Here is a 55,176-nt window from a genome sequence, read left to right as displayed (position 1 = left end):
TTTAGCTGCATTGAAGATATCTTGGACTTAATCCACAGATTAAAAATAAACTCAAATACAATTGTGTGTCTGTCTCCACAAGTGGCGACACGGTGGCACAGTGGTTAGCACTCCTGCCTCACAGCGCCAGGGACCCGGGTTCAATTCCCTGCTCACTCCTGCCTCAGAGAGTCAGGGACCCGGGTTCGATTCCCGGCTCAGTCCTGCTTCACAGCGCCAGGGATCCAGGTTCGATTCCTGGCTCACTCCTGTCTCACAGCGCCAGGGACCCGGGTTTGATTCCCAGGCTCATAGCGCCAGGGACCCAGGTTCGATTCCCAGTTCACCCCTGTCTCACAGCTCCAGGGACCCAGGTTTGATTCCCAGCACACTCCTGCTCACAGCACTTAACCTGAGTTCGATTCCCAGCCCACTCCTGTCTCACAGCGCCAGGGACCCGGGTTCGATTCCCAGCCCATTCCTGCCTCACAGTGCCAGGGATCTGGATCGGATTTCCGGCTCAGGTCACTGTCTGTGTGGAGTTTGCACATTCTCCCCGTGTCTGCGTGGGTTTTCTCCGCATGCTCCGATTTCCTCCCACAGTCCAAAGATATGCAGGTTAGGTTGGCTGGCCATGCTAAATTACCCCTTAGTGTCAGGGGATTAGCAGGGTAAATATGAGGGGTTACGGGAAAAAGGCCTGAGTGGGATTGTGGATGGTGCAGACTCGATGGGCCGAATGGCCTCCTTCTGCGCTGTAGGGATTCTATGAAAGGGAGAAATCAAGAAACTTACAGGATTGAAACGCAAAATAACAAAAGGCAGAAGATTTACAAAGTAGATGAAGGGGGAGAGGAGGATGAATTGGGGTGGCACAGTGGCACAGTGGTTAGCACGGCTGCCTCACAGCTCCAGGGACCCTGGGTTCGATTCTCGTCTTGGGTCACTGTTTGTAAAGTGTGCACATTCTCCCCGTGTCTGCGTGGGTTTCCCCCAGGTGCTCCGGTTTCCTCCCACAGTCCAAAGGTGTGCAGGTTAGGTGGATTGGCCATTTTAAATTGCCCCTTTGTGTCCCAGGATGTCTAGGTTAGAGGGATTGGCCATGCTAAATTACCCCTTAATGTCCCAGAATGTCTAGGTTAGAGGGATTGGCCATGCTAAATTGCCCCTTAGTGCCCCAGGTTGTGTAGGTTAGAGGGATTAGCCATGCTAAATTGCCCCTTAATGTCCCATAATGTCTAGGTTAGAGGGATTAGCCATGCTAAATTGCCCCTTTGTGTCCCAGGATGTGAAGGTTTGGTGGATTAGCCATGCTAAATTGCCCCTTTGTGTCCCAGGATGTGTAGGTTAGAGGGATTGGCCATGCTAAATTACCCCTTAATGTCCCAGAATGTCTAGGTTAGAGGGATTGGCCACGCTAAATTGCCCCTTAGTGTCCCAGGATCCGTAGGTTGGAGGGATTAGCAGAGTAAAAATGGAGATAGGGCCTGGGTAGGGTTGTTGCTGGTGCAGACTCGATGGGCCGAATGGCCTCCGCCTGCACTGTAGGAATCTGTGATTCAATGAGAGACAATCGTAACAATTCTTGTGTTTCCTTTGGCTGCGTTGAAGATATCCTGGACTTCAGCCACAGACTAAAAAAAAACTCGAGTACAATTGTGTGTGTGTGTGCGTGTTTATCTCATTCCGAACATATACAAACTGTCTGCAAGACAGATCACCAGGAAGGCCCCACGTGTGGGAAATCTCCGCGATACCTCACACTCTGAGTGCTGGACTTCTCCAGCAGTCTCGCAGCCCAACCGTCCGAGGAGCTTTCTTGTTACTTTTCTCTGTCTTTATCTCTGAGCACTCCGAAACAGGTAAAGCAAAGCTTCCTTCCTGCATGCTAGTGTTTCGCCCGGGGTTGGGGGGGCGGTTTAAGAATTCTCTCTCTCTCGGAACTTAAGTAGAAAGTTTCCAATTCCAGAACGAGCTTGAATGAGGAGAGTTTTGCCGCGTCTAATCTCGATCTCTGCCCGAGATTAGACCAGGCAAAGTGGTTCCTTTCTATTCCAAGGTAGTCAGTCAGTGACGAGGGAAAGGTTATTCATCCGGACACGGGGAATCTGATTAAGTTTATAAGTTAAGTTTATTTATTAACGACTTACATTGACACCGCCGTGAGGTTACTGTGAAAAAACCCTGCACTCCGGCGCCTGTTCGAGGTACACTGAGGGAGAATTTAGCACCTAACTAGCACTTTCGGACTGTGGGAGGAAACCGGAGCACCCGGAGGAAACCCACGCAGACACGGGGAGAATGTGCAAACTCCCCACGGGCAGTGACCCGAGCCAGGAATCGAACCCGGGTCCCTGGCGCTGTGAGGCAGCAGTGCCAACCCCCAGCACTTGGTCGTCACTCAACTTAACCCAGATGTTCAGTTGCGAGTGCGTTTGGTCTGTTCATTTCTGTAAGAGCTAATTACCTAATTTTTTTTCTCAAATGCACCCAATTTTTAGCAACCCTGTTCCCCTCACTCTGATATTTTAATTTAAGGAGGTGTTCTGCATTCAGTCTCCCCCACCCCGACTCCCCCACCGACACTGGGTTTGATTCCCAGCTTGAGTTACTGTCTGTGGGGAGTTTGCACATTCTCCCCGTGTCTGCGTGGGTTTCCTCTGGGTGCTCCGGTTTCCTCCCACACTCCATAGATGTGCGAGTTAGGTGGATTGGCCGTGCTAAATTGCCCCTTAGTGTCCTGGGATGTGTAGTTGGGATGTGGGTAAATGTGTAAATGTCAGTCTGTGGGGTGTATGGGGGATAGGACCTGGCTGGGATTGTGGTCGGTGCAGACTCGATGGGCCAAATGGCCTCCTTCTGCACTGTAGGAACTCATAGAAGATCATAGGAACCCCACAGTGCATAAAGAGACCATTTGGCCCATCGTATTTGGACTAACAACAATCCTACCCCAAGCCCTATTCCTACAAGTCCACTCATTACACATTTACCCAAATAATCCCTCTAACCTACACATCCCGGGACACTAACGGGCAATTTAGCATGGCCAATCCACCTAACTCTTCGGAGTATGGGAGGAAACTGGAGCACCTGGAGGAAACCCACACAGACACGGGGAGAATGTGCAAACTCCACACAGACAGTGACCCAAGAAGACGAAGGAAATTTGGCATGCCCGCTACGACTCTCGCCAACCTTTACAAACACACCACAGAAAGCATTCTTTCCGGTTGTATCAGTGCTTGGTATCGCTCCTGCCCTGCCCACGCTGGGATTCGAACCTGGGTCTCTGGTGCTGTGAGGCAGCAGTGCTAACCACTGTGCCACCGTGCCAGTCCTGTGGTAAGGACACCAAAACTGCACACAATACTTGAGATGTGGCCTCACCAACGCCCTGTATGATTGTCTAGGTCTTGTTTTGGTTAGACACAGACCTCCCTCTTAACTCAGGGCGGCACGGTAGCACAGTGGGTTAGCACTGCTGCTTCACAGCTCCAGGGACCCGGGTTCGATTCCCAGCTCGGGTCACTGTCTGTGTGTGGAGTTTGCACATTCTCCTCGTGTCTGCGTGGGTTTGCTCCGGTTTCCTCCCACAGTCCAAAGATGTACGAGTTAATTTGATTGACCATGCTAAAATTGCCCTTTAATGTCCTGAGATGCTTAGGTTAGAGGGATTAGCGGGTAAGATATACGGGGATAGGGCCTGTGATCGGTGCAGACTCGGTGGGCCGAATGGCCTCTTTCTGCACTGTCGGGTTCCACGATTAGTAAAAGCCAATCACTGCGGGATGCTGGAATCTGAAACCAAAAGAGAAAGCGCTGGAAAATCTCAGCAGGTCTGGCCGCATTCGTAAGGAGAGGGAAGAGCTGACGTTTCGAGTCCGGGTGACCCTTTGCCAGAGCTAAAAGGCAGAGAAAGTGGGAGATAGTTACCCTGGAGGGGGAGGGAACGAAAGATGAGTCATAGCCACAGAAACTAGGGGGGGGGGGGAAAGGCTGCTAATGGCAGCCCGTGGAGGGTGCGAACGGCCAAAGGGCAGAGAAGCTGAAATCGCAGAATAAACAGTGACAGATAAAGATGTGGGTGGGAGAGAGGTACAGATAGAAAACGGGGTGAAAGGGTAAAGGAATGGGGGATAAAATGGGGGAAAGAAGAATGAAGGAAGGCAATAAAGCAATAAAAGGTAGAGAACAATAAAAATATTAAATAAAATGGAATAAAAAAAGGTGGGGAGAGCAATTCATCTGAAGTTGTTGAATCTGATGTTGAGACCGGGAGGTTTCAGCAGGAAGATGAGATGATGTTCTGCTAGTTTGTCTCCATCCCCCCCGTTGCCATCACCCTTCCCGGTTCTCGACACGTTCCCCGGTTTCAACCTCCTCCGGGTCCTGCGTCTCCGGCCTCCCAGTCCCGTTACTCTGGATCCAGAATGGCCACAGTGGGGACTTTGACCGAGCGAGACGAGAGCGTTTTGTACAGCGCCGCCACGGGGAGGTCCCGAAACACTTGGCAGCCGCTGAGACGCTGCTGGATGTGGCCAGTCAGGAGGCACGAAAGGTGGTGAACGTAGCCCAGTCCGTCACGCAAACCAGCCTCCCATCCACTGACTCCGTCCACACTTCCCGCTGCCTCGGGAAAAGCAGCCGGCATAAATCAAGGACCCCGGACATTCTCTCTTCGGTCAGGAAAAAGATACAAAAGTCTGGGGTCACAAACCAACCGACTCAAGAACAGCTTCTTCCCTGCTGCTGTCAGACTTTTGAATGGACCTACCTCGCATTAAGTTGATCTTTCTCTACACCCTAGCTATGACTGTAACACTACATTCTGCACCCTCTCCTTTCCTTCTCTATGAACGGTATGCTTTGTCTGTACAACGCGCAAGAAACAATACTAGTGTGTGTGTGTGTGCATGTGTGTGAGAGTGTGTGTAGGAGGGACTGTGTGTGTGTGTGAGTGTGAGGGAGCCTGTGTGAGAGTGTGTGTGTGTGAGAGAGTGTGTGTATGAGGGAGTGTGTGAGTGTGTGTGTGTGTGTATGAGGGAGTGTGTGAGTGTGTGTGTGTGTGTGTGTGTGAGAGAGTGTATGTATGAGGGAGTGTGTGAGTGTGCGTGTGTGTGTGTATGTGTGAGAGAGTGTGTGTATGAGGGAGTGTGTGAGTGTGTGTGTGTGTGTGTGTATGAGGGAGTGTGTGAGTGTGTGTGTGTGTGTGTGTGTGTGTGAGAGAGTGTGTGTATGAGGGAGTGTGTGTATGTTGTGTGTGTGTGTGTTTTGTGTGTGGGTGTGTGTGTGTGTAAGGAAACCTGTGTGTGAGTGTGTGTGTGTGTGTGTGTGTATATATATACAGTTGTATCTGTTCTCTGTCTGCTCTATCCTGGTGCCATGATGTGGAGTTGCCAGTGTTGGACTGGGATAAACACAATATGAAGTCTCCCAATGCCAGGTTAAAGTCTAACAGGTTTATCTGGTAGCACAAGATTTCAGACACTGCTCCTTTGGGAGTTTACAGGGCATATACAGACACAACTCAATTTACAGGATAATGGTTAGAATGCGAGTCTTTACAAGTAACCAAGTCTTAAGGGTACAGACAATGTGAGTGGAGAGAGCTTTGAGCACAGGTTAAAGAGACGTGTATTGTCTCCAGACAGGACAGTAAGTGAGATTTTTCAAGCCCAGGCAAGTCATGGGTGTTACAGATAGTGTGACATGAACCCAAGATCCCGGTTGAGGCCATCCTCATGTGTGCGGAACTTGGCTATCAGTCTCTGCTCAGGGACTCTGCGCTGTCGTGTGTCGTGAAGGCTGCCTTGAAGTGAGTGTCTGTGAGTGTGAGTGTGTTTGTGTGTGTGTGTATGTGAATGTGAGTTTGTGTGTGTATGTGAGAGTGTCTGTGAGCGTCTGTGAGTGTGTTTATGTGTGTGTGTGTGCATGAATGTGAGTAAGTGTGTGTGTGAGTATGTGTGAGTGTGTGCGTGAGTGTGTGTGTGTGTGTGTGTGTGTGAATGTGTATGTGTGTGAGTGTGTGTGTGTGTGCACGTGAGTGTGTGTTTGTGTGAGTGTGTGTGCGTGTGTGCGTGTGTCTGAGTGCCTGTGAGTGTGTGTGTGTGTGTGTGTGTGTCTGAGTGCCTGTGTGTATGAGTGTGTGTGTGTCTGAGTGCCTGTGAGTGTGTGTGTGTGTGTGTGTGTCTGAGTGCCTGTGTGTGTGAGTGTGTGTGTGTGTGAGTGTGTGTGTGTCTGAGTGCCTGTGTGTGTGTGTGTGTGTGTGTGTGTGTGTGTCTGAGTGCCTGTGTGTGTGTGAGTGTCTGTGAGTGTGTGCGAGTGTGAGTGTGTGTGTGAGTGTCTGTCTGAGTGTCTGTGAGTGTGTGTGTGTGTGAGTGTCTGTGAGTGTGTGCGAGTGTGAGTGTGTGTGTGAGTGTCTGTCTGAGTGTCTGTGAGTGTGTGTGTGTGAGTGTCTGTGAGTGTGTGCGAGTGTGAGTGTGTGTGTGAGTGTCTGTCTGAGTGTCTGTGAGTGTGTGTGTGTGTGTGAGTGTCTGTGAGTGTGTGCGAGTGTGAGTGTGTGTGTGAGTGTCTGTCTGAGTGTCTGTGAGTGTGTGTGTGTGTGTGTGAGTGTCTGTGAGTGTGTGCGAGTGTGAGTGTGTGTGTGAGTGTCTGTCTGAGTGTCTGTGAGTGTGTGTGAGTGTGTGTCTGAGTGTCTGTGAGTGTGTGCGAGTGTGAGAGTGTGTGTGTGTGTGTCTGAGTGCCTGTGTGTGTGTGTGTGAGTGTGTGTGTGTCTAAGTGTGCGTGAGTGTGTGTGAGAGTTACGGGCATTTAGCCTCTGACCTTCTGGTAAACGTTCTCCATGGTGGCCTTCACGACACACGACAGCGCAGAGTCCCTGAGCAGAGACTGACAGCCAAGTTCCGCACACATGAGGACGGTCTCAACCGGGATCTTGGGTTCCTGTCACACTATCTGTAACCCCCATGACTTGCCTGGGTTTGCAAAATCTCACTATCCTGTCTGGAGACAAGACTCTTCTCTTTAACCTGGACTTAACCCTCTCTCCACTCACATTGTCTGTACCTTAAAGACTTGATTATGGGTAAAGACTCACATTCCAACCATTATTTTGTAAATAGATTTTGTGTTTGCCTATAATCTGTTTGTGTCCACAACTCCCACTCACCTGATGAAGGAGCAGCGCTCCGAAAGCTGAGCTTCCAAATAAACCTGTTAGGCTTTAACCTGGTGTCGGGAGGTTTTTACTGCGCTGGGCAGACACAGCAGGTGGAATGGAGAGTGAACCGAGAGCTGAGTGAAAGCTGGCTCCCCCCCTGTGTGCCCTGAGAGAGTCAGTGTGTGATGAATGAAAGTGAAAGTGGGTTAAAGCCCAGAGTGCAGTAGCTATTCCACACTCGCTCTTCCTGCTTTGCCAGCAGGTAGGTCCAAATTCAGTCCGCTCGCTAAAGTGCTGATTGTCTAAGCTCAGCTTTTGCGGTGAATATCAGCCGCAGAGTCTGAGTGTGTGGAGGGGAGAGGGTCAGGAGTCAGAGCTGCTTCCTCTCTTTCCTATCTCCCTCTTTCTCTCTCTCTCTCTCCTCCCTGTCCCTGACTGCTTACCCACATCCTGACTGCTTCCCCATTCTCTCCAGCCCTCTCTTGTCCTGCTTTCTCCTGCACTCTCTCTTTCTCACACCACTCCCCTCTCTGTCTTCTTTCCTCTCTTGTTGCCTTTGGCCATCAATTCATTCTCATTAACTAAATCTCTCTCTTTTTCCCTTTCTCTCCGTCTGTCTCCCTCTGTCTCTATCTCCCCCTTTCTCTCTCTGTCTCTTCTCTATCCCATTCTCTGCCTCTCTCTCTGTCTCTGTCTGTCTGTCTGTCTCTCTCTCCCTTTCTCTGCCTCTCTCTCTGTCTCTGTCTGTCTGTCTGTCTCTCTCTCCCTTTCTCTGCCTCTCTCTCTGTCTCTCTCTTTCTCTGCCTCTGTCTCTGTTTCTGTCTCTATTTCTCCCTTTCTCTCTCTGTCTCTCTCTCTCTCTCTCTCTCCCCCTTTCTCTGTCTCTCTCTCTCTCACTCTCTCTCTCTCCCTTTCTCTGTCTCTCTCTCTGTTTCTCTTTCTCTATCTCTGTCTCTCTTTCTCTATCTCTGTCTCTGTCTCTCTCTCCCTTTCTCTGCCTTTCTCTCTCTCTCTGTCTCTCTCGCTCTCCCTTTCTCTGTCTCTCTCTCTGTTTCTCTTTCACTATCTCTGTCTCCCTTTCTCTATCTCTGCCTCTGTCTCTGTCTCCCTTTCTCTGCCTCCCTCCCTCTGTCTGTCTGTCTCTCTCCCTTTCTCTGCCTCTCTCTCTGTCTGTCTGTCTGTCTGTCTCCCTTTCTCTGCCTCTCTCTGTCTCTCTCCGCCTCTCTCTCCCTTTCTCTGCCTCTCTCTCTGTCTCTCTCTGCCTCTCTCTCCTTTCTCTGCCTCTCTCTGTCTCTCTCTCTGCCTCTCTCTCCCTTTCTCTGCCTCTCTCTGTCTCTCTCCGCCTCTCTCTCCCTTTCTCTGCCTCTCTCTCTGTCTCTCTCTCCCTCTCTCTCCCTTTCTCTATCTCTCTCTCCGCCTCTCTCTCCCTTTCTCTTCCTGCCTGCCATGTCCTGTCTAACCCTCCCTGCACAGTTGACTCTGATGTGTGACAGGCAGACTATGTTGTCCCTTTAACTGCAGTCCTCTTGCTAACCTGCCGCTGTGACTGAGGGGTTGGGGGAGTGAGGGGAGGCTGGGGGCTGTGCGCTCGGAGTCTGTTGGGGGGGCGGTGGTGGGTGGCAGGGCTGAGTCTCTCGGGATTACTGGGCCAGCAGTTTATCCTGGTGTTCGTTACCAAGTTGGGTCGGGATTTTGGGGGGGGGGATGTTTTATTTCCTGGGGGTGCTGAGGGAAGCCGGGTGGGTGGAGGCGGAGGAAGGGGCAGAGAGCAGGATATGTCAGCTGGCTGGGGGGGGGGGTAGGGAGGGGGGACACACCCCTTTGTCTGGGCTAAATGGGGCTATCAGAAAGGCAGCCCCCCTCCCCCCCAGCCGCCCCCCCCCCCCCCCCCCCCCCCCCCCCGCCTCCCCGAGGGGATGTCCACCTGTCATTGACCCCAGAACTGGGAAATTCCAGCCCAGCTAATCGGAGAGAGGGGAAAACCCGAGGCTACATCATGGCTGTTAGCTGGCAAGGTCAATGCCACCTTCTTAAAGGGACACAGCTTTCTTAAAGGGACACAGCCTTTTGTAAGGGTCACAGCCTACTTAAAGGGGCACAGGTTTCTTAAAGGGGCACAGCATTCTGAAAGGGACACAGCTTTCTTAAAGAGACACAGCCTTCTAAAAGGGATACAGCTTTCTTAAAGGGACACTGCCTTCTTAAAGGGACGTAGCCTTCTTAAAGGAGCGCTGTCTTATTAAAAGAGCACTGTTTTATTAAAGGGGGACTGACTTCTTAAAGGGGGGGGGCATGCAGCCTTCTTAAAGGAGCACTGTCTTAAAGGGGCACTGTCTTCTTAATGGGGCTGAAGCCCAAAATGGAGAGGAATAACTGAGGGAAGATGAAACACAGGGGAGCCCATGTACGTAATACCCCTTCAAGAAGGTAATAATAATAGTGTCCCTTTAATAAGACAGTGCCCCTGCAAGAAGGCAATAGCGTCCCTACTGTGCAGAAGGAGGCCTGTGGGCCCATCAAGTCTGCACCGACAACAATCCCATCCCCACAGATTTACCCCACTAATCCCTCCAACCCACACATTCCCTGACACTAAGGGACAGTTTATCACGGCCAATCAGCCTAACCCGCACATCTTTGCGCTGTGGGAGGAAACCGGAGCACTCGGAGGAAACCCACGCAGACATGGGGAGGATGTACAAACTCCGCACAGACAGCCGGGAATCGAACCCAGGCCCCTGGAGCAGTGCTAGCCACTGTGCCGCACTTTTAAAGGACAGTGCCCCTTTAAGAAGAAGGCAGCGGCCTTTAAAAGAGGCAGTACGCCTTTAGTAAGACAATGGCCGTCATTTAGACAGCACCCCTTTACAAGCTGTATCCCTTTAAGAACGCAGTATCCCCATAACAAAATAGTGCCCTTTTAAGAAGGCTGGACCTCTTTAAGAATGATGCGGAGATGCCGGCGTTGGACTGGGTTAAACACAGTAAGAAGTCTGACAACACCAGGTTTCGAGGTTTCCCTCTTCACCTGACGAAGAGGGGGTAACCTCGAAAGCTTGTGAGTTTACTATCAAATAAATCGGTTGGACTTAAAACTGGTGTTACCCCCTTTAAGAAGGCAGTGCCACTTTAAGACAACAGCGTCCATTTAAGAGGACTGTAGCCCTTTAAGAAGACTAACCCTTTAATAAGACAGAGCTTCTTTAAAAAGGCTGTGCCCTTTAAGAAGACAGTGTCCCTTTAAGAAGACAGTGTCCCTTTAAGAAGACAGCGTTGCTTTAAGAAGACAACGTCGCTTTAAGAAGACAGTGTCCCTTTAAGAAGACAGTGTCCCTTTAAGAAGACAGCGTTGCTTTAAGAAGACAGCGTCGTTTTAAGAAGACAGTGTCCCTTTAAGAAGACAGTGTCGCTTTAAGAAGAGTGTCCCTTTAAGAAGACAGCGCTGCTTTAAGACAGCGTCGCTTTAAGAAGAGTGTCCCTTTAAGAAGACAGCATTGCTTTAAGAAGACAGCGTCGCTTTAAGAAGACAGTGTCCCTTTAAGAAGACAGTGTCGCTTTAAGAAGACAATGTCCCTTTAAGAAGACAGCGTTGCTTTAAGAAGACAGCGGCGCTTTAAGAAGACAGTGTCCCTTTAAGAAGACAGTGTCGCTTTAAGAAGACAATGTCCCTTTAAGAAGACAGCATTGCTTTAAGAAGACAGTGTCCCTTTAAGAAGACAATGTCCCTTTAAGAAGGCTGTATCCCCTTCAAGAAGACAATGCCCTTCAGGAAAATGACATTGGCCTTTGGCAACTGTGTAGAGTTGCTGATAATGGAGTGGAGGCAGGTTGCCAGGAAACCTCGTGAGCAGCGGGACTTTGACCAGCTGGAACATAGAGAACACCAAACATTACAGCGCAGTCCAGGCCCTTCGGCCCTCGATGCTGTCCCAACCCGTGAAACCAACCTCAAGCCCATCTAACCCACACTATTCCAATATCGCCCACTTGTTTATCCAGTGACCATTTAAAGGCCCTTCATCTTGGCGAATAATTCACGTGTCAAAATCGATGATGACAGAGCTTCACAGACACTGGGCCTGGAACACCCTGCATTTATATAGCACCCGGGGACCGTGGGTTCTCAGAGTGCTGTCGGCCTGGAGGAGGGGAGGGAGAGAGAGAGGAGGAGGAGGAGGAGGGAGAGTAGGAAGGGGAGAGAGAGAGGAAGGGGGAAGGAGGGAGGTGAGGGGCAGGGAGGGAGGAAGGGGAAGAGAGAAGGAGGGAGTGAGGGAGAAAAGGAGGGATGGAGGACAAGAAGGGGGGATGAAGAACAGAGGTAGAAAAGGAGAGCGAGGGAAAGAGGGAGGGGAGGAAGAGGAAGGGAGGGAGGGGAGGAAGAGGAAGGGAGGGAGAATGGGGAAGGAGAGGGAGGAGGGAAGAGAGGAGGAGAGAGGGACAGCACGAGAAATGGAGGGAGGTAAGGTCAGAGTGAGGATTTGAAAGATTGGGGAGTTTAACAGGGTAAAAAACAAGCAAACGGGGGGGGGGGGGGGGGCGAGGGGAGACGGGGGGGCAGTCGTTATCAGTGATTCTAGCAGAGGAGCTGGCCGTTCAGCCCTTTGAGTCCGTACTAGCTCCCAGCAGAGCAATCCAGTGAGTCCGCCCCGGGTCTTGGGTAAGCGCTGAGCTCAGCAAGGCGTGCAGTTATCACAGTTTCTCTGCTATCAGCCCTGATAACCCGATCACAATGCCAGATTCAGACTGATAAGGAGGAGGCGATCCGGGACAGAGCAAAACAAAGTGAATTCCGTCTGTCCTGATGGCGTGACGCGACCTTGGCAGAGTCCCTCCCGACCCACACGAAGCCTCGGGCGACCGAATGTTTTTCCGCTGCTGTGGGAAGCTTTTCCCAGGACGTCCGCACACACGGGAGAAAAACTTAATCCAATCCCCTGCCCAGCATCAGAGGAGACGAGGCCCTTCAGCCCTCCTATCCCTTTCTGCTATCCAGTTAAATCATGGAGGATTTGTATCTTAACTCCACAATTTTCTTTATTCGTTGGTGGGACATTTCTTGCCCACCCCTAGTTGCCCTAGGAGGGGCAGTTGAGAGTCAACCCCATTGCTGTGGAGTCACATGTAGGCCAGACCGGGGTAAGGACGGCAGATTTCCTTCCCTAAGAGGAACCAGATGGGTTTTTCCGACAATGGGTCATCAGTAGATTCTTAATCCTGGATATTTTTTATTGAGTTCAAATTTTCCATGGCGGGATTCGAACCCGGGTCCCCCAAAACATTCTGGATTAATAGTCTGGTGATAATACCTCTAGTGCCTGCCCTATTATTGGCCCATTTTGGTTCCTGAATGCCCCCCCTCACTCCCACCCCGCCCACTACTCCGTCACCAAAATCCAATCAATCCTAGTTTGGGTTTCTTCATTTGACCCCTGACCTCAACAGCTCCGTATTTTTGGCTCCAGAGAGTTCCGGATTGCGCACGAACATCCGGTTGAAGAAACGTCACTTGACGTCGTACTCTAAACTTAAGAGCTACCACCTCACTCTACAGTCCCCTCAATGAGGTTCCCTCCAACGACCCAATCAAATCCTTTAACCGTCCAACCACACCATCTCTTTGCCATCCAGAAGGACAAGGGACAGCAGATACATGGAAAACACCACCCCCCCCCGGAGGTTTCCCCCTCTGAGCCACTCACCATCCCGACTTGGAAATCTATCGGCCGTTCCTTCGCCGTCGCTGTGCCGAAATCCTGGAACTCCCTCCCTAACAGCGCGGTGGGTGTACCTACACCACACGGGGACTGCAACGGGTTTAAGAAGGCAGTTCGGCCACCACCTTCTCAAGGGGCAATTAGGGGTGGGCAACAGTTGCTGGACCCATCTACTCTGTCCAGACCCCTCATGATTTTGCACACTACTTTCCATCTCCATATACCTTGTTTGGACCAAGCTCGGAGTACTATGTACAGTTCTGTTCCATTTACATTAGTTGGACTACACCTGGAGCACCGTGCACAGTTCTGGTCTCTGTATCTCTTGGATTAGACCCACACTTGGAGCACTGTGCACAGTTCTGGTCTCCATATCCCTTGGTTAGACCCACACTTGGAGCACTGTGCACAGTTCTAGTCTCCATATCCCCTGGTTAGACCCACACTTGGAGCACTGTGCACAGTTCTAATCTCCATATCCCTTGGTTAGACCCACACTTGGAGCACTGTGCACAGTTCTAGTCTCCATATCCCCTGGTTAGACCCACACTTGGAGCACTGTGCACAGTTCTAGTCTCCATATCCCCTGGTTAGACCCACACTTGGAGCACTGTGCACAGTTCTAGTCTCCATATCCCCTGGTTAGACCCACACTTGGAGCACTGTGCACAGTTCTAGTCTCCATATCCCTTGGTTAGACCCACACTTGGAGCACTGTGCACAGTTCTAGTCTCCATATCCCCTGGTTAGACCCACACTTAGAGCACTGTGCACAGTTCTAGTCTCCATATCCCCTGGTTAGACCCACACTTGGAGCACTGTGCACAGTTCTAGTCTCCATATCCCCTGGTTAGACCCACACTTGGAGCACTGTGCACAGTTCTAGTCTCCATATCCCCTGGTTAGACCCACACTTGGAGCACTGTGCACAGTTCTAGTCTCCATATCCCTTGGTTAGACCCACACTTGGAGCACTGTGCACAGTTCTAGTCTCCATATCCCCTGGTTAGACCCACACTTGGAGCACTGTGCACAGTTCTAGTCTCCATATCCCCTGGTTAGACCCACACTTGGAGCACTATGCACAGTTCTAGTCTCCATATCCCCTGGTTAGACCCACACTTGGAGCACTGTGCCGAGTTCTAGTCTCCATATCCCTTGGTTAGACCACATCTGAAGCACTGTGCACAGTTCTAGTCTCCATATCCCTTGGTTAGACCCACATTTGGAGAACTGTGCACAGTTCTGGTCTCCATGTCCCTTGGTTAGACCCACATTTGGAGCACTGTGTACTATTCCAGTTTCTACATTATGAAAAGGATTCAGAGACACTTGAGAAAGCACCAAAGAGATTTTCAGTGATTGTACCAGAACAGAAAGGTTAGAATTCCATTAGACTTTTAATTCCAGATTTTTAAATTAAAATATAATGTCACCATCTGCTGTGGTGAGGTTTGAACCCAGGTCCCCAGAGTGTTGCCCTGGATTACTGATCTACTGACAATACCACTACACCACCATTTCCCCTTTTCTGCTGAAGCTTTTCATCATGCACTCATCAGGACAAAGACAAGAAAGGCAAATTTCAAAATGATGATGACAATTTATACTTCAGGAGAAAAGTTAAGTCTGATTTGTCAAGGTGTCGCCATGGGGATAGCACTGGGTAACTATAGGCTCCCCAAACCCCTGGGTAATCGAGAAAAAGGCACAAGGCACAAACATCTTTTTGTTCTCAGAGAACGGCTCCTTGAGCAAGCATAAATGAGCCACGTTACAAAGTTGACTGATTTTCTTACAGTACCTGTTAACTCTATCAGGATTGTTGAGAAAGTGCTGCCCAATCGCAGAGTCCCATTACGATTGTTCCTCCGGACATGCCTTTCCTCCCCAGAGGCTGCCTTCCTGGAGTCACCTCTGCCTGGATGATTCCCTTCCTTGAAGTATGAGGAGCGTTGGAGGTCTCTGGATCTGTACTCAGTGGAGATCAGAAGGGAAGTTATTGAAACTTACAGAACATTGAAAGGCCTGGATTGAGTGGGCATGGGGAAGGTGTTCCCATTAGTCGGAGAGACTGGGATCTGAGGGCACAGCCTCAGGGTAAAGGGATGAGATGAGGAGGGATTTCTTCAGCCAGAGGGTGGCGAACCTGTGGAATTCATTGCCACAGAGGAGGCCGGGTCACTGAGTGTCTTGAAGGCAAAGAGAGAGAGAGAGAGGTTCTTGATTGGTAAGGGGGAGTCAAATTTTACGGGGAGAAGGCAGGGAGAATGGGATTGAGATCGGTATCAGCCATGATCGAATGGCGGAGCAGGCTCCAAGGGCCAAATGGCCTAATTCTGCTCCTGTGCCTGACGGTGTCTCACCATCTCCAAACTTACACCACCCATGTTTGGTGCGGCTAAATCCCCAGCCTTAATTGTTAATCCAGTCTGTGGAGTCTAACTGGATCAGGTGCAGTTTGGGAGTGGCTCATTGATAGATTTAGCCCAAGGGCTGTGGAGGTTAAAATGGTCAGGTTAAAAGAGGTTCTTTCTAACAGCTTGTGACGATGTTATCGGGGGACCTGTCTACTTCAGACTAACGTCTTGTCTCAGCCTCGTAGCCTTCTGCTTGTTGACCTTCACGGGAACAAGACCTGATTTTAACCATAACAAATACCAAAGGCGAGATATGGGGATATGCAATGCAGAGGAAAGATTAGCAGAAGCCAGTTTTTAATTGAATGAGGCAGAGCGAAAAGCCAGGATTTAATTGGCAAATATGGATGTTAACGAAAGATGTGAACAAGATGCTGGTTCCTGACTTGTTGTAATTGACTATCACTGCCAGTTGTTTATCTGTAACGTCAGAACCACTCTGACCATTTCGACAGAGGGCGGAGAGAATTCTCCTTGTGCACAAGTAATTGAAGACTCTGCATTGGATGCATGGTGTTCAGCACTCTTTGTATTAAGAAGCCGCTAAGTGTGCCTACGGTTACCCAAGGATCTCTGACTTACTCAGTTAATGGTAGGAGGTTGGGGAGAGTTACAGAACAAAGTGATCGAGGGGTACATGTTCATAGCTCCTTGAAAGCGGAGTCACAGGTGGACAGAGTGGTGAAGAAGGCATTCGGCATGCTTGGTTTCATCAGTCAGAACATTGAATACAGGAGTTGGGATGTCTTGTTGAAGTTGTACAAGACATTGGTAAGGCCACACTTGGAATACTGTGTACAGTTCTGGTCACCCTATTATAGATATGATATTATTAAACTAGAAAGAGTGTAGAAAAGATTTACTAGGATGTTACCGGGACTTGATGGATTGAGTTATAAGGAGAGGCTGGATAGACTGGGACTTTTTTCTCTGGAGTGTAGGAGGCTGAGGGGTGATCTTATAGAGGTCTATAAAATAACGAGGGGCACAGATCAGCGAGATAGTCAATATCTTTTCCCAAAGGTAGTGGAGTCTAAAACTAGAGGGCAGAGGTTTAAGGTGAGAAGGGAGAGATATGAAAGTGCCCAGAGGGGCAATTTTTTCACAGAGAGTGGTGAGTGCCTGGAACAAGCTGCCAGAGGTAGTGGTAGAGGCGGGTACAATTCTGTCTTTTAAAAAGCATTCAGACAGTTACTTGGGTATAGAGGGATCTGGGCCAAATGGGACTAGCTAGGGTGTTCACAGAAAAGGGCGGCATGGACAAGTTGGGCCGAAGGGCCTGTTTCCATGCTGTATACCTCAATGACTCTAACAAAGTGAAGCATTTGCAGTTTGAGTTTGACAGACGATTGCACACGGCTCTTGGGAAATCACCAACAGAACACAAGCTCACTGCAGTTCCTTGGAAGCCTGACCCACGTTTAGTCCAAATTCTGGATTGCGGATTATGAGAAACATCACGCACAGTGCTGTGGTCAGACACATCAAACATCCTTTATTACTCGGAGTTAACAGGGATGTATCCTCTCCCAATCCCGGAAAGCCCAATCCAGTCACTTAGCACAGGAACTCAAACCAGGCAGGTGTTTTGCTAACTTCGTAACCTGCACATCTTTGGACACTAAGGGGCAATTTAGCATGGCCAATCCACCTAACCTGCACATCTTTGGACACTAAGGGACAATTTAGCATGGCCAATCCACCTAACCCGCACATCTTTACAAAGCAGATTAACGAGCGTTTGTTTCTTTCTGTGTACAGGGGGTGCCCCGCTGCCAATCCGATGCCAGTCTTGAAGAGCAGCTTAAATAGGCTGAGTCCTGCCAAGCTGTATGGGGGGCCCGTGACGTTGCAGAGGGAGATCATACTGGGCAGCAGGATGGCGGTGGCGCCCAACCCTTTTGAGGAGGACATGGTGACCGAGGTGAGTCCTCGTGCGGAGGAGAAGAACCCTTTCTACGAAGAGGAGGAGGAGGAGGAGGAGGAGGGGCCGGAGGTTAGCAACAAGAGCCTGCAACTGGGCGAGCCAAGCTCGCCAAAGAAAGCTGGCGTCGAGAAAGGCGGGACACTGACGTCCTCCTTGAGGAAGGTGTGGGGGCTGGGCAAGAAGAAGGTCAAGTCCCCCACCGAGGAGAGAGGCGAAGAACGGAAGTCGCTGTTGAAACTTTTATCGCCAGCCTCGGACCAGGACTTGCCCTGGAAGAACCAGGAGAGGAAGCATAAAGGCAGGCGGCAGTCGGACGAGCTGGCCTCACCTCCGAAACTCAGCAACGGGCCGGAGAAGGAGACCCCGGTCGCCCCAGAGTCGAAGAAGAAGCTGCTGTTTGCCAAAAGGGACAAGGGCAAAGCTGAGACGCTGCCTGAGCGACAGGAGGACGTCCCCAAAGTCAAGGAGCCCCTGTCAGGTAGGAGGAAACCACCCCCCCTCGAGAGTAACACACAATCCAGCGGGGTCACCATGCAGATCAGGTTTGAGAGTAACGTTTACTCATTCGTCACAAGTAAGGCTTACATTGACACTGCAATGAAGTCACTGTGAAACTCCCCCCCCGTCGCCACATTCCGGCGCGCAGCGAGAAGTATTGCTTCTTGCCCGCCACGCGGACGAAGCATACCGTTCATAGAGAAGGAAAGGGGAGAGCGCGGAATGTAGTGTTACAGTCATAGCTAGGGTGTAGAGAAAGATCAACTTAATGGGAGGCAGGTCCATTCAAAAGTCTGATGGGGAAGAAGCTGTTCTTGAGTCAGTCAGACTCAGACTTTTGTATCCTTTTCCCGATGGGAGAGAGAATGTCCGGGGTGCGTAGGGTCCTTAATTATGCCGGCTGCTTTTCCCGAGGCAGCGGGAAGTGTAGACAGAGTCAGTGGATGGGAGGCTGGTTTGCCTGATGGATTGGGCTACGTTCACCACCTTTTGTAGTTCCTTGTGGTCTTGGGCAGAGCAGGAGCCCAGACCAAAATTGACAAAGGCAGAGAGAGAATTAAGCCCACAACCTCCTCAGAGGGTGGCAGAGAGACAGAAAGGGTGGGAGCATCTCAAACCAATCTCAAATACCTCCTGTGTGAATAGAATCTCCAGTGGGTTAGAGTGCGTGACGCAAAGAGCTCTTGTGGCGCAGTGGGATTAGCATCCCTGCCTCCGAACCGGAAGCTCCAGGTTCGAGTCCCGCCCCAGGATTTGGGGAAGGTGCATTCGCAGCACGGCCAAACAGGTTGTAAATCGTTCCAAACACACCAATGACTGGCGGTAAGAGCGGGAGAGACTGCTGATCAGCCACACTTAATGTGGAGTGGCACCCCTCAAGCAATAAACCCCTGGGTGACAGACTAACCACCTGCTCCAGGAATCAGAGGAAAGTCTGCCTTAGTGCGCCACTACATGCGGTAAGAGACTTGGAACTTAACCGAGTGTCAACCGGATTAGTAGGGTAAATGTGTGGGATTCCGGGAATGGGATCCGGGTGAGATGGTGGTCGGCGCAGACCCGATGGGCCGAACGGCCCCCTTCTGCGCTGACGGCATTCTACGATTCTAAGTCATTAATGTTGATCGGCTCACGTGTGGGCAATGGAGACTGCACTAGGGGACGGTTAACTGCCGAGCTTTTGTTTAAATTCAAACCCGACCAATTCCGATTGGTCGATGGGCAATGCTGAGCGAGATCCGGGATTCTTATTGGGCAGCCCCCATGAGGGCAGGGTGGAAAACCCTTGACAGCATTTCCGCGGGGGTTTTTTTTTCAAATATTGCTTTGCGCTATCCCGTTTCGCGGAACCGAATCTGGAATTTGGTTTTTGCTGCGTCGGCATTAGTTAATCCCTAATGCTTCTTTGCCTCTCTCTGTCTCTGTCGGGTACAGTTCTTGAGATAAACAACCTGATTCAGAAGCGGGAGCTGGTAACCGCCGACAGCCACATCATTGAGTTGGAGGAGGAGTGCGACAGGGTGAAGCAGCAGAGTCCAGAGGGCACCAATGGCAGCAAGGACAGCGGGAGGAAGGAGAAGGACGTGGCCCTCCTCTACGCGGCCCTGGAGAGTGAGCTGAGGAGAATCGTCGCCGAGTCGCTGAGCCAGGACCTCACGGCCCACCTGGGGCAGCTGGTGGAGACCGTCAAGGCGGAGGAGGAGGCGGACAGGGCCTGGGCCCAGCGCGGAGGGGCGCCCGGGGGCCCCGAGGGCGGCAGGCCAAGGGAGCTGAGGAGGAAGTGGAGGGAAGCGGTGAAGAGCTCGGCGGCCGAGAGGCTGTTGCACGGACAGGACCAGGATGGACCCATTAGCCAGTGCTTGAGACACTTCAGAGAGAGGATCGTGAGGGATCTGATCGCGGTGCGCCAGAACCTGCTCCCCGCCTACCCGAAGGATTACGAGGTTTTCAACGTCTACGTGAGGAGCTACCACGAAGAACTGTCTTCCTGCCTCTCCGAGCTAGCCCAGAGGCAATTGGGAATCCAAGATATCTACAGCTTCCTCCAATGGTGCCACAATGATTACTTCAGGTGAGAGGGCTCCCATGCTGCTGAGACATCGCTGGCACAGTGGTTGGCACTGCTGCCTCACAGGGACCCGGGTTCAATTCCAGCCTTGCATCACATTCTCCCTGCATGCATTTCTTCCGAGTGCTCCAGTTTCCTCCCACACTCCAAAGATGTGCAGTTTAGGTGGATTGGCCATGCTAAATTGTCCCTTAGTGTCCAAAGATGTGCAGGTTAGGTGGATTGGCCATGCTAAATTGCCCCTTAGTGTCCAAAGATGTGCAGGTTAGGTGGATTGGCCATGCTAAATTGCCCCTTAGTGTCCAAAGATGTGTAGGTTAGGTGGATTGGCCATGCTAAATTGTCCCTTAATGTCCAAAGATGTGTAGGTTAAGTGGATTGGCCATGCTAAATTGCCCCTTAGCGTCCAAAGATGTGTAGGTTAGGTGGATTGGCCATGCTAAATTGCCCCTTAGTGTCCAAAGATGTGTAGGTTAGGTGGATTGGCCATGCTAAATTGTCCCTTAATGTCCAAAGATGTGTAGGTTAAGTGGATTGGCCATGCTAAATTGCCCCTTAGCGTCCAAAGATGTGCAGGTTAGGTGGATTGGCCATGCTAAATTGCCCCTTAGTGTCCAAAGATGTGTAGGTTAGGTGGATTGGCCATGCTAAATTGTCCCTTAATGTCCAAAGATGTGTAGGTTAAGTGGATTGGCCATGCTAAATTGCCCCTTAGTGTCCAAAGATGTGCAGGTTAGGTGGATTGGCCATGCTAAATTGCCCCTTAGCGTCCAAAGATGTGTAGGTTAGGTGGATTGGCCATGCTAAATTGCCCCTTAGTGTCCAAAGATGTGTAGGTTAGGTGGATTGGCCATGCTAAATTGCCCCTTAGTGTCCAAAGATGTGTAGGTTAGGTGGGTTGGCCTTGCTAAATTGCCCCTTAGTGTCCAAAGATGTGTAGGTTAGGTGGATTGGCCGTGCTAAATTGCCTCTTAGTGTCCAAAGATGTGCAGGTTAGGTGGATTGGCCTTGCTAAATTGCCCCTTAGTGTCCAAAGATGTGTAGGTTAGGTGGATTGGCCGTGCTAAATTGCCTCTTAGTGTCCAAAGATGTGCAGGTTAGGTGGATTGGCCTTGCTAAATTGCCCCTTAGTGTCCAAAGATGTGTAGGTTAGGTGGATTGGCCATGCTAAATTGCTCCTTAGTGTCCAAAGATGTGTAGGTTAGGTGGATTGGCCATGCTAAATTGCCCCTTAGTGTCCAAAGATGTGCAGGTTAGGTGGATTGGCCATGTTAAATTGTCCCTTAGTGTCCAAAGATGTGCAGGTTAGGTGGATTGGCCATGCTAAATTGTCCCTTAGTGTCCAAAGATGTGCGGGTTAGGTGGATTGGCCATGCTAAATTGCCCCTTAGTGTCCAAAGATGTGTAGGTTAGGTGGATTGGCCATGCTAAATTGCCTCTTAGTGTCCAAAGATGTGTAGGTTAGGTGGATTGACCATGCTAAATTGTCCCTTAGTGTCCAAAGATGTGCAGGTTAGGTGGATTGGCCATGCTAAATTACCCCTTAGTGTCCAAAGATATGTAGGTTAGGTGGATTGGCCACGCTAAATTGCCCCTTAGTGTCCAAAGATGTGTAGGTTAGGTGGATTGGCCATGCTAAATTGTCCCTTAGTGTCCAAAGATGTGTAGGTTAGGTGGATTGGCCATGTTAAATTGCCCCTTAGTGTCCAAAGATGTGTAGGTTAGGTGGATTGGCCCTGCTAAATTGCCCCTTAGTGTCCAAAGATGAGTAGGCTAGGTGGATTGGCTATGCTAAATTGCCCCTTAGTGTCCAAAGATGAGTAGGTTAGGTGGATTGGCTATGAAATTTGCGAGGGCAGGGGAGAGGGCCTGGGTAAGATACTCCGTCAATGAGTCAGTGCGGACTCAATGGGCCGAATGGCTTCTTTCTGTACTGTAGGGACTCGATGACTTGCATTTTAATAGCACCTTTCACCAGCTTGGGTTAGATCTTTGCAGCCAATGAAATACTTTCAATGTGTAGTTACTCTGGAGACGTGGGTAATGTACCTTCGAAACGACCTCAAAATCATCACCCCATTAACTGGGGCAGTGATATTGATTGTGGAATAAGTTGCACCTCATTCCCCACCTTAGCGTACCCGAGTTGGATGTCCTTTGCAGGGGAGAGGGCCTGTGACTGGGCACTGCATCGGAGGGTGAGACGGACATTAGTTCATAGAAACCCTACAGTGTGGAAAGAGGCCCTTCGGCCCATCGAGTCTGCACCGAACACAATCCCACCCAGTCCCTACCCCCCTATCCCTACACATTATACCCACTAATCCCCTCTAACCTGCGCATCCCTGGACACCAAGGGGCAATTTCTTAGCACGGCCAATCAACCAAACCCGCACGTCTTTGGAAACCAGAGCACCCGGAGGAAACCCGCGCAGACACGAGGAGAATGTGCAAACTCCACGCACAGGGAGTGACCCGAGCCGGGAATCGAACCCAGGAGCCTGGAGCTGTGTAGCAGCGGTGCTAACCCACTGTGCCACCGTGCCGCCCCTGTGTGGCTCAGTTCTCTGGAGTTTTGTTTGGCAAACCCACGACCTTGTCACCCAAAAGGCTGGACTGTTACTCACTTGGCCACAGCTGACACAACCCTCCTGGTTGGTTCTTTTTTTTGCAGAGATGTGATGGGACACGCCGAGATTATGGCACACATTCGGAAACAGCAGCTGGGACCTCTGTTACCGGCGGAAACGGCTAAGAGGCTGGAAGATGATTGCGTCTCCATGGTGGGGGTAAGCTCAGGGGGCCGCCAGTGTACCCGTCGCGCCCGCCACGGGAATCGCAGCGGGCGAAGTGGTGGACCATGGGAAGGTGCACTGGCTTTGGGCGGAATTTCCTGGTTGCGGGGCGGGGGGCAGTTGCAAAATCCTGCCCCAGGGGCCCCCTCAATCCGGCATTCCGGAGAAAAAGGAAAAAACCTTAATGAGATTGGAATGTACCAGGTTCGAACCTCTCTTCATCGATATGTAATCTCCTTAAAACCGAGAACATTGAGTTCTCCGCTCTCCTCCAACCCGAGCTTCTTGTGAACCCTGAGTGTCCCTGTTTACATCAGCGGGGACCAAGTAGAAAGGGTCGAGAGCTTCAAGTTTTCAGGTGTCCAGATCACCAACAACCTGTCCTGGTCCCCCCCCTGTGCCAACACTATAGTTAAGAAAGCCCCACCAACGCCTCTACTTTCTCAGAAGGCTAAGGAAACTTGGCAAGTCAGCTACGACTCTCACCAACTTTTACAGATGCACCATAGAAAGCATCCTTTCTGGTTGTATCACAGCTTGGTATGGGCTCCTGCTCTGCCCAAGACTGCAAGGAACTACAAAGGGTGGTGAATGTAGCCCAATCCATCACTCAAACCAGCCTCTCATCCATTGACTCTGTCTACACTTCCCACTGCCTGGGCAAAGCAGCCAGCATAGTTAAGGACCCCACGCACCCCGGACATTCTCTCTTCCACCTTCTTCCGTTGGGACAAAGATACAAAAGTCTGAGGTCACGTACCAACCAACTCAAGAACAGTTTCTTCCCTGCTGCTGTCAGACTTTTGAATGGACCTACCTCGCACTAAGTTGATCTTTCTCTACACCCTAGCTGTGACTGTAACACTACATTCTGGACCCTCTCCTTTCCTTCTCAATGAACAGTATGCTTTGTATACTGTGCAGGAAACAATAAGTTTCACTGTATGTTAATACATGTGACAATAATAAATCAAATCAAATTTTAATCTTTTAAACATTAGTAGCCCTAAGCTCTGGAATTCCCTCTCTAAACCTCACCGACTCTCTCCTTCACCCACGCTCATTAGAACCTCCCTTTTTGACCAAACCTGTCTGTTGAGGTCAGTCAGGCCCATGAAGGTGGCCTCTTGGAGTATGAGCTCCCTGATTAAGGTAGCGATTGCCTGCCAATCAGGAAGCCTCACCTACCCGGGTTCGATTCCCGGCTTGGGTCACTGTCTGTGCAGAGTCTGCATGTTCTCCCCGTGTCTGCGTGGGTTTCCTCCCACAGTCCGAAAGACGTGCTGGCGAGGTGCTAAATTCTCCCTCGGTGTACCCAAACAGGCGGCGAAGTGTGACGACTGGGGGGGTTTTCACAGTAACTTCATTGCAGCGTTAATGTCAGCATTAGTGACTAATAAATAAACTATATAAATATAGGAGTGGCAGGTCCACTGACATCCAGATTTTGACCGTATACCTGAAGCACTTTTATGATTGGAATTGAGTTTGTAAAGGGTGGCACAGTGGTTAGCACTGCTGCCTCACAGCGCCAGGGTCCAGGATTCGATTCCTGGCTTGGGTCACTGTCCGTGTGGAGTTTGCACATTCTCCCCGTGTCTGCGTGGGGTTCCTCCGGGTGCTCCAGTTTCCCCCCACAGTCCAAAGATGTGTGGGTTAGGTGGATTGACCATGTTAAATTGCCCCTTAGTGTCAGGGGGACTAGCTAGGTTAAATGCATGGGTTATGGGGATAGGGCTTGGGGGAATTTGTGATTAGTGTAGATGTGATGGGCCCAATAGCCTTCTCCTGCACCGTAGGGATTCTATAATTCCTCTACGAAATAGCTGAGGTTACGAGGATAGGGCCTGGGGTGGGATTGTGGTTGGTGCAGACATGATGGGCCGAATGGGCTCCTTGCACTGTAGGGATTCTATATCATGTAAATAAAGGGAATCTGGTGTAGGCGTACCGGCCTCTGAGGATTTCACTATCCTGATATCTCCACATGTGGCCCAATGTCAAATTTCATTTGATAAGTTTCCATTATCCACTGAGGCTACATAGATTAAGGTTCTTGTTGTATTTGGGGCAATTATTGAGTCCCTCCCGCACACAATGATAATGAGTAACATTCCCGTCATTGGGAAGAGTAACATTCCCCATCGTTGGGAAGAGTAACATTCCTCATCATTGGGAAGAGTAACATTCCCCATCACTGGGAAGGGTAACGTTCCTCGTCATTGGAAAGAGTAACAGTCCCCGTCATTGGGAAGAGTAACATTCCCCATCATTGGGAAGAGTAACATTCCTCGTCATTGGGAAGAGTAACATTCCTCGTCATTGGGAAGAGTAACATTCCCGTCATTCGGAAGAGTAACATTCCCCATCACTGGGAAGGTTAACATTCCTCGTCATTGGAAAGAGTAACATTCCCCGTCATTGGGAAGAGTAACATTCCCGTCATCGGGAAGAGTAACATTCCCCGTCATTGGGAAAAGCAACATTCCCTGTCATTGGGAAGAGCAACATTCCCCATTATTGGGAAGAGTAACATTCCCCGTCATTGGGAAGAGTAACATTCCCCGTCATTGGGAAGAGCAACATTCCCCGTCATTGGGAAGAGCAACATTCCTCATCATTGGAAAGAGTAACATTCCCCGTCATTGGGAAGAGTAACATTCCCCATTATTGGGAAGAATAACATTCCCCATTATTGGGAAGAGCAGCATTCCCCATTATTGGGAAGAATAACATTCCCCGTCATTGGGAAGAGCAACATTCCCCGTCATTGGGAAGAGCAACATTCCCCATTTATTGGGAAGAATAACATTCCCCGTCACCGGGAAGAGTAACATTCCCCGTCACTGGGAAGAGTAACATTCCCCCTCATTGGGAAGAGTAACATTCCCGTCATTGAGAAGAGTAACATCCCCCGTCATTGGGAAAAGTAACGTTCCTCATCACTGGGATGAGTAACATCCCCCGTCACTGGGAGGAGTAACGTTCCTGTCATTGGGAAGAGTAACATTCCCGTCATTGGGAAGAGTAACATTCCCGTCATTAGGAAGAGTAAAATTTCCCATCATTGGGAAGAGTAACATTCCCGTCATTGGGAAGAGTAACATTCCCATCATCGGGAGGAGTAACATTCCCATCATTGGGAAGAGTAACATTCCCGTCATTGGGAAGAGTAGCATTCCCCATTATTGGGAAGAGTAACATTTCCCATCATTGGGAAGAGTAACACTCCCATCATTGGGAAGAGTAACATTCCCGTCATTGGGAAGAGTAACACTCCCATCATTGGGAAGAGTAACATTCCTCGTCATTGGGAAGAGTAACATTCCCCAGATCTCTCCTTGTCTTTGGAATGCCATTCCTTATCATTCTCACCCTTCACCTTTCCCCGAGTGAAATGATGCATCTAACTGTTTCCTTTGTCTCTCAAAGACGCAGATTAAAGATAGCATGAAGCAGGAACTCACTGAGGAACAGAAGAAGTGGAACCAGGGAAATGAAATATTTCATTCGGAGTTGGCCAACAGGGTGATCCAGGTAATGCCATTTGTCTTGGATGCAACAGTGGGAGACAGGGAGAAACTCTTCCCTCCACGTATAGGTCAAACTTGAATTAGAGCGGACCACACGGTCTACGGATTAGAGCTTTCCCTGTTCAGTTGGAAATGAGGAGACATTTTCTTCTCTGAGCGCTGTTAGCCACTTGTTGTATCAATCCTTGGCACTGTGGGTCAGAGCAACGATTCCAGATGGCAGCTCACCACCTCCTTCACAAGGGCAACTCGGAATGGGCAATAAATGCTGGCCCAGCCAGCGATGCCCGTGCCCCCCGAATTAATAAAAATAAAACTCAATTTAAAAGTTCTACTGAACATGTTTTGTGTGCTTTTTTCTCCCTCAGCTCCTGACGGTACATGTTGAAAAGTCTGCTGCCACCACAGAGGAACTGGGGACCCGAGTTGCTCTCTGCTGCCTCTGCTGCCTGGCTGACTTCCTGCACAGGTATTTGCCCCAAAGCGCGCTGCGCAGGATGGTACAGAGTCCCGGGTTCAGTTCTGGAGTCGGGTGACCATTTGTGCGGAGTTTGCACGTTCTCTCTGTGTCTGTGTGGGTTTCCTCCAGGTGCTCCGGTTTCCTCCCACAGTCCAAAGATGTGCAGGTTGGCCATGCTAACTTGTCCCTTAGGGTCCAAAGATGTATAGGTTAGGTGGATTGGCCAAGCTAAATTACCCCTTAGTGTCCAAAGATGTGCAGGTTAGATGGATTGGCCATGCTAACTTGTCCCTTAGGGGTCCAAAGATGTATAGGTTAGGTGGATTGGCCATGCTAAATTGCCCCTTAGTGTCCAAAGATGTGCGGGTTAGGTGGATTGGCCATGCTAAATTGTCCCTTAGTGTCCAAAGATGTACAGGTTAAGTGGATTGGCATGCTAAATTGCCCCTCAATGTCCAAAGATGTGCAGGTTAGGTGGATTGGCCATGCTAAATTGCCCCTTAGTGTCCAAAGATGTGCGGGTTAGGTGGATTGGCCATGCTAAATTGTCCCTTAGTGTCCAAAGATGTACAGGTTAAGTGGATTGGCCATGCTAAATTGCCCCTCAATGTCCAAAGATGTGCAGGTTAGGTGGATTGGCCATGCTAAATTGCCCCTTAGTGTCCAAAGATGTGCGGGTTAGGTGGATTGGCCATGCTAAATTGCCCCTTAGTGTCCAAAGATGTACAGGTTAAGTGGATTGGCCATGCTAAATTGCCGCTTAGTGTCCAAAGATGTGTGGGTTAAGTGGATTGGCCATGCTAAATTGTCTCTTAGTGTCCAAAGATGTGCAGGTTAGGTGGATTGGCCCGTGCTAAATTGCCCCTTAGTGTCAGGGGGACTAGCAGGGTCAATATGTGGGGTTACGAGGATAATGCCCGGCTGGGATTGTGGTCGGTGCAGACACGATGGGCTGAATGGCCTCCTTCTGCACTGTAGGGATTCTATGTTTCTATATTAAGTCAAATTTATTGATTAGTCAGAGGTAACACTGCAATGAAGTTACTGCGAAAATCCCCTAGTCGCCACACTCCGGCGCCTGTTCAGGTACACTGAGGGAGAATTTAGCATGGACAGTGCGCCCAAACCAGCATGTATTTCGGAATGTGGGAGGAAACTGGAGCACCCTGAGGAAACCCATGCAGACACGGGGAGAACATGCATACTCCGCACAGACTGTCACCCCAGGCCTCACGCACGTCTGGCCATATCCAGCCCCATTATCCCACCTGCCCCCCCCCCCCCCCCCCCCCGAAATGAGAAGCCACTCAAGGGGCAATTAGGAATGGACAATAAATGCTGGCCCATGTCCCATGAATGAGGTAGCCAATTTGCGCACAGCAAGATCCCACAAACAAGAATGTGGGAATGACCAGATAATCTGTATTTTGGGACATCGGTTGAATATTGGTCCCAAGACACCAGCACGTGCTAAATTCTCCCTCAGTGTTACCCGAACAGGCACCAGAGTGTGGCGACTGGGGGATTTTTCTCTTCATCGCCGTGTTAATGTAAACTTACTTGTGACACTGATTAAAAAAAACTCCAAACTTTTTAAACTTTGAACTTTAAACCTCTCGTCGTATCCTTCCCCACCTAAAAACAATACTGCAAGAGTATCTCATTGGTTGCTAAACTCTTTGAGATGGCTTTGGAAAGGACGGCACGGTAGCACAGTGGGTTAGCACTGCTGCTTCATCGCTCCAGGGTCCTGGGTTCAATTCCTGGCTCGGGCCACTGTCTGTGTGGTGTTTGCACATTCTCCTCGTGTCTGCGTGGGTTTGCTCCAGTTTCCTCCCACAGTCCAAAGAATGTGCAGGTTAGGTAGATTGGCCATGCTAAGAAACTGTCCCTTAGTGTCCAGGGATGTGCAGGTTAGAGGGATTATTGGGTGGGATATGGGAATGGGGCCTGGGTGGGATTGTGTTCAGTGCAGACTCGATGGGACGAAGGGCCTCTTTCTGCACTGTAGGTTCTATGAAACATGATATACAAATTCAAGTCCTCCTCTGTTTTGTTCATATCGTTCCAAATATTCCCTTCACACGCTCAGGTCTCATTATCCTACAGCGGATAGGAAAGGAATGTTCTGAAAGACTTGCTTGGGCAGGGAATGCATTCTGTGCAGAGACGGGCAACTAAGTTATGTAGTGTTTATTTGGCAAGGAAACAGTCTTGGTCAAAAGCCAAGCCATGAAGCAGAGTATTGACAAGAACTGGAGGGAAACGTGCATTGAAAAATAGCCAATTTGTCAAAGAAAGAGGGAAGGTTTGAATGAGCTGGAGCCATTTCTGCAGCTCTTGAGCTGGAGGGTGGGGACATTGGGTTACCGAATGCTTTGTTAGAGAAAGGATCTTATTACAATAGGCAGCAGTGTGCACCAACTACAAGATGCACTGCAACAATTCACCAAAGATCTTTAGACAGTACCTTCCAAAGCCACGACCACATGCATCCAGAAGGATGAGGGGCAGCAGATACCTGGGAACACCTAGAAGTTCCCCTCCAAGCCACTCACCATCCTGACTTGGATATACCCAACCTACACAGACACTAAGGGGCAATTAAACATGGCCAATCCACCTAACCTATGCATCTTTGGACACTAAGGGGCAATTTAGCATGGCCAATCCACCTAACCTATGCATCTTTGGACACTAAGGGGCAATTTAGCATGGCCAATCCACCTAACCTACGCATCTTTGGACACTAAGGGGCAATTTAGCATGGCCAATCCACCTAACCTGCACATCTTTGGACACTAAGGGGCAATTTAGCATGGCCAATCCACCCTAACCTGCACATCTTTGAACACTAAGGGGCAATTTAGCATGGCCAGTCCACCTAACCTGCACATCTTTGGACACCAAGGGACAATTTAGCATGGCCAATCCACCTAACCCACACATCTTTGGACACTGAGGGACAGTTTAGCATGGCCAATCCACCTAACCTACACATCTTTGGACACTAAGGAGCAATTTGGCACGGCCAATCCACCTAACCTACACATCTTTGGACTCTAAGGGACAATTTAGCATGGCCAATCCACCTAACCAGCACGTTTTTGGACTGTGGGAGGAAACCGGAGCACCCGGAGGAAACCCATGCAGACATGAGGAGAACGTGCGGACTCTGCACAGACTGTCACCTGAGGCCTCACGCACTTCTGGTGTGTCTAACCCCTTCCACAACTGAGGATTTCAATGTATCATCAGTTCACAGATACAGGAACTCCCAGGCCATATCCAGCCCCATTATCCAAACGCAACAGCCCACCCCCTTCGAAATGACCAAAAAAAAAGCCACTCAAGGGGCAATTAGGGATGGACAATAAATGCTGGCCCAGTGATGGGCTGGACAATAAATGCTGGCCCAGTGATGGGATGGACAATAAATGCTGGCCCAGTGATGCCCATGTGCCATGCATAAGGTAGCCAATTGTGCACAGCAAGATCCCATAAACAAGACTGTGAGGATGACCAGATAATCTGTATTTTTGGGGAGTTGGTTGAGGGGTGAATGTTAGTCCCAGGACACTCGGGAAGAACACCTCCCTCCCCACACAACCCATTCCATGGGATCTTGCAACCCAGCCACACCTGGCTCTTTAGCACTGTGCTTGCTGGGGTGTGAGCCATGATGTGGAGATGCCAGCGTTGGACCGGAGTGGGCACAGTAAGAAGTCTCACGACACCAGGTTAAAGCCCAACGAGTTTATCTGGAATCACAAGTTTTCGGAGTGGGGAGTTGGGTTCACAAACAGGGCACATATGGACAGAGACACAATTGCAAGATAATGGTTGGGATGCGAGTGTTTACGGGTAACCAAGTCTTTACAGGTACAGGCAGTGCGAGTGGAGAGAGAGAGAATCACAGGTTAAAGAGGCATGGGTTGTCTCAAGCCAGGACAGCTAGTAGGATTTTGTAACCCCAGGTCAGCTGGCGGGGGTTACACATAGTGTCACAGGAACCCTCAACCAGAATCTTGGGTTCTAATCAATAATAAAGCCAAACAAACTTCTTTCCCCGCAGAGTGGGGAGAATGTGGAACCCTCTTCCACTGGGAGTTTATTCATTCATGGGATGTGGACATTAATGGCTGGGCCAACATTCATTGCCCATCCCTAGTTGCCCTTAGAGGGCACTTAAGAGTCAACTAATAGCTCTGGAGTCACATGTAGGCCAGACTGGGTAAGGACGGCAGATTTCCTTCCCTAAAGGAACATTAGTGAACCAGATGAGGGTTTTTAGCAGTCTGAACAAACTAGCAATCTGTTTCGGATTTATTTAGTCAATTAAATTTAACTCCACCCGATCAACGTGGTGGGATTTGAATGGATGGCTTTGGAGTGTGGGAGGAAACCCACGCAGACACGGGGAGAACATGCAAACCCCACACAGACAGTGACCCCGAGGCCGGAATCGAACCCGGGTCCCTGGAGCCGTGAGGCAGCAGCGCTGACCGCTGTGCCGCTCATAATCATGGCTGTGCCAAGAAAATAATGTACAAGTGCCAACGTAGCGGGTCATCGACTGAGAGGTGACCTCTGGATCTTAGGATAGACGGACGGGCAGATGGAGGCAGATTGAATCCATTGCCACTTATCTCAGTCCTGGTCTCTTTAAAATTCAGTTCCTTCAGTTCACACTACGCTGGGTTCTGAGGTTATTTCGCTCATTGTTCTGACGCTTTGTCCTGTTTGCCCAGGCTAACATTGAGCATTGTTGGTTATGCGCCTGGCTAAATCCTTTGCCCAGTGACCTGTGAGATTCACTTCAAATGCAGAGTCTTGGAAGTCACAGGCCATTGTGCCCATTGGGTGCATGCTAGCCCATTGTAGATCATCCAGTTAGTCTACGCCCATAGTCCCGCAACTTTACTTCCCTCTATTGTCTCTCCAATTTCCTTATCCCTATCACAAACTATTTCCACCAGCTGTGTAGACAACTCAACAACTTGGGATCCATACAGCATGTTTAACACAGTAACACAGCCCGACACACCTTCTAATCAACCCCTGTGACTCTCATAGAAATCATAGAAACCCGACAGTACAGAAAGAGGCCATTCGGCCTATCGAGTCTGCACTGACCACAATCCCACCCAGGCCCTACCCCCATATCCCTACATATTTTACCCACTAATCCCTCTAACCCACGCATCTCAGGGCACTAAGGGGCAATTTAGCGTGGCCAATCAACCTAACCTGCACATCTTGGGACTGTGGGAGGAAACCGGAGCACCCGGAGGAAACCCACGCAGACACAAGGAGAATGTGCAAGCAGACCGTGACCCGGGAATCGAACCCGGGTCCCTGGAGCTGTGAAGCAGCAGTGCTAACCACTGTGCTACTGAGCCGCCCACCCCTAGTTGCCCACTCTGGGCTTGATGGAATCTCCAATTTTTACAGATGCACCATAGAAATCATTCGTTCGGGATGTATCACAGCTTGGAGGGCAGCAGGGGACATGCCCCTGTCTACATCAAACAGGGATAAAGTGGAAATGGTTCAGAGCTTTACATTTCTAGGTGCCCAGATCACCAACAACCTGTCCTGGTTCCCCAATGCTGACTCTATAGTTCAGAAAGCCCCACCAACGCCTCTACTTTCTCAGAAGACTAAGGAAATTTGGCATGTCCGCTACGACTATCACCAACTTTTACAGATGTACCATAGAAAGCATTCTTTCTGGTTGTATCACAGCTTGGTCTGGGCTCCTGCTCTGCCCAAGACTGCAAGGAACTACAAAGTGTCGTGAACGTAGCCCAATCCATCACACAAACCAAACTCCCATCCATTGACTCTGTCTACACTTCCCGCTGCCTCGGCAAAGCAGCCAGCATAATTAAGGATCCCACACACTCGGACATTCTCTCTTCCACCTTCTTCCGTTGGGAAAAAGGTACAAAAGTCTGAGGTCACGTACCAACCGACTCAAGAGCTGCTTCTTCCCTGCTGCTGTCAGACCTTTGAATGGACCTACCTCGCATTAAGTTGATCTTTCTCTACACCCTAGCTATGACTGTAACACTACATTCTGCACTCTCTCCTTTCCTGCTCCCTTATTTACTTGATCAGTGGTATGCCTTGTCTGTGTAGCAAAGCAGGAAACAATACTTTTCACTGTATCCCAACATATTTTAAAGTTTATTTATTAATGTCACAAGTAGGCAAACAGTAACACTGCAATTAAGTTACTGTGAATGTCCCCTAGTCACCACGCTCTGGCACCTGTTCGGGTAACACTGATGGAGGATTTAGCACCTCACCATCACGTCTTTCAGAGTGTGGGAGGAAACCGGAGCGTCTGGAGGAAACCCACGCAGACGTGGGGAGAACATGCAGTCTCCACACAGACCCAAGCCAGGAATCGATCCCGGGTCCCGGGCGCTGGCAAGCAGCAGTGCTAACCACTGTGCCACCCTGCACTCCAGACTCTGACCTAGTACCTGAAGGAGTGGAGCGGAGTTAGTCAATGAAGGGGAACCTGGTGATGGGACATCGGCCTCTGAGGAGTCATTTCAAGAGCGTTCCCCTGGGTATCTGGGTTAACAGATCAGCAAAAGTACCAGTACACCACAGCCTCCCTAATTAACAATACCTCATTCCTCCACTATCCTGTTATCACACTTAGTTGACATATCTCAGCAATCTCAAAGCACAATCGTCTACACATTCCTCCTCAATCTGTCCAATCGAACATTCTGAAGACTGACCTGATCCCAATCTCTCTTGTTTTTCCTTGTTGTTTCTTTGCAGATTTCAGGAAAGCGCGCTGGGATTTTATGAACAAAGATACGAGAATTCTGGCATCTCCGAACGGCGAGTCCCTCAGACGATTGCACTTGTCAACGTCTGCCCTGCCTTCAGGTAACTCTACATCTCCACCCGCACACGCGTGACCAGGAGGTCTGTGCTTCAATAAGGGAGGCACGGTAGCACAGTGGTTAGCACAGCTGCCTTACAACTCCAGGGACCCAGGTTCGATTCCTGGGTTTGGGCCGCTGTCTGTGTGGAGTTTGCACATTCTCCCCGTGTCTGCATGGGTTTCCATCCACAGTCCAAAAATGTGTAGGTTAGGTGGATTGGCCATGCTAAATCGCCCCTTAGTGTCCAAAGATGTGCAGGTTAGGTGGATTGGCCATGCTAAATTGTCCCTTAGTAACCAAAGATGTGCAGGTTAGGTAGATTGGCCATGCTAAATTGCCCCTAAGGAATCAAAGATGTGCAGGTTAGGTGGATTGGCCATACTAAATCGCCCCTTAGTGTCCAAAGATGTGCAGGTTAGGTGGATTGGCCATACTAAATCGCCCCTTAGTGTCCAAAGATGTGCAGGTTAGGTGGATTGGCCATGCTAAATTGCCCCTTAGTGTCCAAAGATGTGCAGGTTAGGTGGATTGGCCATGCTAAATCGCCCCTTAGTGTCCAAAGATGTGCAGGTTAGGTGGATTGGCCATACTAAATCGCCCCTTAGTGTCCAAAGATGTGCAGGTTAGGTGGATTGGCCATGCTAAATTGCCCCTTAGTGTCCAAAGATGTGCAGGTTAGGTGGATTGGCCATGCTAAATTGTCCCTTAGTGTCCAAAGATGTGTAGGTTAGGTGGGTTGGCCATGCTAAATTGTCCCTTAGTGTCCAAAGATGTGCAGGTTAGGTGGATTGGCCATGCTAAATTGCCCCTTAGTGTCCAAAGATGTGCAGGTTAGGTGGATTGGCCACGCTAAATTGCCCCTTAGTGTCCAAAGATGTGCAGGTTAGGTGGGTTGGCCATGCTAAATTGTCCCTTAGTGTCCAAAGATGTGTAGGTTAGGTGGGTTGGCCATGCTAAATTGCCCCTTAATGACCAAAGATGTGCAGGTTAGGTGGATTGGCCATGCTAAATTGTCCCTTAGTGTCCAAAGATGTGTAGGTTAGGTGGATTGGCCATGCTAAATTGCCCCTTAATGACCAAAGATGTGCAGGTTAGGTGGATTGGCCATGCTAAATTGTCCCTTAGTGTCCAAAGATGTGCAGGTTAGGTGGATTGGCCATGCTAAATTGCCCCTTAGTGTCCAAAGATGTGCAGGTTAGGTGGATTGGCCATGCTAAATTGTCCCTTAGTGTCCAAAGATGTGTAGGTTAGGTGGATTGGCCATGCTAAATTGCCCCTTAATGACCAAAGATGTGCAGGTTAGGTGGATTGGCCATGCTAAATTGTCCCTTAGTGTCCAAAGATGTGCAGGTTAGGTGGATTGGCCATGCTAAATTGCCCCTTAGTGTCCAAAGATGTGTAGGTTAGGTGGATTGGCCATGCTAAATTGCCCCTTAATGACCAAAGATGTGCAGGTTAGGTGGATTGGCCATGCTAAATTGTCCCTTAGTGTCCAAAGATGTGTAGGTTAGGTGGATTGGCCATGCTAAATTGCCCCTTAATGACCAAAGATGTGCAGGTTAGGTGGATTGGCCATGCTAAATTGTCCCTTAGTGTCCAAAGATGTGCAGGTTAGGTGGATTGGCCATGCTAAATTGCCCCTTAGTGTCCAAAGATGTGTAGGTTAGGTGGATTGGCCATGCTAAATTGCCCCTTAATGACCAAAGATGTGCAGGTTAGGTGGATTGGCCATGCTAAATTGTCCCTTAGTGTCCAAAGATGTGCAGGTTAGGCGGATTGGCCATGCTAAATCGCCCCTTAGTGTCCAAAGATGTGTAGGTTAGGTGGGTTGGCCACGCTAAATTACCCCTTAGAGTCCAAAGATGGTGGGAGGAAACCGGAGCACTCGGAGAAAACCCATGCAGACACGGGGAGAACGTGCAAACTCTACACAGACAGTGACCAAACCAGGGATCGAATCCAGATCCCTGGCGCTGTGAGGCAGCAGTGTTGTCCACTGATTCCAAAATAAACCTGTTGGACTTTAAGCTGGTGTTGTGAGACTTCTTACTGTGCCCACCGCAGTCCAACGCTGGCATCTCCACATCATTGTGTAGATGGTACACACTCTCAGGGGTGGAGGGAGTGAATGTTTGGGGATGGGGTGCCAATCAAAGGGGATCTTTTACCCTGGATGGTGTCGAGCTTCTTGAGTGTTGTTGGGAGCTGCCCCCGTCCAGGCCAATGGGGAGTATCCCATCACACTCCTGACTTGTGTCCTTGGAGATGGTGGGACAGACACTGGGGAGTCAGGAAGTGAATTCCTACTCCACAGTAGACCCAAGGCAGTTGCTATCTGCCAGATAATTAGGAACTACAGGTTGGAATGTAACGGAGGATGATAAACTCTCTACCCCTATCCCTCTGCTCACCCTCCCCTGACTCTTTGTTTCTGCAGAGATTACATTGACCGTCTGGCGCAGAAGGTCTCGAGTGGTGGTGAAGAGGCGAAGAAGAAGGCGATGGGTTCTCTGGACCACGTTATCAAAGGAGGCAACAAACTGCTGATGGAGAAGCTGTTTGAGGAGCTCAAGGTGGGAACCCAGTCACGTTCCAGGCTCTGAACAGTCCCATGTTGGGATTCAGAGGCCATAATCATTGGTGTCCCCACAACCCAGTGTCCCAGCTATCCCCTATTCACATCGCCTAGATCACTCTCACAGCTCCCCCCCACAACCCAGTGTCCCAGCTATCCCCTATTCACATCGCCTTGTTCACTCTCACAGCTCCCCCCGCCCAACCCAGTGTCCCAGCTATCCCCTATTCACATCGCCTAGATCACTCTCACAGCTCCCCCCCACAACCCAGTGTCCCAGCTATCCCCTATTCACATCGCCTTGTTCACTCTCACAGCTCCCCCCGCCCAACCCAGTGTCCCAGCTATCCCCTATTCACATCGCCTAGATCACTCTCACAGCTCCCCCCCCCAACCCAGTGTCCCAGCTATCCCCTATTCACATCGCCTAGTTCACTCTCACAGCTCCCACCCAGTGCCCCAGCTATCCCCTATTTATATCATATAATCATCGAATCTCTACAGTGCAGGAGGCCATTTGGCCCATCAAGTCTGCATCGACCACAATCCCATCCTGTCCCTATTCCCGTAACCCCACATATTTACTCTACTAATCCCCCTGACACTATGAGTCAATTTAGCGCGGCCAGTCCACCTAACCCGCACATCTTCAGCGTGTGGGAGGAAACTGGAGCACTCATAGATCATAGAACCCCTACAGTGCAGAAGGAGGCCATTCAGCCCATCAACTCTGCACTGACCACAATCCCACACAGGCCCAATTCCCCATAACCCTATCTAGTTCCCCTAACATTAAAGGGCAATTTAGCATGGCCAATCCACCTAAACTGCACATCTTTGGACTGTGGGAGGAAACCGGAGCACCCGGAGGGAACCCACGCAGACACAGGGAGAATGTGCAAACTCCACACAGACAGTGACCCAAGCCGGGAATTGAACCTGGGTCCCTGGCGCTGTGAGGCGGCAGTGCTAACCATTGTGCCACTGTGTTGCCCTGTTTGCCTTGTTCACTTTCACAGCTCTCCCCTCACACAGCCCAGTGTCCCAGCTATCCCCAATTTGTACTGACTTTTCAGTCGTACTGCTCTCACAGTCTTGTTGAAGTTGTACAAGACATTGGTGAGGCCACACTTGGAATACTGTGTGCAATTCTGGTCACCCTATTATAGAAAGGATATTATTAAACTAGAAAGAGTGCAGAAAAGATTTAATAGGATGCTACTGGGACTTGATGGTTTGAGATATAAGGAGAGGCTGGATAGACTGGGACTCTTTTCTCTGGAGCGTAGGAGGGGTGATCTTGTAGAGGTCTATAAAATAACGAGGGGCACAGATCAGCTAGATAGTCAATATCTCTTCCCAAGGGTAGGGGAGTCTAAAACTAGAGGGTATAGGTTGAAGGTGAGAGAGGAAAGTGTCCAGAGGGGCAATTTTTTCACACAAAGGGTGGTGAGTGTCTGGAACAAGCTGCCAGAGGTAGTAGTAGAGGCGGGTACAATTTTGTCTTTTAAAAAGCATTTGGATAGTTACATGGATACGATGGGTATAGAGGGATATGGGCCAAATTGGACAATTGGCAAAAACTGGGCTCACAGAGGTTTCCAACGTGGAAACAGGCCATTCGGCCCAACTTGTCCATGCCACCCACATCTTCTTTAAACCGGAAACTAATCCCAATGGCCCGCATGGACTAGTTGGGCCAAATGGCCTGTTTCCATGCTGGAAACCTCTATGTATCTAAGAATGGTGTGAGTTGCCAGGAGGCAATTCCTGTTGGGAATGATCGGCAGAAGGATTGGATATTTTGAGCGATCGCCTGACCCGGGGAGGAAAGCTCTGTGTGTCACTGTCCCCGGCTCTCAGGGTGTCCCCCCCTCCGGGCCTAACGTCTCTGCTCCTCGCCTCCAGCCTAACTTCTCCAAGCTGCTGAAGAGGAAATGGTTGCAGAGCGCGGAGAGTTTCGACAACATCATCGCCATCCTCAAGCAAAACTTCAACCAGTTCCGGAAAATGAAGACCCCACCCTACCAGGTAGAGTGCTGTCAGTCTGCCCCCAAAACCCCACCCGCTCGGCCTTCAGATCGCTGGGATAGGGAGGGGGAGGTTAGCCCGGGATCCTGTTCCACATTGCCTGACATCAACTGACAGTCGCACTATGTACACCCTCACTCTGTACACCCTCACAGTGTACAGTCGCACTATGCACACCATCACTGCGTACACCCTCACTGTATACACCCTCACTGCGTATAGTCTCATGCTGTACACCCTCACTGTGTACAACCTCACTGTGTATAGTCTTATTGTGTACAGTCTCACTGCCTTCACCCTCACTGTATACACCCTCACTGTGTATAGTCTCACGCTGTACACCCTCACTGTGTACAACTTCACTGTGTAGACCCTTACTGTGTACAGTCTCATTGTGTACACTCTCACGGTGTACACCCTCACTGTGTACAGTCTCACTGAGTGCACCATCATTGTGTACACCCTCACTGTGTATAGTCTCACTGTGTACACCCTCACTGCTACACCCTTATTATGTACAGTCTCACTGTGTACACCCTCACTGTGTACAGTCTCATTGTGTACAGTCTCACGGTGTACACCCTCAATGTGTACAGTCTCACTGAGTGCACCCTCATTGTGTACACCCTCACAGTGTACAGTGTCATGGTGTACACCCTCATGGTGTACACCCTCACTGTGCACAGTCTCATGGTGTACACCCTCACTGTGTACAGTCTCATGGTGTACACCCTCGCTGTGTACAGTCTCATGGTGTACACCCTCGCTGTGTACAGTCTCACGGTGTACACCCTCACTCTGTACAACATCACTGTGTACAGTCTCACTGTGTACACCCTCATGTGTACACCTTCACTGTGTATAGGCTGACTGTGTACACCCTCACTGTGTACACCCGCGCTGTGTACAGTCCCAGTGTACACAGTGATAGTGCGAGTCTCCTCCAGCCTTCCCGAACCTGTACTGAATGAACGTGGAACCCAGCGCTGATGTGAACCCTCTGAGCTCCCGCCTGCACTGAGTTGAGGGCAGGAATAAAACTTTGCTTTCTGTCGCAGGAATTGGTAAACACTGTCCACAAGCACGTGGTCACCGAGTATCTGAGAGCCGTGCTCCAAGTGCGGATAATCTGTAACTCGAGCGAGATGCGGAGGAACGTGGCGGAGCGTCTGACTGGTGAAGGCACCAGACTGGAAGAGCTGTTCAAAAGTCTGGTGAGTTCCCCGTTGGTTTGAGCGCGTTATCAGAGCGGGTACTGACCTACACTCGGATCTCTCCTTATCTCAGAACAGAAAACACAGAAATATCGGAATAGGATTCTATTCCTTGAATAAAAAGGACGTAGCACAGTGGTTAGCACGGCTGCCTCACAGCGCCAGGGACCCGGGTTCGATTCCCGGCTCGGGGTCACTGCCTGTGTGGAGTCTGCACATTCTCCCCATGTCTGCGTGGGTTTCCTCCTGACCTGCACATCTTTGGGCACTAAGGGGCAACTTAGCATGGCCAATCCATCTAACCCTCACATCTTTGGACTGTGGGAGAGAACCAAACATCGGAGGAAACACGGCAAGAAGGGAGTGGCACTGTGGTTAGCACTGCTGCCTCACAGCACCAGGGACCCGGATTCGATTCCCAGCCTCGGATCACCGCCTGTGCAGATTCTGCACATTCTCCCCGTGTCTGCGTGGGTTTCCTCCGGGTGCTCTGGTTTCCTCCCACAGTCCGAAAGACGTGCAGGTTAGGGTGCATCGGCCGTGCTAAATTCTCCCTCGGTGTTACCCGAACAGGAGTGTGGCGACTAGAGGGATTTTCACAGGGACTTCATTGCATCGTTAATGTAAGCCTACTTGTGACACTAACAAATAGACTTGTAAACTCACCGAGTGTTGGGGGGAGACCGGAGCACCCGGAGGAAACCCGTGCAGACACGGGGAGAACATGCAGACCCCACACAGACAGTGACCCGGGAATCGAACCTGGGTCCCTGGTGCTGTGAGGCAGCAGTGCTAACCACTGTGCCACCTCACCGCCCGTAATAAATGCAATATTATATTCTCCATTTAGACATAGACATAGGACCCCACAGTGCAGAACACAATCCCACCCAGGCCCTATCCCCATATCCCTACATATTATATCCACTAATCCCTCTAACCTACGCATCCCTGGACACTAAGGGGGCAATTTCTTAGCATGGCCAATCAACCTAACCTATCTTTGGACTGTGGGAGGAGGAAACCCACGCAGACACGAGGAGAATGTGCAAACTCCACACAGACAGTGACCCCGAGCCGGGAATCGAACCCAGGTCCCTGGAGCTGTGAAGCGGCAGTGCTAACCCACCGTGCCGCCATTTGGCCATGAGACGAAACGCACGCACACCACTGGAGCCTGGGATTGGCCCCTCCAGGCTGGCAAAAATCTTGTACCCAACTTCACGGACTCAAGAGTTTATTCCGTCCTAATTTCTCCTCCCTCCCGTTCTTTCTCCCTTCCCTCCAGGATTCCACCGCATCCTGGCTGGATGCAGCCATCGGAAGTCTGGCGGAGATCATCAAGCTGAAGGACACCAGCTCCATCCAAATGGAAGTTGCTGTCTTGGCGGACAATTATCCGGACGTCCGGTGAGTTAAACCCCTCCCTCCCCGCTTTCTCTGACCTCCTCACCCACCAGGACGCGAGACAGATGGAAAAGGTCAACATTTGGAGGTTGACGTTGAAAATAGGAGCAGGAGTAGGCCATTCGGCCCTTCGAGTCCAGTCTGCCCGTTCACTTTGATCATGGCTGGTCATCGAATTTAATATCCCGACCCCTCCCTCCCATACCAAAGAACAAAGGAACAAAAACAACCCGGGAAACAGGCCCTTCGGCCCAACACTACCAGCCCCCCCCTCCACCCATGACCCTTATCTATGCTTATGGCATTCCACATTGAGGGAAAACTAATTTAGGGACAATTTATTACCTCCAATCATCCTAAGAGCTCATCTTTGGGGTGTGGGAGGAAACCGGAGCACCCGGAGAAAACCCACGCAAGCACGGGGAGAATGCGCAAACGAGCGATATCTAATTTCTTCTTGACGTCACACAATGTTTTGGCCTCAACTACTTTCTGTGGGAGTGAATTCCACACACTCACCACCCTCTGGGTGAAGAAATTTCTCCTCACCTCAGTCCTAACAGGTCTTATTCTCAAACTATGACCCCCCCCCTGGTTCTGGGCTCTCCCACCTTCGGGAACATTCTTTCTGAATAACAAAGAACAAAGAACAACACAGCACAGGAAACAGGCCCTTCGGCCCAACGAGCCCGCGCCACCACTTTAACATCCAGTCAGTGCCTCGTTCCAATCCTTCCTGTACCCATGGCCTTTGTCTACACCTACTGGACTCCACAATAAAGGACTTATAACCAGATTTGGGGAGGTCTAATTTAGGGACAATTTGTTACACCAATCAGCCTCAGAGCACGTCTTTGGGGGTGCGGGAGAAAACCCACGCAAGCACGGGGAGAATGCGCAAACTCCCACAGACACCGGCCCAAATCCATGTATCTGCACAGCAAACGGTCACTGAGCTGTCGTGTTGCCCGTCAGTTGGTCCAGTTTAAGCGTACACTAATGACGTGAAGCACTAGGCAACTCTCGAAACATCCAAGAGCAGCCCTCGTACGACCCACCGCGTGTGTGTGCCCCTCGTTGGACAACAAGGCGGACTGAATCACCTGTGGATGTAAAGAAAAAGACATCAACAAACATACAGCTTATATAGACATTCATAGAAGATCCACAGAAGCTCAAATCTAAGACAGGTGAGCCATTAAACATGTTGGATGGCCCATAGGAATCTATTGATTCCCAGGAATGTCCCCAGGCTCTTGATCCTTAATTAGAACAATCTTTTGTATCCCTCCATCTCTAGAATCTACCCTGTCTAACCCTGTTAGAATTTTATAAGTTTCTATGACATTCCCTCTCACTCTTCCAAACTCCTGTGAATATAATCCTAACCAACTCAGTCTCTCCTCATATGACAGACCCGCCGTCCCAGGAATCAGCCTGGTAAACCTTCTCTGTGCTCCCTCTATAGCGAGGACATCTTTCCTCAGATAAGGAGACCAAAACTGCTCCCAATACTCCAGTGTGGCCTCGCCAACGCCCCTGTACAGTTGCAGCAACAGGAAGAAATCTCACAACACCAGCTCAAAGTCCAACAGGTTTATTTGTATTAAACGCCCCAAGCTTTCGGAACAGGTTGTCCCTTTGTCAGGTGGGTGGGAGCTCTGATCGCAAACAGGGCACAAAGCCACAAACTCAATCTACATGCGTAATGGTCGGAACGTGAGTCTTTACAGCTAATCACATCTTAAAGGTACAGGCAATGTGAGTGGACAGTGCATTAAGCACAGGTTAAAGAGATGTGTGTTGTCTCCAGGCAGGACAGTTAGTGAGGCAAGTCTAGGCAAGTCATGGGGGTTACAGATAGTGTGACAAGATCCCGCTTGAGGCCGTCCTCATGTGTGCGGAACTTGGCTATCAGTTTCTGCTCAGCGACTCTGCGCTGTCATGTGTGTTGTGAAGGTCACCATGGAGAACGCTTATCTGAAGGTCAGAGGTCGAATGTCCGTGACCACTGAAGCGTTCGCCAACAGGAAGAGAACAGTCTTGCCTGGTGATTGTCGAGTGGTGTTCATTCATCCGTTGTTATAGCGTCTCCCCAATGTACCATGCCTCAGGACATCCTTTCCTGCAGCGTAGCAGGTAGACAATTGCAGCAAAACATCCCTATCCCTAAACTCAAATCCTCTCACTATGAAAGCCAAAATATCAATTGTCTTGACTGCCCGCTGTACCTGTGCACGTACTTTCAGCGACTGAGGATCAAAGAACAACACAGCACGGGAAACAGGCCCTTCGGCCCAACGCGCCGCCATCTTAACAATGTGTTTTTCCTACACCACCCTTGACCCAAGTCTACGCTTATGGTACCCCCATTGGAAACCAGGTTAAGGGGAGACTAATTTAGGGACAATTTGTTACACCAATCAGCCTAAGAGCACATCTTTTGGGGTGTGGGAGGAAACCGGAGCACCCGGAGAAAACCCACGCAAGCACGGGGAGAATGCGCAAACTCCCACGGACACCGGCCCAAATCCATGTGTCTGCACAGCAATCAGTGATAGTCACTGAGCTGTCGTGTTGCCTGTCAGATGGTCCAGTTTTAAGCGTACACAAAGTACTAGGCCACTCTCGAAACATCCAAGAAGTTCTCCCTGGCGTGCGACACAGAGGTCTGGAACATTCCGGGAGGGCGGAGGGGCGGAGTCCCACGCCACTCCTGAGGAAAAGCGGAAGAGCGACAGGGGGAGGGAGAGGGGGTGGATTCAGTCACGACTCTGATTTAAGAACATAAGAACATAAGAAATAGGAGCAGGAGTAGGCCATCCAGCCCTTCGAGCCTGCCCCGCCATTCAATAAGATCATGGCTGATCTGTCGTGGCTCAGTTCCACTTTCCCGCCCTCTCCCCATAACCCTTAATCCCCTCTCTTATCAAAAACCCATCAACCCGCGTCTTAAAAATATTTAGCGAGGCAGCCTCCACCACTTCAACGGGCAGAGAATTCCAGAGATTCACCACCCTTTGAGTGAAGAAGTTCCTCCTCAACTCCGTTCTAAACCGCCCCCCCCTTTATCTTGAGGCTGTGCCCCCTAGTCCTACTGTCCTTTCTGAGCAGGAAGAGTCTCTCCACCTCTATCCTATCCATCCCATTCATCATCTTATACGTCTCAATGAGATCTCCCCTCATTCTTCTAAACTCTAACGAGTACAAGCCCAGTTTATTCAGCGTCTCCTCATAGCTCAACCCCCTCAACTCCGGTATCAGCCTAGTAAACCTCCTCTGCACTCCCTCCAAGGCCAAAATATCCTTGCGTAAGTACGGCGCCCAAAACTGCACACAATCGGTCGCCTAGAGACGGGTTCGTCAGCCAATGAAGGCCAGCCAGACTGGCTCTTGAAGTTGGACGGCCAATCAGCTTCAGGCTTGAAAGGCATTGTGGGTTGCCACACAGGGTGGGTAAGAGAGAGAGAGGGCACTACAAAAACAAAATGGCAGCTCCCTCTCGCCAACCTCTTTGATCTCAGAAATGGAGGCCGGGGAGTGGCGGGGAGGGGTGGGAGAGGGGAGCCCCTTCACAGAGTTGTCACCCGCCTGTGGCTCCTCCCCAGATCCCTGTTGCTAAGGAGGGTCGCTATGGCCTGAGCAGGTCATTTGCGGCCCAGCCCCCATCCCAGACACTCCCTGGGGAAATTCTTATCAAATATTCAATCGTCATAGGGCTGGACTTCGAATCATAGAATCCCTACAGTGCAGAAGGAGGCCATTCGGTCCATCGAGTCTGCGCCGACAACAATCCCACCCAGGCCCTATTCCCATAATCCCACACATTTACTCTGCTAATCCCCCTGACATTAAGGGGCAATTTAGCATGGCCAATCCACCCAATCTACACATCTTTCGATCAGATTCTGCACAGACAGTGATCCAAGGGTGGAATTGAACCCGGGTCCCTGGTACTGTGAAGCAGCAGTGCTAACCACTGTGCCACCGTGCTGCTCTCTTTTCCCCGTGTCCGTGTGAGTTTCCCCTGGGTGCTCTGGTTTCCTCCCACAATCCAAAATGTATAGATTAGGTGGATTGGCCATGCTAAATTGCCCCTTAGTGTCCGAAGATGTGCAGGTTAGGTGAATTGGCCATGCTAAATTGGTCCTTAGTGTCCAAAGATGTGCAGGTTAGGTGGATTGGCCATGCTAAATTGCCCCTTAGTGTCCAAAGATGTGCAGGTTAGGTGGATTGGCCATGCTAAATTGTCCCTTAGTACCTAAAGGTGTGTAGATTAGGTGGATTGGCCATGCTAAATTGCCCCTTAGTGTCCAAAGATGTGCAGGTTAGGTGGATTGGCCATGCTAAATTGGTCCTTAGTGTCCAAAGATGTGCAGGTTAGGTGGATTGGCCATGCTAAATTGCCCCTTAGTGTCCAAAGATGTGCAGGTTAGGTGGATTGGCCATGCTAAATTGCGCCTTAGTGTCCAAAGATGTGCAGGTTAGGTGGATTGGCCATGCTAAATTGTCCCTTAGTGTCCAAAGATGTGTAGGTTAGGTGGATTGGCCATGCTAAATTGTCCCTTAGTGTCCAAAGATGTGTAGGTTAGGGTGGATTGGCCATGCTAAATTGTCCCTGAGTGTCCAAAGATGTGCAGGTTAGGTGGATTGGCCATGCTAAATTGTCCCTTAGTGTCCAAAGATGTGTAGGTTAGGGTGGATTGGCCATGCTAAATTGTCCCTTAGTGTCCAAAGATGTGCAGGTTAGGTGGATTGGCCATGCTAAATTGCCCCTTAGTGTCCAAAGATGTGCAGGTTAGGTGGATTGGCCATGCTAAATTGTCCCTTAGTGTCCAAAGATGTGCAGGTTAGGTGGATTGGCCATGCTAAATTGTCCCTTAGTGTCCAAAGATGTGCAGGTTAGGTGGATTGGCCATGCTAAATTGTCCCTTAGTGTCCAAAGATGTGCAGGTTAGGTGGATTGGCCATGCTAAATTGTCCCTTAGTGTCCAAAGATGTGCAGGTTAGGTGGATTGGCCATGCTAAATTGCTCCTTAGTGTCCAAAGATGGGCACAGTAAGAAGTCTAACAACACCAGGTTAAAGTCCAACAGGTTTATTTGGAATCATGAGCTTTCAGAGCACTGCTTTTTCACCTGGTGAGTGGACATTTCTTATTATGCCCACCCCAATCCAATGCCAGTATCTCCACATCATGTCCAAAGGTGTCCAGGTTAGCAGGGCAAATAATTGGGGTTATGAGGCCTGGATGGGATGATATCAGAGAATCAGTGCAGACTCAATGGGCAGAATGGTCTCATCTGCACGATTCTATTCCTGAGGTGAAGGGTTTTATCTTACAAGGAAAGGTCAATCCACCTAACCAGCATGTCTTCGGACAGTGGGGGGGATAATGGAGCACCTGGAGGAAACCCCATCAGACACGGGGGAGACGGTGATCCAAGCTGGGAAACGAACCCACACAGACACGGGGAGAATGTGCAAACTCCGCACAGACAGTGACCCGAGGCCGGGAATCCAACCCATGCAGACATGGGGAGAATGTGCAAACTCGGCACAGACAGCGACCCGAGGCCGGGAATCCAACCCATGCAGACACGGGGAGAATGTGCAAACTCCGCACAGACAGCGACCCGAGGCCGGGAATCGAACCCACGCAGACACGGGGAGAATGTGCAAACTCCGCACAGACAGCGACCCGAGGCCGGGAATCGAACCCACGCAGACACGGGGAGAATGTGCAAACTCCGCACAGACAGCGACGTGAGACCGGGAATCGAACCCACGCAGACACGGGGAGAATGTGCAAACTCCGCACAGACAGTGACGTGAGACCGGGAATCGAACCCACGCAGACACGGGGAGAATGTGCAAACTCCGCACAGACAGCGACCCGAGGCCGGGAATCAAACCCACGCCGACACGGGGAGAATGTGCAAACTCCGCACAGACAGCGACCCGAGGCCGGGAATCAAACCCACGCAGACACGGGGAGAATGTGCAAACTCCGCACAGACAGCGACCCGAGGCCGGGAATCAAACCCACGCAGACACGGGGAGAATGTGCAAACTCCGCACAGACAGCGACCCGAGGCCGGGAATCGAACCCACGCAGACACGGGGAGAATGTGCAATCTCGGCACAGACAGCGACGTGAGGCCGGGAATCGAACCCACGCAGACACGGGGAGAATGTGCAAACTCGGCACAGACAGCGACGTGAGGCCGGGAATCGAACCCACGCAGACACGGGGAGAATGTGCAAACTCCGCACAGACAGCGACCCGAGGCCGGGAATCGAACCCGGGTCCCTGGCGCCGTGAGAGAACCGTGCTAACCACTGTGCCCAGCCCCCCCACCCACCACCCCCCGATGGTCAAAATTGGCATCCACAGGAAGGCCGGACGATGATTTGTCCACTTTGCTGGAGATATTCGCACCCTCAGATCATCTAAAACCATCCTCCAGCCTGCGCAACGCGCAAACAAATCCGACTCAACTGCTCCAAAGTATTTTCCTGACCTTTAGTAACCTCCCCCCACACCCACCCCACCGCCCCCCCCCCAACTTCATCCGGAGCACATTCCGAGCCTGACCTTAAAGATCAAATGCAAAAATAAAAATATTCCCTTGCGTTCCTTTTTTTGGCAAGAGTCAGAGCGTCGCCAAGGGGGCGTGTGTGTCCAGGCCTAGTGCCGTCCGTAGGCCCGGCTTTCCTTTCTTGTTCTTTTTTTGCGGATCTCTTTCCTGACTATCTGATATCCTGACGTTCCAGGTGTCACCCCCTTGATGAATTGCCACAAGGCATTTCCATTTCCTTGCTGGGCCTGGATCACCACCCCCCCCCACCTCCCCGCTCACTGCTGAGGGCAGGAAACCAGACGCTGGCAGGGCCTAGCGCACAGGAAGTGGAATCTGGAGCCCTTCCTGCCTGACCAGGCCTGGCCCGCACCGGGCAGCGATGAGACAGAAGACGTCAATCTCCGTGAGAGGGAAAAACAAGCCCCGTGACGTCTCATTTCTTTACACCGGAGCGCTCGCCGTCCTGAGGGAGGCATTCTTCGCAGGGGGCCTGTTTGAAGGCCAAATAGGAAGAAACTCCACCCCCCACCCCCCCCCCCCCCGCCCCCCACCGACCAACGCTCCCCGCTGGCTCGGTACGACTTCCTGTCCTTTCCGCGGGATATTCGGCCCTTGAAGGCGTCGCAGCCCGCTCCTGCCTCATCCCGCCGTCCGTCCGGCCAAAAAGATGTAGGGGCAGCGCAGCGGTTAGCGCTGACTCTCCAGGGACCCGGGTTCGGTTCCCGGCTCGGGTCGCTGTCTGTGTGGAGCCTGCACGTTCTCCCCGTGTCTGCGTGGGTTTCCTCCGGCTTCCTGTTCAAAGGTTTTAGGTTGATTGGCCGTGCTAAAATTGCCCCTTGGTATGCGTAGGTTAGAGGGATTAGCGGGTGAAATATGTAGGGATAAGGGGACGAGCCTGGGTGGGATTGTGGTTGGTGCAGACTCGATGGGCTGAATGGCCTCCTTACGCACTGTAGGGTTTCTATGATTCCAATTAGTGTTATAACTCCAAGGAGGTGAAAGTCCCATCATGAAGTTACTTTATTTACATCTGTACACAGCCCGATCTCCAGTTGCTCCCTGCTGTAAGCAGGCTAGGAGTCTGACAGACCTGCTTTAAATAGGGAGTCTCCCTGATTTAACCTTCAATTAAGACTCGTCAGGTATCTCTTCTTGACTTTTTCACTAGGACTCATCATGTAGGTCATTCTCTAGCAAGCCAACCTCGTTAGCTTGGCTGAAGTCATCACAATTAGGCCATTTGGCCCATCCAGTCTGTTCCGTCATGGCTGATATGTTTCTCAACCTCATTCTCTTGCCTTCTCCCCATTACCATTGGCCCCCTTACCCATCAAGAACCTCTTAAAGACACTCAATGACCCGGCTTCCTCTGCGGCAACGAATTCCGCACGCCCTCTGGCTGAAGAAATTCCTCCTTATCTCAGTTCTAAAGGGTTGTCCCTCTGAAGGCACAACCTCAGGCTAAAGGGGCGATCCTTTAAAACCGAGACAGGGAGAAATTTCCTCAGGCTCAATCCTGATAAATTCTCCCTCAATTTGGCACCAACTCTCCAACAGAGTATCTTCCCCAAACTTCTCCCCTGCGCTCTCCCCTTAAACCCACACATTTACCATGGCCAATCCACCTAACCCGCACATCTTTGGACACTAAGGGACAATTTAGCATGGCCAATCCACCTAACCTGCACATCTTTGGACACTAAGGGGCAATTTAGCATGGCCAATCCACCTAACCTACACATGTTTGGACACTAAGGGGCAATTTAGCATGGCCAATCCACCTAACCTGCACATCTTTGGACACTAAGGGACAATTTAGCATGGCCAATCCACCTAACCTACACATGTTTGGACACTAAGGGGCAATTTAGCATGGCCAATCCACCTAACCTGCACATCTTTGGACACTAAGGGACAATTTAGCATGGCCAATCCACCTAACCTGCACATCTTTGGACGCTAAGGGGTAATTTAGCATGGCCAATCCACCTAACCTGCACATCTTTGGACACTAAGGGGCAATTTAGCATGGCCAATCCACCTACCCTGCACATCTTTGGACGCTAAGGGGTAATTTAGCATGGCCAATCCACCTAACCTGCACATCTTTGGACACTAAGGGGCAATTTAGCATGGCCAATCGACCTAACCTGCACATCTTTGGACACGAAGGGGCAATTTAGCATGGCCAATCCACCTACCCTGCACATCTTTGGACACTAAGGGGCAATTTAGCATGGCCAATCCACCTAACCTGCACATCTTTGGACACTAAGGGGCAATTTAGCATGGCCAATCCACCTAACCTGTGCATCTTTGGACACTAAGGGGCAATTTAGCATGGCCAATCCACCTAACCTGTGCATCTTTGGACACTAAGGGGCAATTTAGCATGGCCAATCCACCTAACCTGTGCATCTTTGGACACTAAGGGGCAATTTAGCATGGCCAATCCACCTAACCTGTACATCTTTGGACACTAAGGGGCAATTTAGCATGGCCAATCCACCTAACCTGTGCATCTTTGGACACTAAGGGGCAATTTAGCATGGCCAATCCACCTAACCTGCACATCTTTGGACACTAAGGGGCAATTTAACATGGCCAATCCACGTAACCTGCACATCTTTGAATAGCAGGACTTGAGGGCACAGCCTCAAGATAAGGGGGGGCAGTTTAGAACGGAGTTGAGGAGGAACTTCTTCACTCAAAGGGTGGTGAATCTCTGGAATTCTCTGCCCGTTGAAGTGGTGGAGGCTGCCTCGCTAAATATATTTAAGTCACGGGTAGATAGGTTTCTGATAGACAGGGGAATTAAGGGGAGAAAGCGGGAAAGTGGAACTGATCCACTTCAGATCAGCCATGATCTTATTGAATGGCGGGGCAGGCTCGAAGGGCTAGATGACTTACTCCTGCTCCTATTTCTTACGACGCTGATGAATAAAGTTAATAAATCGAACCCCGGTCCCCGGCGCTGCGAGGCAGCCGTGCTAACCACCGTCCGCTGGAAAATTGAGCTCGGTAATAAAATTCTACCTTTCGTTTCCTCCCTCCTCCCCACCCCTCTCCGTACACACACAGTAAGACCCACATCTCGGCCGTGCTGAACGTCAGAGGGGATATCGGCCAAGCGAGTCGCCAGAGCATCTTGGCAACGCTGCAAGACTTCGACGGCAAGGACGGGGGTGGGCCCACCCCCTGCCGTGACCGAGAGCTTTTTGACGAGATTGACGCCACGCCTGACCTGCAGTGCATCAACCTCCGTGTGTCCCGTGGCCAAGGCTGCCAGCCAGGATGCTTTTCCATGTTCCGTCGGCGTAGTATCCGTACCAGGTGACCGCCGAACAGCCCGGGACACCAAACCCACCCCCACCGCGCACCCACCCCCCCCCCATCACCCCGCACCACCTCCCCCCACCCCCCCAACCCACCCCACCCCTGTCCAACCGCGAGCGTCAAGGGAATAATCGCATCCACGGTCCAAACCTGTCCTCCCGCTGGCTGGGCACCAGCAGCTGGCGGAGGGGCTCAGCTGACTGGGTTCGAGGCTCGGGCAAGTTATTGGGGCGGCGTAGGGGCCCTAACGAGGGCCGTGCTCGGCCTGGAATGGAATGGAAGCCCGTACAGCGCAGGAGGGAGCCATTCGGCCCATCGAGTCTGCACCGATCACGGTGCCACCCAGGCCCTATTCCTGTAACCACACGTCTTTACCCTGCTAGTCCCCCTGACATTAGGGTCAATTCAGCATCTTTGGATATTAAGGGAGAATTTTTCATGGCCAATCCCCCTAACCTGCGCATCTTTGGACACTAAGGGGCAATTTAGCATGGCCTATCCACCTAACCTGCACATCTTTGGATACTAAGGGGCAATTTAGCATGGCCAATCCACCTAACCTACACATCTTTGGACACTAAAGGGCAATTTAGCATGGCCAATCCACCTAACCTGCACATCTTTGGACACTAAAGGGCAATTTAGCATGGCCAATCCACCTAACCTGCACATCTTTGGACACTAAAGGGCAATTTAGCATGGCCAATCCACCTAACCTGCACATCTTTGGACACTAAAGGGCAATTTAGCATGGCCAATCCACCTAACCTGCACATCTTTGGATACTAAGGGGCAATTTAGCATGGCCAATCCACCTAACCTACACATCTTTGGACACTAAAGGGCAATTTAGCATGGCCAATCCACCTAACCTGCACATCTTTGGACACTAAGGGGCAATTTAGCATGGCCAATCCACCTAACCTGCATATCTTTGGACACTAAGGGGCAATTTAGCATGGCCAATCCACCTAACCTGCATATCTTTGGACACTAAAGGGCAATTTAGCATGGCCAATCCACCTAACCTACACATCTTTGGATACTAAGGGGCAATTTAGCATGGCCAATCCCCCTAACCTGCACATCTTTGGATACTAAGGGGCAATTTAGCATGGCCAATCCACCTAACCTGCACATCTTTGGATACTAAGGGGCAATTTAGCATGGCCAATCCCCCTAACCTGCACATCTTTGGATACTAAGGGGCAATTTAGCATGGCCAATCCACCTAACCTGCACATCTTTGGACTGTGGGAGGAAACTGGAGCACCCGGAAGAAACCCACATAGACACGGGAAGAATGTGCAGACTCCACACAGACAGTGACCCAAGTCGGGAATCAAACCCGGGTTCCTGGCACTGTGAGGCAGCTGTGCTAACCACTGTGCCACTGTGCTGTTCTAATGTTTGTTATGATACAAATCTTAATGAGCTGGATTTCTCTGCCTATGAGGGTGATGGAAGCAGAGATGATGAATGACTTTGAAATTTTTTTTAATGTTTATTTATTAATGCCACAAGTAGGCTTATATTAACACTGCAATGAAGTTACTGTGAAAATCCCCTAGTCACCACATTCTGGCTCCTGTTCGGGTTCACTGAGGGACAATTTAGCACGGCCAATGCATCTAGCCAACACGTCATTCGGACTGTGGGAGGAAACCAGAGCACCCGGAGGAAACCCACGCAGACACGGGGAGAATGTGCAAACTCCACACAGATCCGAGCCGGGAATCGAACCCGTGTCCCTGGCGCTGTGAGGCAGCCGTGCTAACCACCAGGGCGTATGAGGGAAATAAACTGTGGGGCTATGGGGATAGAGCGGGGGGGGCGGGGGGAGGGAGGGGAATGGGGTTGACTGGACTGCTCCACCAAGAGCTAGCATTGACCCAAAGGGCCGAATGGCCACCTTCTACACCGTAACGAGTCTAAATACGGCCGATTTGGGCAGCGGGTAGATCCCTTGAGTCACCAGGAACACAACAGGGAATGAGGTGAAAGGTCATGAGGAAAGTTAAAATGGGGTTAGATAGAAGTCCAATCTCCATGTCCCCTCCGCTCCCCCCCCCCCCACTCCCCCCGTTTCGTGTCTGCGCTGTTTGGGGTTTAGTGTCGGACACTAAGTTTCAGATCTCACCCCCCCCGCTACAACGCCCCCCACCCCCCCCAACACCCTCCCCCAAATCCCCGCTAATCTGAGGAGCTCGCCTCTCGGTTGCCGTGGGAGACCCAGGCTCGTTGGACCAAACACAGCGGGAAAGGCCCCCGACGGACCCGACCTGCAACGGGATTTCGGGAACGACGTTCCCCTTCGAGCCGGAGCAGCCGCAGAACATTCCGGAGCCTCTGGTTGCTATAAGGGACATCCTTGGGTGGGGGGGGTGGGGGGGGGGGGGGTGGCGGAGAGGGGTCTTAAGATGTGTGACGGCCAGATCGAATCGAGGGGATCGTGTAAATTTGGGTCTTTTGTCAAATGTATTATCAATAAAGTTATTTTATCCTTCACGCGTCTCCTGTTCCTTCTGCGGAACGACCCCACGAGGTGGGGGGGGGCGGGGGGGTGGGCGAGAGGTTCAGGAGAATGAGATTCGATTTAGTTTATTTATCGTCGCGGGTAACGGTGCGCAGTGAAAAGCATTCCCCCCGGCCCATCTCCGCTGTGTCCGGGTAGCGGGCCTTCCCCTGGGTCGCTGGATGTCTTTGACCCCCACCCCCCTCCCCGCCCCCCCGAATTTCCCGTTTTGTTAGTCCTGTGCTGGAAACGGGGGCGGCGGTGACTAAATTATTTAAACGAAATAATTTAAATAAATTAAAAGGTGGGATGCAAGACTGGGCGGAGAAGTGGCAGATGGACTTCAACGCGGATAAACGTGTAGTGGTCCATTTTGGCAGGACCAATGGGATGCAGGAGTACAATATCAAGGGTAGGAGTCTTAGCTGTGTTGAAGAGCAGAAGGATCTTGGAGTTCGGGTCCATAGGACTCTTAAATCGGCCTCGCAGGTGGAGGATGTGGTCAAGAAGGCGTATGGTGTACTGGCCTTCATTAATCGAGGGATTGAGTTTAGGAGTTGGGAGATAATGTTCCAACTTTATAAGACCCTTGTCAGACCCCACTTGGAGTACTGTGCGCAGTTCTGGTCGCCTCACTACAGGAAGGATGTAGAAGCTATTGAGAGGGTGCAGAGGAGATTTACAAGGATGTTGCCTGGATTGGGAGGCATGCCTTATGAGGATAGGTTGAGGGAGCTGGGACTCTTCTCCCTGGAGAGACGAAGGTTGAGAGGTGACCTGATAGAGGTTTATAAGATGTTGAGAGGTATAGATAGGGTGGATTCTCAGAGGCTATTTCCCAGGGCTGAAATGGTCGCTACGAGAGGACACAGGTTTAAGGTGCTGGGGAGCAAGTACAGAGGAGATGTCAGGGGTAAGTTTTTCACTCAGAGGGTGGTGAGTGAGTGGAATCGGTGGTGGTGGAGGCAAACTCGCTGGGGTCTTTTAAAAGACTTCTGGATGAGTACATGGGATTTAATGGGATTGGGAGTTACAGATAGTTCGATGGCCTGGTAGGTATGGATGTGATTGGCGCAACTTGTGGGCCGAAGGGCCTGTTTGTGCCGTAGTGTTCTATGTTCTATGAAATTTATATATGATTAGCAGGCCCGCGAGTGAGGACTCTGGGCCCACTCGCTTCTCTTCTCCCCCTTCCAACTGTGCTTTACTCCACTGGGGTTTACAACAGCACCCAACTTGCGGGGAGTAGGTGACCCCACTTGAGTGAAAGTGGGGGGGTAGGGGGACTGACCTCCTTCCCGGGGTGAGGGGAGGTGTCCACTGGCATTGCCAGTTTGGCAGTGCCAGCCCGAACCCCCTCCCCACAGGCATTGCACAAGGATGGAGCCTCAAGGGGAGAGGGGAGGGATGGGGGCTGCCAGTGGCGGAGGGGGTGAGGGATCAGGAGATTGGGACTGCGGTGGGGATGGGGGGGAGATCGAGGCGGGCTAAGGGCAGGGGGGATGTTGTCGGGGCTTGTCTAGAGTTGACAGAAGGCCAATGAGGGGGCGGATTAGCGGACCAGCGATTGGGGGATGTGGGTGGGGGGGGGGGGTTGGCAACGTGGGGCTGGCCAGCAATCGGGAGACCGACAGTGCAGGAGGACTGCACATGCGCTAATCTCGGTGCTGACAGATCTGCGCATGCGCAATGGCCCCCTCAGCACGATGCTGTCGGCCTCCCGGGTGGGAATAGGTCGCGCCCACTGCATTGTTTGCATGATTCACGCTAGGGCTCTCTGCAGCACACAGAGCGCGGGAGAGTCGCTGAAAAATCCAACAGGATTTACTCTGGTTTTTACACAAATTCAGCACATTGAGTTTTTTTGGGAGAATCCCACCCATTGTTTCTTACGCACTATACAGACAAAGCATACCACTCATAGAGTATTGAGGGGAGAGAAAAGGAGAGAGTGTAGTGTTACAGTCATAGCCAGGGTGTAGAGAAAGATCAGCTTAATATAAAGTACTTTGATTTGATTGGATTTATTACTGACACAAGAATTG

The 55,176-nt window shown here is 50.7% G+C and overlaps 1 protein-coding gene across 3 annotated transcripts; it reads left to right on the top strand.

Annotated features, from left to right (window-relative positions):
* The first annotated feature begins 252 nt into the window (after positions 1–252).
* Positions 253–50,648, top strand: LOC145339618 (exocyst complex component 3-like protein 2). 3 transcript variants are annotated; one of them, XM_080184116.1, is made up of 12 exons: positions 253–1,841; positions 17,037–17,680; positions 19,135–19,771; positions 22,443–22,557; positions 25,996–26,100; positions 26,465–26,565; positions 33,361–33,471; positions 35,908–36,043; positions 37,954–38,076; positions 39,135–39,290; positions 40,579–40,700; positions 50,362–50,648. In XM_080184116.1, exons 2-12 carry the CDS (start codon positions 17,059–17,061, stop codon positions 50,615–50,617), a joined length of 2,484 nt encoding a protein of 827 aa, XP_080040242.1. In that variant the 5' UTR covers positions 253–1,841; positions 17,037–17,058; the 3' UTR covers positions 50,618–50,648. The 3 variants fall into 3 exon arrangements, with proteins under 3 accessions (XP_080040242.1, XP_080040241.1, XP_080040243.1); XM_080184115.1 differs by lacking the exon at positions 253–1,841 and adding an exon at positions 4,450–4,841; XM_080184117.1 differs by lacking the exon at positions 253–1,841 and adding an exon at positions 7,288–7,403.
* The last annotated feature ends 4,528 nt before the right edge of the window (positions 50,649–55,176 follow it).

Source organism: Carcharhinus amblyrhynchos, unplaced genomic scaffold (assembly GCF_965287045.1).
Source record: "Carcharhinus amblyrhynchos unplaced genomic scaffold, sCarAmb.v2.hapA chromosome_571, whole genome shotgun sequence".
Classification (NCBI taxonomy): Eukaryota; Metazoa; Chordata; class Chondrichthyes; order Carcharhiniformes; family Carcharhinidae; genus Carcharhinus; species Carcharhinus amblyrhynchos.
Note: the sequence above shows the minus strand (reverse complement) of the source record. Positions and strands in the feature narration are given on the sequence as shown.

What these genes read in the sequence shown, in the direction of transcription:
- LOC145339618 (XM_080184115.1), top strand. Translation starts at nt 4,747, where the DNA reads ATGGACCTACCTCGCATTAAGTTGATCTTTCTCTACACCCTAGCTATG. An exon ending in AACGTCTGCCCTGCCTTCAG is followed by an intron (nt 33,472 to 35,907) that starts GTAACTCTACAT and finishes TTGTTTCTGCAG; the next exon opens with AGATTACATTGACCGTCTGG. An exon ending in AGCTGTTTGAGGAGCTCAAG is followed by an intron (nt 36,044 to 37,953) that starts GTGGGAACCCAG and finishes CCTCGCCTCCAG; the next exon opens with CCTAACTTCTCCAAGCTGCT.